Here is a 60,948-nt window from a genome sequence, read left to right as displayed (position 1 = left end):
TCTTTGTGACCTGTGTAAAACTGCGAAATTCTTCGAAATAGCAGACCACAGAATACGAAAGTAGATAAATTGCTGTATGACTGCTCCACGTTGCAAAAGTAAATATATTTTCATTCTGTTCTTCGTTGTGACTCGCGGTAACCAAAGCGGCTTCTTTCGCATTTTACACCCATTGAGCCCCGATGTCCAATTTTGACACTTTTTCTCTAAATTCATAAATACTTGCTCTGCGAGTAATAAATTTATACTGCGTGGTTATTGGACCATATAGATAAAAATAACACCCAGGAAAAAAATCTAACGTCAAAATAAAAGAATTCAGAGCTGAAAGGGACCTGGATTATCTCTCACCTTTACTTCACGTGAGCTCGTAATACACAATATTTCCTTTGCAGTCGCACACAATTTGTAGTAGCAAATAACACTCATTCGCCATTGCCAGTCGTTCATTCTGGGGTTCATCAGAGGTCCGTCTTAGGCCCTTTTTTGTTCCTCGTGTATATAAATGATCTCCCTCTCTACGTTATAACTTCTAACATTCATTTATTTGTAGATGACTGCGTAGTGAAATTAACGACCCTAATGGCGCTCAAATCTCCCAAAAAGAAGATATTAATGGAATTTGCGACTGATGTGCCACATGGTAAATGAAATTAAACGCCACTAAATCTAAAGCATTACGTATCTCGCGCGTTTCGACCCATCCCATTTCTTACTTCCTTGACATGGCGCTAGAACAGGCGACATCATACCACTATCTAGGAATGCACATAACAAGTGATCCCACGTGGTCTGTTTATATCAATTCCATAATTAACAATGCCAATCGCGCCCTTGGTTATCCCCGTCGTTGCTTCTCATCTGCTTCTGCCTCCCTAAAACTTCTCCTGTTTAAATCGCTAGCTCGCAGTAAGAATATGCGTCGTTCGTTTGGGATGTCAGCACGGATAACATCATCAACTCCCTCGAATTAGCTGAGAATAACTCTACTCGCTTCATCCTTCAGAACTATTATCATCATCATCATCATCATCATCATCATCATCATCACCATCACCACCATTTACTGAACCCTTAAGGTTCCTTTACAGGGTATTACATAACATAACTATAATCACACTGCTATAGCATAACGTCTATGAAAGACACATTGCAGTTAACGTCCCTTGCTTCCTGTCGTAAGTACGCTCGTGTATGTTGATTTCGCAAAATATTGTGCCACAACCCCATCCTGCGTAGCGATCTTATGCCCCCTTCATCATATGTCTAATCACGAATTGATCGTTCTCATAAGGTCGGTATTCATTTCTTTAAAACAAAATATGCAGCAGACGTTTTCATTCCACGAACAGCAAAAGACTGGAACCACCTTCCCGGGCCTACTGCCTCCATCACCGATCATCAAATCTTTTGTACTGCTTTAGATAAAATTGTATGAATAGCAATATAAACACCCTGTAAACAAGCTCCTTGTTTGTATCCACTCCCCTCTTCAACGCCCCGGGCCTTGAGGATAAAAATAAATAAATAGTTTGAAGTAGAAGAAGTAGAAGAAGATGAAGAAGATCCACCGTCACAGCGGCGTCGATCAAGATCAGCCGGCTAAGCACAAAATATGCCTGTAAATAACAAAGACAAGCCTTTCCGTGCTGGTTCATACTCGCTGGCCAGCCCTTCGAAGCATAGCCAGTATCATGCTTTGAAGAGGAGGCACCACCTCAAGCTCGGCAGTGAGTGCGATACCATGCACCCTTCCAAGGCAGGTTGCAAACAGGAGGGCCATGGCAAGGTGAGTGCAGAAAAAATCGGGGCCCGGTAAAAAAATCCACGCTATATATCAGCCTTGAATTTTAAAATGTACTCAAGCGAACGTCGCAGAACAGACGGAAGCCGAGACCTCTGTTTCTCAAAGTTTCTTTGATGTGGTGCCGAAGTAGTAGTAAAATCAGGCCTTACCTAACTACTATTCCTCTCCTAATGATATCTGCCAAGGTAAGCCTGGCCATCAGTGAATCACGCCGAAAAGGAGCTTTGGTCGCCGATTACGCCGATTACAAAAGTTACTTGACTGACTGAGCTAAACAAGGAATGATAACGAAAGAAAGAAAAGAAACGCATTTCTACTTGTTGAAGCAAAAGGCCACCATTTACTCATTTTTCATGACAATGCGGATTCCAGCCCACCAGCAGTGGTCCGGTGCCTGGTACTAGAGAGACTTCACAGCCACCCGAGCAAGGGCTGCTCAATCATCAACCAGTTGGATCTGCAGGTGCGCGGCGACAGGGTGTCGACATATGATTTTGTTGTGACGAATATGAAGCGACGCGGACATGTTTTTACACTATTGTTCCGTTGCAGTAACAGACGACCTTCTATCAAAATATTATATACTACGAAGGATGCATGGGTAAAGTGGTCTGGCATATAATCGGTCGCGTATACGTGATGAAATTTCAACTTCCGTAACTCTGTCGGTGACTCTCACGAACTATACACGCGGCGTCGCAGTCGACTACGATGGCGACCTTAAGAAGGACTCCGTCTGGTCAGTATGAGTACAAGAATAAATTTCCTTGATTACATTATTGAATCTCAATTTAATTGAAGATGAGCGTATATATATTTAGCTGTCCTATTTGCATTAGTCGGTGCAGAAGAAATAACTGAAGATAAACTGGATATCGCAGGCATTGGTCTGCAAATGAACGAGCGAAAACGAAGCCGCAGAAGATTATTTTCAGCCTTCAGATATTTTTTTAAGCGACTTCAAGATAGCCCGCGCCGAGTGTTCATGCATGTTAAATTGGAAAGTAAGCAAAATGTGAGTATGCCTCGGGTCTAATGCGGCGCTGTTGCAGATAATCGACGCTTTACGAAATCATTGCATTATGCTGAAAGCTAAAACGGTTCGCAACGGTTTCGCTTTCGGCTGTCGTCTGCTTAGCAAACTGAACCGTCTTACCACATTCGTGTGGCCATCACTTCGGTCCAGCAAGAAACGCCCTTCCTATTCGTGGGCAGACTTGTTCAGAGCACTGGAGCGGGGTGCTGCGAAAGAAATTAGGGTGTCTAACTGCTGTGTTAAATGGCCCTGTAAACGGTAGTTGCGGTAATATTATAATTCAAGAAATCCATATAGATGGTCTTTGTGAGTATTCAAGACAAATTTAAAAGCTTTGCATGGAACCTATATTTAAAAAAAAAAAAAAAAAACATTTTTTTAAGTGCTCAAGGCGACCACTCGCAATTTTTTCCTCCATGCTCGCAGTCGACCAATGAGGGAATTTCTTTGATTGAGAATCAATTAACCCTTCGTCGAATCAGGGAACTTGCTGATATTGCTGGACACTTCCGTTCATGTTGACCCTAACAAACAAGCATATATGAGCTTATATAATGCGCTATACAGCTCCCACTTTCGATTGGCGGGGAATCGTGATTGTTCAGGAATCCTCATGAGTTCGTTCGTTTTACTGCATCCACCCGTGTGTAGACGCCGTCGAGGACGACCACGCAGCCCCGGCTTTTCAAACGACCGGCCGAGTGATCACCGCAAGGCTCAAAGTCAAGCCCACGGGAGAAAACGTAACCGAGACCGGCCCCCATTCCAAGAAAAGCAGCCAAGGTGCGCCACCTCCGCATAACATCCAATTATCCATTATGTAATATGACGGCACGTGCAGCATGTAACGTACAAGTTGAAGTCCATTAAGAGAAGTCCGTCACCATAAGAGTGCAAATGGGACGTCTCATCATCAGCCGAATGTTAATTTGTTCAGCGTGCGTCATGTTCAGTGTTGTTCGCCTACAAATTTACTTGCAAGAATCTGAATACCCAGTTATATACGCCGTTTTGAAGTGTTTTATTATTTTTTGTGACAGTTGTCTCCACAAAATGAGCCGCTCTTGTGCATTCCCAGACATTTACTTGTGAGAGCAGCTATTCCAAATTTTCAGAGAATGCTCTGATGTGACAAGCGAAGCGCCGGAAATCCAGTTTTTAAGTGACACAGGGTTGAGTTCAGGGGAAAGGGGGCCGGTTGCTACCCAGCTTTCGCCAGTTGCAAGCCGGAGAACGGTTTGAAGTCAAAAGAAACCGTAACTTTATGCGGCCGAGAGATGATACAGTGTAATAACACAGTAATACTCAGAACGCATGCACAGTGCTCTCCAAAGCAACGCAATGCACGCAAAGTTCGACTAAGCACACGTTCTAAAAGATAGAGGTTCGATGACAACAGCGAACAAATGTACAAGGGAGAATTAACCAAAGAAGCTCCACCCGTCGCAGTGGCGCAGTGGTCAGGGCGCTCGACTGCTCCTACCCAAGGATGCGGGATCGAATCCCGGCCACGGTGGGCACTTTTCGATGGAGACGAAGAGCAAGGCGCCCGTGTGCTATGCGATGTCAGTACACGTTAAAGGACCTGTCAGTCGAAATTTCCGGCGTCCTCCACTACGGCGTCTCTCATAGCCTGAGCCATTTTAGGACGTTAAACCCCTTAAACCAAACTACACCAAAGGAACTCTAAAATTCACGAGTTAGTGAGACAGTCCTTGCCTAGAGATTCATGATGTGGCCGCCCCAACAACTGGCGAGCGCTCCCGCGCAGTTCAGTAGTTGAGGTCGCGGAAAACGCTTTTCAAAAAGTCAAGCAGCCAGCTGGCGCTATGCCACCTTCGTTCATAAGTCACGCCGCTTCTGTTCGTTATGCGCGCACACACACGTAACGTTCACAGCGAAAGCATCGCCTCACCGGTCTTGCCCTCCCGCCGAGATTCACGTCATTGTTCGCCAGGCGCGTACGGTTTTCTGGAAGCTCCGAGCTTCTTCGTCGCCAGTCTGCCGCCGACGCTTCCGAACGTAATCGAGAGGACACTGTTTAAAGTACTAGCAGGGTTACGCCCTTTCCACTCGTAAACAAAGTCGTTTCCTCCGTGTTTTCATAATTCTCTAGATTCTTTCTGCTGCTCCGACTTAACAAACGTGTGCCGATTTCGTGACTTTAGTGCAGCGCAATACTAGCTCGAAACAATACCAATTCAAAGTAAGAAACTGATTGATTGATTGATTGATTGATTGATTGATTGATTGATTGATTGATTGATTGATTGATTGATTGATTGATTGATTGATTGATTGATTGATTTGTGGGGCTTAACGTCCCAAAGCTACTCAGGCTATGAGAGACGCCGTAGTGGAGGACTCCGGAAATTTCGACCACCGGGGTTCTTTAACGTGTACAGACTGGTAACGCAGACAGAAGTGTGGCGTTGAACTATTACATCCAGACAGCATATCTGCTATTGTTTCGTCATTAGTTTAACCAAAATGCTGAGCGTGCAACTTTTCTCGAAAGTCATTGTAAATTGCTAAAGTGATACTATTTTGTTTAAAGTGCAGACAAAAAAATTAGATAGTTCAAAGTGTACACTCTCAGTATTCCTCGAAAGTAAAAAATAATACACGAGTAGGGTACTGTCACTTTTTTACATACGCGCAACCTAGCTGCTTCTTGATTTTCGGTGCGGTGTAGTTGGGAGGAATCAATCCACAGAAACAGCCCTCAGAGATCAAAAACAAATAATAATAAACAAGTTCTAAAGAAGGAGATAGTTGAAAGAATATACAGATGCAAGCACTATAAAACGGCTCAATTTCACGCTATGCTGTTCCAACTGCGATCGCGAACTTTCCTCTTTGGAGTTGAAGCATGTTGTTTTTTTTTTGTTTTTTTTTTTGTTCAGAACGAACCACCCTAGCTAATTCCACTACCAGGATGAACACGCAATAGCTGGGAATATTAATTGGGCAACCTGTGAGAAATGCTTCAAAACAATAGCGTGCTCCGTTTACATTTGTCAGCACCTGAATGCATGTAGACCTACGATAGATTTTCGTTTAGTAACTAACCACAACATTAATCTGCTGCATAAACGCGAAAGTTTCGCTGTCCGCGGAAAAGCTTTACGAAATTCTGCCTCTCACATTGAGCACAATATGTAGATTTTAAAAATCAATTGTCTCCAATATAAATATAAAAGCAGGAGCTTTCAGGAAGAAGCGCACTGGTGTCGCTTTTATTTTTAACTAAATTATAGAGTACATTGTGCAGCTGATAGTAAATTTCTAGCCTACGGTGAAGACACATCGTTGTCAATTACCGGGAAGTGTGAAGGTGACATCGATGTAAAAGAGCCAGGGCATTGTATGCATTTCAACATATGGGTGAAACAAATTGCCTGAAGGTTATAACTTTATAAAAGACAAAAATGGTATCATCTTTTTCAAGGAGGAGTGAATGCCAAGAAATTCAATGCAACTTGAAGCCATGATCGCGTAGTAATATTTAATTATCAAAATTCTTGGTATTATATTTTCGAAAGACTTGACTTGTAATGATCAATATGTGATCAATATATATGGCTCTCGTTTGCTAGATCCCCTTGTGAGTCCTCGTTCGTGTCCGTTCAGTTCGCTACTCGCTTAACTGGTAGTGTTTTACCTTTTCCTCTTTTATCCGATACATACAGATCAGCATATATAAGCATCAGTATAGAATATGACGAAACAGATGAAATCGTGGCACATAGGTAGGGATCTCAACGTTTTCAGTCATGTTCCCTTTACAGGCAAGCTGGCTGTCCATTCACAGTACACTTGGCTGGAGGCAATCCTGGGCAAAGTGACGAAAGCTTCGTCGGCTACCATTAACGAGCCAACGGGCAGAATCGCTTGGTCATCTTACGTTGCCAGTATAGCCATATGCGGAGCCGTCGTCTTCACCGTCATGTCAATCATCGTGGCTGGTGCCTTAGCCACAAAGGCAGTCATAGATTCATACATTGCATTAGGGATGAGAGTAAGCCTTATTGACGACCTGGCCCAGGCCTGCGATTCTCAAAGTTGCCGAGAGGCTCTCTGGCTAATTAACGCCTCCTGCCTCACCTCTGTGGACATCTGTCACGACTTCTACGGTTTCGTGTGCGGCCGCTGGGGCGCTAAGGGACCTCTCGGCGAGGGAATCTCCTACTCACTGGCGCTTGACTTCAACTACACTTCCAAACTTGACCAAACCCTTCCGCGCATTCTCGCGTGGTCAGCGACCAAGGACACAGACTTATACAAAGTGGCACTCGTCTACAGGTCCTGCGTCAACTTCTTTGCAAACACAACCACAAACCTGGACAACATGTTCAGGGCCGCCAGAGTCGATCCTCGAGTTTTTCTCAAAGCAGAAAACTTTTCTCAGCTTTTCTCAACGTCTATTCGGAGTGTCATTGACAACAAACTGACGTCGGTTTGGAAAGTGGTTCACCCCGAAAACGGAGGAGTAGGCATCCTGACCGGAACCTCCATGCTAGTTAGATCGTTCATACCGGAAATCCATGAAGCCCTGCTTGAACAACTCGCTTCGACGACAGGCGACAAAGGTTTCGTCGAGATGGTCAAACCGATCGCGACGTTAGACGGATTCATTAAGAGCGTCACTGAGCCGCACTCCGAAGAAACTGCGCTCGACGAGGTCTTGACAAGCAGGGACGACATTCCTGCCTATGGTGTGTACTGGAAGAAGGCCCTGTATGAGCTACCTAGGCCACGGTCCGTCGAGAACCAGCGTGCTAATACCGTGCGCACTAACAACGCAGGCGCGATCCAAAGCATCGTGCGAAAACTGGCCTCAGTTCCGTTAAACATTGCCAAGGCCTACATGCTTCTGGTCCCTTTCGCTACGTACTTAGGTTTCGAGCTCAAGACAGCGTCTCGACGAGGCTTTCTGCCCGATACTATCAGGGCTAAACAGTGTGTTGGATACTTGAACTCCATGTTTGGAGTTAGGGCACAGGCCGTCCTTATGGAGGTAATGAAGCCATCGAAAGCTCTGGCGTCGGCGAATCAGATGTGGAAGAATCTACGACACAAAGCTCAAGCCATGGCCAACATTGGTGCCGGCTTTACGTTGGGAAGAGAGAGCCTGCTAAATGCAACGTTCGAAGTTTACGGTATGTGAGAGCGTGTACCAAATCGAAGTTCTTATTACATCATCTTAAAGCAGCGCGAAAACACAGGACTAAAAGGAACATGAGACGACACAAGCGCTTTGTCCTGTGTGCTTTAAGATGAATCCAATCCAACTCGCCCAGTTTTCTATACTTGTGAACTACATTTCTTATTACAGACGCATGGAAATGCAGAAAACATATACTTGTTTCACGCTACCTGCGAAGCACGTGTGAACATAGGCAGGGTTCTTTTGTTTCGAATGGTATTTAAACATTGAAGGTTCTACTTTAATTGCCCCAAAAATGGCTCCGTAAAGCTCTGGCTCCCCTTTCTTACCGGGAGTAATTCAGTAAAGAGCAGATCCTTGCCACGGCTAACACTGATGAAAGGGACGAAATCTATTTACCTGCCAGGCAAATAACACCAAAATTCTCTATCTGTCGTTATTGAGGAAGGAGAATTGTTTTAATACCACTAGTATGGAAAGCACAGTGCACAGGGAAATTAATTCGAAAGTATAGCAAAGATTAAGTTGGGTTTATGCGCATAAGCAACTGAGGCTATCATGCGCCTAGCACGAGGTTAAATGTAACGAATGCTAGCTGGCAGTGTGTCTTTACTTAAGTGTACGTCATATTTCCCGAACCACCATCCGATTAAGCACAGCAGCATAAGAAGCCGTTGTAGGTGAGTGGATATTCTGACAGGAAACTACAAGAACCAGCGCCAGGTCAAAATCTAATGTATTCCCTTACTTTAAATATTAATCAACGGCAATCCTTATAGCGATGCCATACCAACCGAGTCTCACGTTTTTTCATTCGTTCTATTTACTTCGCAGGTGGTGGCGTTAACCCCGGTACTGGCAGTGTACCGCCAGCTTCTTACACCGGTGATTTCATCGCCAACGTCATCATGCTCACTAGATACACGGATAAGCAGACTGAGTTGAATCCCCGACTCTCTAGCACCCACAGCGAAGCCGAAGTGGGAAAGGAATTCCTTGTGCCCGATTTTTTCTACCCAGACGCCACGGAAGCCAGCGTCAACTACGGCACCCTAGGCAGCTACATGGCCAGCATACTTTTTACCTCTAGCCTGCCAAAACGTTTCCCCAACGAATACGTTAATTGCCTGGAAAAATACACAGATCACCACAACATACCGTTCGACAAGACAGACTGGCAGCGTTACGTCAAGATGAACTGGTCTATGAACGTGGCTTTCAGGTCCCTGCCGACAAACACCGGTGCCCGAGACCACGTTTTGCAAGGCCGTTACTTCTTCCTTCGCTACGCCATATTCTTCTGCGGCGAAAATATGCCAGTGAGAATGGGGCTACAGTATGCAGCGAAAAGTTCTCGCAGCTTCGCCACCATTTTTAACTGCAATCAGCCTCCAATAAATCCATGCTAATAGTATATGGTACTGATGACAGCGATAGCGTTTCTACAGTGTTAAATTTTGCAAATATCTACTTATTTTCGCGCGTTAAGCAAGCATGGCATGGGTTCTGACCGCGCATGACAAACAACCCAAAAGCGAAACTCACTTTAGGCACTAGCTATGCGCTCATCGGAGCACAGAAAATAGTTGCAAAGTAGGAAATTAAAAGACAATTGGCAAAAAATGTTTGCTCATTATTTTCAGTTACGTCACCGGAAACTAAAGCACAGAAGAGTGCATTCGTAATAGAAGTAAGTGCGTAACAAACTACTATAGCAAAAAATCGCCATTTTTCGTGACTGTGTAATTTACCATGCCCAGCATCAGCCTCCAAGGACGGCCCGAGGGGCGCTTATTCTGTTGCAAGAAATATCAGGCCTCTCCTGAAAAAAATAAATAAATAAATAAAAATGAAATCTGGCACACTTCAAAAAAAGGTAGGCAGACACATATCACACGCCAAAATATTCAAGGCAGAGGAACACACCCTCAAACGCATACAGATATACTTTCCCCACACCATGCACTTAAAAACGGTAGATAGCCGAAACCGCGCAACCCGCAGTGCAGTATATAGTACGATGGTAGTACTGCTGTGGATGTGTAGCTAATTTGTATCGTATCTTTTGAAAGATGGCTACACAAAAAGAGACACATGGCTACCCCTTGGAAGCCAAGTGTTCATGAGGTCGGCCCAACCCATCTTTTCGCTGTCTAAGTTTTTTGTAGCCACGTACTTGGCCGCGTTGCAGCGATTTCGCCGTGGCACCAACTTCCACCATGTTAGCACGCTCTCACCGCCGCTGCCCAGCAACCACCTCCTCGCCATACATAGCATTTCGCCGTGTGTGAGACAGGCCACTAGTGCGCATGCGCAGAAACCGGAGAAGAGCAACAGGTGCGCTGCGCATGAGATCACAGCACATAGCAGCAGCAAGGAAAGGAGGTGGGTGGCTGCTCCTGGCCCTACGGGGTTGGGACTGGTAGGTCACCACCGCTTGCGGCGGGGGCTAGCCTGCCACCGGAGTTGTATCTCTTGTAAGCCATCATTGCACCCTCCACCGCTTCGGTGGTGGACGACGGCTGTTGCGACGCATGTCTTTCTCACCCTCTTCTTTATCTTTCTTTCTCCTCTATTTTCTTTTCTGTCCGCACGAGGCAGCGGAGGTGGCTCAGCTACAGAGTCAGTAGCAGGCCCGTGCATTTTCTTTTCCTTCTTCCTACACTGGATAAGATGGAGTCAAAAGACAGCAAGCAGTCGCTAGCGACTGCAATGCCAAAATGCTAATAAAGCAATGACTGCCTACAAAACTCAACTATTACAAAAACAATTACGAGTTATTTTATTTTGTTTTTTAATTTAACCTTATGTTTTGCAAAGAAAAAAAAAACTGAAATAATAAAGCAATGTTGGCAAATCGTAAATTGCATCGGCATCGAGCAGAGCGCCACCACGCAGCAGGCTTCAGCGTGCGGAACGATGTTTGAGCGTACGATCGGCTCTCCTGCTGACTGTTCAACACTGACTGCTGACTGCTGAAGTAACAAACATTATTTGCTATGCATTTTCCGGCAGTGGGGCGATTTTCTCGTGCTCCCAAGCAAGCCGGAGTAGAAGTATGTCATTCGCGTGCCTCCCGTCTTCTTACAGGACCCGTATGCTACCCCAGTGCGGCCGTACGAACGGCAATACGGTGGTTTTCTGGTGTTGGCCAGGCAAGCTGGAATGAAGAGGCATTCGCAGTATAAAAAAGTATTGTCATTCGCGTGCCTCCCCTCGTCTTTCAGGACCGGTAACCCAGTGCAGTCTTACGAGCGGTAGGTTAGCTGGACGGTAAATGACGGGGCTTTGGTTCCCTCTAGAACGAACCGCAGTTTCAAAGTTCGAGGTTATTTTAAAGCGGTCTCTTACCTTCTGTTCCTGATTATCAAATAATCCAGTTGAGACATTGGAGTAATACTAAGCTGTCTAACAATTTATGTGCCGTAATTATTGCTTAGTTCCGTGGCTGCAACAAACCATTCGTAGAAAATGTTCGCTGTGATTTGTGAACATTCTTTGAATAGGGATTCAGCATTCTGAACCGGGAAAACATGGAGTATTTTTTATGGACTTATAGAAGTTAGTAAACCCTTTCTACAATAGTATTTGTGAAACGTTTCTGTATAAACATCGCTGAGAGGTCTTTGGAAAAATATCTAATTGATGTCTCCACAAAAACATATCTGAGACGTCTTTGAAAAGGCGTCTTAGTATAGACGTGCTAACGAAGTTTTCCAGGAAACTTCTTTCCGTCGACGTCTGTGAGAGGTTTTGTTCTAGAACAAGATGTTTGTAGCCTTCCAGAGCTGTTTAAAGAAGTTTATTAGACGTTATGTGTTTCGTGGGACACCACTAATGTATCGCGGGTCGGGAAATTTCCGGAATTGGCGATATAAATGAACAGGTCCATACAAAAGTTTTCGATTGGAAGTTATTAACACGTTCACTGCGTAGCCCCTTATCATAGTTTTGATCTCTGTGCGTTGTGACCCACCGGTGGGTCACCCGACGCTTTCCGCGGGTGCGGCGTGACACACCGGTGGGGCACACTTATGAGGCTGTTTTTTCCGCCTGCTGAAAGATGGCTGTACTGGCATTTTCAGTCGCAGTTTGCGCGGGCTACTTCAATCATGTATGCTGGCGCAGAAAATCATCAAGTGGTTCACTTGGCCCGTGCATTTCCAGGAAGTTGCTTCCTCTGGGGCCGCATTTTATAAGAATCTATTGCCCCTTTTTCACTCTGTTTCGCGTGACGCAATTAATCCTGACAGACGATCGACGAATCACAGAAATGAAAAGCAGCAAATACCTGCATTGACGATAGCCCTCGCCATTCGTTGCGCGCTGTGGTTCAATATTGGCTGCAAGGTGCGTCCAATAGCGAGGTCCGGTCGCCAATGAGCCAATAGTCAGGTCGCTTCCCACGAACGTTTGAATAGCACGGCTACGTCATCGAACAAAAATGACCTGATGTAAAGAACCAAATGGATTATGGATCCTTGTAGCATACGGCACCTGGAGAATTTATCGATCATTACCGCGACTCTGCTCGCTTCATCCCCAATGAACGTGACTGAAGCAAGTTCTCAAGGATGTCTTTGAAAAACGGCGCCCTTTCTGTCGACAAAATTTCTGCTTTATGTAATTAGATCGCGGCCAAGAGTTTCGGTCGTTCTGGCCCGAACAAGTGCCAGAGGCGCTTGTTGCTCTCGAGCCCTCGATTCTTCTTTCTTTTATTGGGCATGCACGAGTTTCCACAACAAAGAGTTTGCGTTTTGAAGCCGTTGATTGCTACGTTTACTACGCCCCGACCAGCTCCTCTTTGTGGGCAACGCCACGTGACCCTGCGTTTCAGCATTCACTAAGCACCAAGACACAAGAATTAGACCTCAAACTCGACATTTTATTGAACTATTTCCAGAATAATTTTCCGAAGCAAAAAAAAAAAAGAAAAAACAGTTCAAGTCACAGCCTTTGCAACTAAACGTCTTACATGCCACCAGCTCACGATGTCTAAAACGCAGTCCATGTTCAGGAGTTCTACTCGTGCAGAAGATTGAAACATGGCAAACACGTAAATGGCCTTCCCTCGCAATTTGCGCAGAATGTAACAAGTTTCTTCGCCATTACCCTTGCCTGCTCTGGGCTTCTGCGAGCTCTCAACGATGCGTAGCATCCAGTACATCTCCTTCGGACAGATCATGCAGGTCCGTCGGCCTGTTCCAGCGTATGGGCGCGCTTTGTTCCGCGTGTTCTTTCGGTCTCAATCTCAGCTGTGGCGAAAAGTGCGCGTGCCAAGTCCTCGCGGAATTCGATGATTGGCGATGTTTTACCGTCCACCATTGAACGGACAACCCATGCGTTCACAACTGCAGTTCCAACGATGAGCTCCACCGCAGCTTTCCTATACCACTTGAGCCCTTTCCGTAGGCAGGAGTAGTAGGACGTCATTTGGTCACTATAGTCAACGCCCTTTTTCGCCGCGTTGTAGTCGAGGACTGTGCGCGGTTTCATGATCGGCTCACCCTTTCTCGTTTTTTTTCCGGTATCAGCAAGGCTGGCGTCATGCTCAGCAACCGTTGTCATCATGAGAACGGGCCGTTTATCCAACCACTTCAGCACCTTTACGCCGTTGTGGGATTCAAGACCAACGACTTCCCCTTTTTTTACTCTAGCTTCTGTAACTTCTTTCGGAAGCCCCTTTCGGTTCGACCGGAGAGTGCCACATAAAAATGTATCATCCTTCAACAGGCGTGACGCAAGCGGCATGCTGGCGTAGAAGTTTTCTGCGAAAAGTGTGCGACCACAGCCGGTGAAGCCAGCCATCAAATTTACTACTACTTCTTCGGCATGCCCCATGCCCGCTATGGCGTCAGATTTTCTGGCATATATTTGCACTTTCAATGTATAGCCTTCCTTCGTGCAGGCCTTGTATAGCTTGACTCCATACTTGTGGGCTTTACCTGGGATGTATTGCCTGAAGGCGAGGCGCCCACGCCACGGAATCATCGTTTCGTCAACGACAATCTCTTTGCCTGGCTCCAACACTGAGCAGAAATTGCGATTCATTTTATCCATCAAGGGTCGAATACGATAGAGACGATCCTGCTGTGCGCTCGGTTCCTCGTTATCTGCGAAGTGTTATATCTGTTATATCTCTACCGCCATCTGTGATATGATAGTGGAAACTCATTTGCATGCATTTGTGGAAACATATCGTCGCCGCACTGCAAGAAACGCCTCGCTGTTTGCACCAGCACGGCTGGACTGCGTTGCGTTGCCCACCGGTGGGCCACGACGCAGTGAACGTGTTAAATGAAAGGGGGAAATGCTACTCAGCGACCCACAGCCGAGGGAGCGGGCCCAGGGAGACCCCACGTATCTCCCCTGGGATGTAGCGGAATTGATAGGTTGTAGGGGAAGGGGAAGTAGGAATGAGGGTAGGGTTATGGGAATTTGGAGGGAAATGTGGGCAGCGTAGGATTTTGACTGACTGTCAATTTGAGTCGAGCTCCCTTCCGGGCCTCCGTAGAGGGCGAGCACTCGCTCTTAGCCGAATGTGCGGCCCTTGGCCCCAAGATAATTCCACCACTACAAGGCGTTTGCCGGGTTTCCGGCGTCTGAGACAGGTTCCCTTCATGAAGCCGCTTTTGAGTTTCCCCGTCCTCCCCCCAAGCCCGGTTCCTCCACCCCGACTCTACTTGAGGTACTAGAGAGGTGGATTTCGCTTAGCGTTCATCCCTACTTCAAGGTACTGGCAAGTGGTCATAGTTTGGTCTCTGGCGCACACTGATGAATACTCGTCCCCGGTGTTCGCCCGACATTGCATGTAAGATGGTACATCATTCAAGGTGACAAGTTCTGAAGTCCCACCCGTTGCTACACGCTTATGTCCGCTCTCGTGCTGTAGGGCCTTGCATATAGGATGCTTCCCGCGTGAGCACTTTACGAATTGTTCGCTAGGCTACTAACCGTTTCCGAGGTCGGTTACCCGCCATTCCTGCACCTCTACTTGTGCTGGTCGCTTTCAGGGCATTACTAAGTGATTTAACTCTCTTTTGTGCCCCTACAGTCGCAACAAAAACAACAACAATAAAGAGAGAATGAGCGTAAGAAGTCGAAGAGAGCAGCGGAGAAGCTCGAGAAGCCGTGCGCCGCGCCGTTAGGCAGGGTTCTGGGAGGCTGTGTGGCACCGTGTCAGACAATGTTGCATATATTTGTAGAGATATGTACGGGTACGGATGAAGTTTACCAGGTGTGTGAAGAAGCGGCAGTAGCAGGCACGTACGAGAAGTAAAAAGGCGAGGCAAGAGGAAGTAGAAGCGAGCGCCGCTGGCTTCGCGTGTCACACGAGCGAAGAAGCAAACCGACACCGCCGGCTCGGTGCGCCGCACGGTGGGAAGAAACGTGGCGACGGCTCCTCGCGCCGCACCTGAGGCCAATTTATGGGTGGGTGATGAAAACATTTAGTCCATACAAGGAACAGGAGGTATGCTTTCATTTGCCCGTAACGAACCGGTCCTCACAAGCACTAGGTGGAGGCCTAGTTTCAGACCCCGTGGCTGTATCCGCCGCCTGGGCACGCCCGACTAAACGAGGTTTTCGGGCCGAAGAGGATCGCCTCCCAGTACTACCTGGTTGGCTAGGGATTGGGGAAGTAACCGGGTAGGAGGGGCAGGCCCACACCATATGATAGGTGTCCGAAGACGCCGCTCCACAGCGCGGAGCTGCCTCTAAAGGAAGGGTTAAAATGTTTGAGGTCTGCCGGGGCACAGTAAGGTATTGGCGAGAAGCGGAGAAGGAGCCGCTCATCCACCTTTTTGATGCCTTTACAAGGGGGGGGGGGGGGGGGGGGGTAAATGCGATTACTATCTTGATGTTGCAATAGAACTATTGTTTCCATGTTGTCCCTCTGTGTCCGTGTTTCTTGCTGTCTTGTTAGTGATGCAATAGACCATGTTAAAATTGGGTTCCTGATTTGATGGCGAGGAGAAAACAGCCCGGTGAGAGAGCGCGCGGGCGGCTGCGTCTGCTGCCTCGTTTCTTGTCAACCTCTGATGAGCAGGGCCCATATAAGGTAACGGTGTGTGGCGTCCGTATCCCGTACGCAATTAGATTCGAAGGGCTGTAGAAAGGGACTCCAGCCTTGTTCGATGTTCTGACAGGCTCCTCGCTATTCGGTGATTATGTATTTGTAATCGGAATGTGAGGCCGCAAAGAGTAATGAGACCCCTTCGGAATGTGCTGCACTGTGGTACAGTGCCTAGAATATACTGGCAGTATACTGACTAGTATATATAATATACTGGTCAGTATATTCTAGGCACTATAACTGTGGGCTCTGAAGGTGAGGCCATTAACAGTGTTGCTGATGGGAACTACCGCTGCCGTGTATCCCGTGGTGAGGGCCGCAAGAGTTCACGTACTATACACCTGTTCGGCTGCCATAACCCCTTCAGGCGCAAAAAAAAGTTGCAATACAAAAATATCTGAGGGCCATTTTCGGTTCTCCACGCTTCAAATGACGTATCCTGAAGAAACTGAAATAAAAGTTTTATTTTTTTTTTATTGTCTTTCGCATGTCCCCATTCGAGGACAGTACGCTTCAATGCAGAAAAAGTAATGCGTGATGCTAGAGATAAGTGCGATACTGTCCTTGGCAAGATATCGTGCAGAAAAGATGGTTAATGAATATTGCTTGATTTCTTAATTAAATCAATCACTTGAAAGTATACTTATTGTGAAAAAGGTAAAAGTAATTGCTCTGAGCAGACATGCACAAAAAGATGTGTGGCACTTTGGCACCTAATCCGACACTTCGCAGTGCATACTTCACGGCGGCAGTGCTGTGGGTTCAGTGTGTTGACGTGCACCGGCCAGTGGTTGTAGCCATTGCACCTAATTGTAGCTTTCAGTAGCAAATGCGGTCTAGTCTTCTTCCCAACAGGCTCTGAACACTCACTACTTGGCCAACCGCGCTATTTTTTACGTGTTCTGTTGCACGCGATTAGGCTGTTCGCAACGTCAGTTTGGACGGCCATCATGTTCAAAATACTTTTCTGTGCAAGCCTCTGAGCACTTGTGTCTCACAGATACTCTATCCAGCTGTTGCACACGGCCACTTTCTGGTTCTTGCCCAAAAGGGTCAGTGACATAAGGAAGTCCAGTTTGTAGACTTTCGAATTTGATGTGCTTTGAAACATTCAAAACAGCGTCTTTTATAGTCTTTTTGCATAGCAGGGCGCACAAAGTATGACAGTGACGTCAAACACGCAGAAAAGAAGTGTACCGAGAGAGGTGGCTTTGGGGCGCCCTGTCCCCGAACAGGGACGCTAACATTCGGAAATGCACGCTTGCAACAAGGGTGATAGCCATTATTTCACAGTTACGGGCCCTTCCTCCGATAAATAAATTCAGTATTTTCGTCGGCACAGATTCCTAACAGTCAAAATTGACAAAAACAAGGAGCAATAACGGCTAGCCCAGTACAACGTAGCCGTATCCATTTCTGCCACGCTTTTCAGGCAAAATTTCTTTTACTTAGCGTAAAAAGGTGCTAGTTGTCCAATAAAGTGGCTCAGGCCGCGTGTTTTGAAACATTCAAAAAGACGCTTTTCATTACCTTTTTGCACAGCAGGCCGCGCAATGTTCGCGTACCCATACATGGACATGGCGCCCGAAGGGGTGTCGGGCTGGGACTTCCGCTCGTGCGGCGCCGATGACCTTGACTCGAGGAGGCCAGTAATTAAATTAACTTAAGCTTTCGCTTTAAAGAATCCCCGTGCTTTACATCCGTGTCAGCCTGTCGGTTCTCTTTCCATCTCATAACAAGCCCTCCGCCGCGGTAGCTTTGTGGCACTCGTCTACTGAACCCAAGGATAAGAGATTGAATGCCGGCTGGGGCAGCCACCTTTCAATGGAGGAGAAAAGCGCCCGGTATGCGCTGTGCGATGTCAGTGGCTGAAATCCAAAGCCTTCCACTCGGAGACTTCGTCGATTTTGGATGTTGAATGCCACAAACCAAACCAACCTGCAACCGGTTCTTCCATAGCTCTGCGAACGCCGGGCAACTTTCGTACTTATATCATGCGAACGGAAAGTCATGGGCTAAGCGCAACCGCAATGCGAAGCAGGCGTGCGGCGGCGAGCCAGCAGCGAGTCATTTGGTTAGGCGCACCTGCCGAGCGAGCGAGTCACGCCGGTTATGCGCATGCTTTCAAGGACTCTTGTGCGGAACATGGCCATGAGCTTTGCATGCGAGACGTGGAGAACATTTTTATTTGCTTTTATCGTCTGCGATCCGAAGAACGCGGTGTGGAGGGTACTGGCCAACAAAGAAAATAGTTTTAACTGCGCGTGAGCTCGAGCAGGAGGAAGAGGAGGATATTGCCTAACAGAAATGGCACTCCCCCCCCCCCCCCCCCCCCTACCCCACACACACACACTTCGGCCTTGGCACTTGTTAATAATGCTGTTTATAGATGCTGGGCGGGAGGTCCTGTGTCCCGGTGGCCTCTGCAGCCAGTCCAACAAGGCGGAGCTGGAGAATTCGAACTAGAGGATCGGATCGCTGAGCGTGACTCATGGCGTGGGCCATTGAGAGCTGGACGGGAAGAAATCAGTCAAGAAGACGAGAGTGAAAGCGCTGATGTAAGTCCATGGCATTCATGGGTGATGCAACCACCTAAACGGCAAACAGATGCAATCAACGACCTATCCGGTTACGCAGTAGTTTGTCGGAAGTCATAAGAGTAAGGTAATGCACAAATAAACGCCATGCGTTGACAATTCTTCCCGCAAGAAACTATTGCAATTAACTTACCTAGTGGCATCTTAATAATTTCTGCGTGGTACAATAAGTGAGCCGTGCTTGAAAACAACTCCACAACTATAGGATTCGCTTGGCGCTAAAAGTGATTTTGTTAAGTTCCGTAGATGTTTTAGTTTGGTTGCTTACGCGTCGCAGAAAACTTTCGTGCAATATTTTTTTTTTCGGCCTACGCACAAAGAATGCTTGGCATTAGGTAGATTTTCTTTGGTTCGATCCAGAACTTGACCAATATACGCTCGAGCTGCACCATGAGGAATGACTGCTGTATTTCAGCTGTTGCTAAATGAGACATCACCATGTCCTTTCTTCGCCGCAAAAATCTGAGGATTTATGGTCAAAGCCACCAAATGGCATGGGGGCGGAGGTCAACATATACATACACGTATATAGTCACAGTCATTACACTGCCTGCCAGTAATTTCGTCTTGTTTGGGGAATTATGCAGGCAGCTTTGTTTTTAAAGTTTTCGCACTTTTTTCTTGCATCATCGGCACTGATCGTAACTCTGTCCATAGATGCAGTCCAATTGTGACTGTTAAAGATGGACGGCACATGCTAAGGCTATGGAAATTACAAGGTAAGGTATTTATTATTTAATTAATTAAATGGGCCGGAGGAAAAGGCATTACAGAAGGAAGCGGGAGGAAATATACATTGCATAATACAGCACAGAAAGAAAAAAGAATATTATGCTTGAAGCGGCACATAAAAAATACTTTGTTACGAAAAATAGACACAATGATGCAGGTGCAAATAAAACTGACAAGAAATGACGTACAACAGCCAGTAATGTCGACTACTTGGCAAAAGATCAACAGGGAGGTCTTACATGCGGAAATGCGAAAGCATTGCAAGTTCCGTGCCATAGTTCCGTTATCAGCTTGTTCTGCATTTCGCTGCTCTTCCGATCTCTACATGTTTACTTTTACTTTACTTGCTTACTTTACAACTGTACATCTCATCTGCTTTTGTTTTTACTACGTTTGCCCCACCGCGGTGGTGCAGTGGTTATGGCACTCGACTGCTATGCCCAAAGACACAGGACTGAAAGCCAGCCGTGGTGGCCGCTATTTGGCGGCGGCTGTGGGCTACGTGCGATGCCACGTGAAAGTTAAAGAGCCCTAGGTGGCAGAAATTTCCGGAGCCCACCTCTACAGCACCTCTCATAGCCTGAGTCACTTCCAAGACATCGAACCCCATGTGCGTCGCTAATTAGACGAAGAAGCATTTAAACACAGTGAGATAAGCACAGCTATTGCTGTTGTTTATCTCGTGCTTTTTTGAGCACCAAGTACTTCCTTGCTGTCAGCGCTGCCCAGTGTGCGTTTCTTTGCTGGCGCTTGTCAACCTAATAAAGTTTCTAAAATCATTCACTGTTTTCCTCACTTCTAAATTATGTGAAAGTTATGTGAATGCATTGTTCATACTGTATAAGGAGCCCACTTTTTTTATTTTGCACATGCGCATCGCCGAAGACAGCGGTGGCTAAGTTCGTACAAAGCTGTAATGTGTATCTAAGCGCATTGAAATTCAAAGCGGTGTTATTCAATCGGGGTCGGAGAATTTAGCGACACCGTGTCTAACTAGCATTTTCAATTTGAAAAATCATGGAACCATGCTGTCAAAGTGGTAAACGCACCAAAATGCACAATAATAAACTCAAAAGAACAAGCGAAATGTTCTTTGCTGTGCAAGTATCGCGAGCAAGAATGCACTGTTCTGGTCAGCGCCTGAATGTCACGTACAGCAGCGAGTGCGACATTTTTGCACGTTCGCGCACTACAATCTCAGACGCTTAGTTATCAATCATCCAATAGCATCCCACTCCACCTAGTCAGCATTCAGCAAGATAAAGTGACACACTGTGAAGCCTGTGTTGATGTCGGTGTCTCTCATAGCTTTAGTCACTTTGGGATGTTAAACCCCACAAACCGCATACCAAAACAAACCAATCAATTTCGCACAAAGTAATAAAAACAGGACATAACAGCAGGAGCGAGAAAGCAAGAATTTTGGGTGCAAATGCACCATACGCCGCCAGAACGGCTGGCCGCTCACGACCCCACAATAAAGTCCCTTGATAAAACGAAAGTAGCGACTTTCTGTGAACTTTGCCGCCGCTCCGCGCCCCCTCGCAGATCCTCCTCTCTCAACTCTCCCATCGGCGCTCTTCTCAACGGTGATTGGCTCCGCGGGCCGTCGCCGGGAAAAGCGCGCGAAAAGTTCGCTCTTTTTGTGTTTTCATTTTTAGCCGGCGCCATTTTTTAGGCAGCCGCTGTTTTGTATGAGCGAGCTACTTAGCATTCCGCGCTAGCACTTCGCGCTGTTTTAATGCAGCGCTATACCGAGCTGCGGCATATTTATTTGCACAAGCTGTCGTGAAAAAGGCTTCATTTTTTTCGCAATTCCGAGCGGAAAGAAGGCCACCATTCGAATAAAAAAGTGGTTCAACAACATCAGCCGCAAGCACTTCACCCCGACGAAGACTAGTCACCTCTGCTGCTTCTGCGACGTACTGTGCATTTGTTCCAAGCGACATGGAACTGCTTGCAAGCGCATCATAAAGCTGATAATCTCACTTAATTCACAGATCATTTTGTGCCGTTATGCGCGTTATTGTTTTGACTTCATGGTTCTGCTCAACGTGCTATATAATAGCGAAAGCTGATGCATACAATGCGCATACAATAGCCGCTTTAATGTCTGAACTAAAGGTCTCGCTTTTCAGCGCTAACGCGTGCAATGAAGGAGATTGTTAATTCGTTAATAGGTTTATGTCGCAGGAGAGTGTAGAGGACTCTTTCGCAGAACTTGTCCACATAGTGTATATATATCCGCACATCAAAATTTTGTCTCTTTAGACCCTCGAAATTAGACCTCATCCTAATCTGGCGAAAATTGATGTTCTACCTAATTTGAATATTTACTGGTTACGTCCAAATTTCGGTGGGCCTTCCTCAGAATGTAGCCCCAGAAACCCCTTAAATTTGGCCACTTCAAAAGGTGGCAAAATTAATGACCAACCTCATTTGCGTAGTGCGAATTCAGGGATTACCTCAAAACTTAGGTGGGCCATTGCCAAAATTTAGCTCTCTGGACCCCCGAAGTTTGACCTCGTCCGATTTGACCAAAATTGGTGTCCAACCTAACTTGCGTATGACGAATTGAGTGGTGGCCTCCAAACCTAGGTGGCCTATTCCCAAAAGTTAGCTCTCTGGACCCCCGAAATTTGTCCTCGCCTGAATTGGACCAAAATTGGTGTCTGACCTATTTGAGTACGGGAAATTCAGTGGTAATCTACCAATCTAGGAGGGCCACCCCCAAAATGTGGCCCTCTGAATCCCCAAAATTTGACCTGGTCCGAGTCTGACCGGAAATTGGTGTTTATAACCTAATTTGCGCATGGCCAACTCAGTCTTGACTTCCAAATTTAGGTGGGCCTCCTTAATTATTTGCCTAGTTAACGGGCGTCATGTCCATTTTCGTAGCGTAGAGTAGCCGTCGGCCTTGGACCCGAGAGGTCTAGTGTGTACAAAGAAAACAATGCTGTTTGGTCTTGAGTTGACATAGCAGTATTTTGTACGTGCGCACCCTGTCGCAGTTATCGACATAAGGCCTGTACTTCTTCCACATTTTGCCACTAAAGAGTTGAAAGCGTTGTGGGTCACGTTTCTTTAGTCTAGTCAAAGCAAAAGAAAAAGAAAATATTGGTCATACTAAAATTAGAGTTGACACCAATGTGGATGAACTTCCGACAAGGTGAAGTATCGGTGGTCGACAGGGCCAAATTTTGGGGTACGGATGACGGGAAATCGGTGCCCTGATCTTGGCTCTCGGTTTCGGCTCGACGTCACTTCAAGGCTGCCGACAGCAGGAGCTAGATCCGTTTCATTCTTAACAGAAAAAAGTTGATATTCGATCGTTTTCAAGCAGCCGCGAAAATTTTTAACTACGAAAACAACTAAGCAGCTGCATGTGCACTTCGTGGTACCAACCTCAGTCTAAACCTTATTGAAAAATTTTAGGATGACCATCAAAGCATTTGTTCCAGCCTCTTGCTAGCAACTATCGCATTAATGAAACTCCGCTCGTTAACAACTGCATAAACTTTACTTCCGCTAAAATTAGTTTGAGGTGAAAATACATTTAACTCAGCATCGGTATGCTGAGAATATTCAGGAATGTTCAAATATATAGTAAATATTATGCTTAATATATTATGACGGGTTGAGACACACGGTAATGAAAAGTCAAAAGGAATGTGAGGTGTATGCAGCAAGCGGTTTTTGTTCATGTGGCAAGCGCTCGTAATTTGCACTTTCATTGCGCGTACGAGACGCTAAGTTATGTGGCTCGCGGTACAGACAAGCAAGTCGCATGTCTTATTCTCTTTATTCGATAACAGAGCGTGGAAAAAGCGCAAACTTAAGAGCGCGCGCGCGTGCCAGCCAATTTCCCGGATGGCGAAGGAGCGCTGCCCAAAAAAGCGTGCCGTGCGCAGCGCGCGCAGGCGGCGGGCGAGGATATTCGAGGAGGAAAGTGCCGGAGTGGAGGAGAGTGTCGCTACTTTCAAATTATCGAGGGACTTTACCCCACAATAGACAGTGGCGCCTCTCGGGGCAGCTTTTGTAAGCGGACCAAACTTCAGCGGGAGTTTCATGACCAAGACTCTAGTGAAAGTAACAGAAGGTTTGCTATTCTGCGACCCACAGCCAAGGAAACAGGACTGGGGAGACTGCCCTAATTTCCCCTAGGATGCAGTAGAAGGGTGTGGGAATTTGGGAAATGGATTGGGTTGTTGAGAATAGGTTATGGGAGTTAGGACGGAATGGGGACTGGTGTGCCACGTGTATGTGGCAAGACGATGCAGCAAAACCAGAGGCACCTTCAGCTTGCTCCAACCAAACTTGGCAATTTTCGGCCCATTCGTACGTTCCCCGAAATTGCACTCATGGCACGTATACCATTTGCCGGCCTGCATGTGTCGTTGGGGCTCTGACGAGTTCAAACAGCCATGGGTGCATCCCTCCGATCACATGAACTTCAGAAAGTTGTGTACGCGCTGCATGCACTATTCATGCTGAGAAACAAACCAATATTGTCTGGCTGCGAGGTATGACACACCCGTCCCCTTACGAGCCACGCAGGTTTGAAACCTTTTCGCTAGCTATTTCACACTTTGAGCAACTTTTTGTTTTCTCTCAGGTCTGGTGTTTCTACTTTCCTACTGGTGTTTCTACTTTCCTACATTTTTTGTTCTGCCGATCAGGAAGTGAAACATGTACGCACCTAACAAAAATGAAGAAGCTTCTCCAGCATCACTGTCCCACTCCCATATGTGGTGCCACCGGGCCCCACTGGGGTGGCGCAGTGGTTACGGCACTCGACTACTGTTCCTAAGGGCGCGGGATCGCATCCAGGCCTCGGCGGCCGCTTTTCGGTGGAGGCGAAAAGCAAGGCGCCCGTGTGCTGTGCGATGTCAGTGCACGTTAAAGAACCCTGGATGGTCTAAATTTCCGGAGTCCTCCACTATGGCGTTTCTCATAGTTTGAGTCACTTTGAGATGTTAAACCTCACAACAATATGTGGGGTGACTGAAAAAGTGTTCTGCAGAAACAATTCCAGCGCTAGAAGAAAGGATAACGACCAACAGTTTCGCATGAAAGCAACAGCATTTAACAGAGCAAAGGACTGCAGCCATTTTTAGTGCACAACACTCAGTTGTAAGGAACAATGCTGTCAATGTTGCCGAAATGCCTCTAAAGCAAATGCCACTACAGCCAGCAGAAAGCATCGGACTGTTTGAAAATCTATATTCAGGCCTTTGAGCAATGACACAACTGACTCTGCAGAGTATTCATACACAATGAACATTTCAAATGCATTTATTGTTCTCCCAACATTGCAAAGGCTGAGGAAAGATGCCGCAAGTAGTGAACGATTTCCTTGTCGACTTCTACAGGGCAGTAATACATGAACATTATAGGAATGTGCTTATTTACTTAACATTTCGAAGAAATTGCGCAGCAAAGGATCACCGCGATCAACTACTCACACCAGCAAGCTACAACCACAAGAACTGAAAAAAAAAAAAAATGGCTCATGGGTGCAGCCCTGTTCAGTATCAACTCAACCTGAGGCGAGACCGCATAAACATTCAAGAATACATGGCACCAGATAAGTGGTAGTACAACTTTCATTTTCTATACAACTCGGTATGATGTACGTTTGTACCACCTCGAAATAGACTAAAATATAAAGATCCAAGAGTGAAGGCATTGCATATGGCTTGAGCATACTAGTAAAAGTTAGTTTCAACTCTGCTGCAGTTTTTTGCCATCTCACACCAGAATGCTCCCTTCTGAACATATTCAGTGACCTCTCTGACAAGCTGGCATTGTGAAGGTCGCAGAATATGAGCTCAGCGCCCTAGATTGAAATATTTACTTGACAAAACACTTTTTGCCAACAGTGCAACCTTTTCAAAGGAAAGTGAGCAGGGCAGTTTCTTGTGCACGAAATGGAGATGAAAATATAATCGAGAGTTAACTTGCTTGTCGATGATGTGGTTTAATGCTCTTAGTTCACTTTGCAGATGCATCAATAAGTCTGCTTGCAGGGCTTCAAACAGTACCGCAAAAGGAAGAGTCTTGGAGTTGGGAAGACTGGCTGTGAAGTGTAGTTACGCATGTGCAATAGGGTATGTTTCTACCTTTGCACATAATAGTATATAAACGTTGTGCCTTTTGCCAGTTTTCAATGAGAATAGAAAAACAGAGAAATGAATGGAGTGTTCAGTAAAACTGAACTTCAGTATTTCTGACCCATTTCAATACTTTTCACTGTGCTGGTGCTGGTAATATTAATACTGTGGATAAAAAAATTTAAAGTTTCTTTTGGGCTGTTACAAACAGGCCTGCCCAACAATATACATATATATCAATGTAGGGTCCTGTTCTAGAAACCAAGTTTCAATATTAACGAGCCAAAATTTAATGCTCTTAAGACAAAATCAAGGTTCCCAGCAGATACTAGGACAACTTTTAGCAGCATCATCAGTGCATGCACATTATGCATTAAAATGATGCCTTCCTTCCACTTCATCAAAAGACAGATCTAAATTTGGCCAAACCAAGCAAAAGGTACATATCCAGCCACTGTCACAAACCACATTCAAAGCTTAGTGGTTAGTCACCATGTAGGTAGCACAAGGATAAAACTCATAAAAGGCTCCACATTTTGTTTATACTGTTAAGCACCCAAGCCTACTCATTAGTGAAGCAAAAGGGTAATGTGCTTTAGAATCAAAAAAGGGAAAAGTGAAGTAGGCTGATTTGCAGATCCCCATTCTGTGCTTCATGATGCCGAGCTAAGGCCCTTAAACTAAAAAAAAATATCCGACACTAAACATGTCACACTCTGCATGACTCTACGGAGAAAAACAGCACAGTTCTGTGTTTTCCACATCCACATTGAGGCAAATGGCATAGCAAATGAAAACAATCTTCTGGGTGCCCCTACTAACTTCTTGCTTATAAAACTTATATAACACTCCAAGTGGATGATTCGAAAGTGATCGAGATGCTTATAGTCTTGTGTAAGAGTAGAGCACCTCGGATTACCTTCTTTGGCCTATTAGAAGCATGCTGCGTAAACCCGTGAGCAAGGTAAGGGACCGTTCATTTCAAACTGCTCTTGCATAACAAATAACAAAGCTGTTGATGATATTGGGTATTATTCGCAGAAAACAACGCTGCTACAAACAGCAGGCCAATAAAAGAGTGTCTGAAAGAGTGAATAGTGAGTTTAAAATGAAGGCAACGCAGAGGTTCCTCAAACTGTGCTCACAGGTGTACTCATGTTGCCTTGTAATGTTGCCCTGAAAGCACAGGACAGGCGAGTCATGCCTCCAAACCTTGCAACACCTCAGTTCATTAAGAGTACTGACAAATATTGCAGGGGCCCTTCCACTACTGCGTTTGCCTTCGGCATGACAAAAAGAAAACTGGTCATTCCTCGCCCCAAAAATCTACGCCTTCTCCCTTTTCGCAGCCCGTGCCTGCGGACAGCAACTGGAGGGGAGGAGGCTACATCTGCTGTGTGGAGTTCCCATTCCAGGTATTGGTGTCATCATCCTCGTCGCTGAAGCGCTGGTTCGAGAAGCGGTACACGTTCCCGTCCCGCTGGTACATGCCCTCACCAGTTGGTTGTTGTGCTGAGCGCCGTCGCCGTGCACCCCTGTGCACATAGAAAATGAAGAAAATCAGCCAGGACCGGTGAAAACACTTCGGTCACATATGCAATAATCAAGCTTAAGAGTATAGCAGGCTCCGCTTTGAAAGGCAAAACCTAAAGTCACAAGTTTGGAGAACAAAGTAGTAGTACATATTAGCAAAAAAAATAATAATAATAATAACGTCTAATTCTACTGCCTCTTTCCACGAAGCCGCCAACACACATGTGCAGGCTGATTTTCTGAGCATGTGAGCCATACACACCAACATTAAATCAGGAGCAATGCATCCTCAATGCAAAAAAATTAAGTTTCGATGCCCGAGTCGCACATCAATACCTTATGATGGCAGCTCTGCATCACAAGGCAAGGAAAAATTCCTAGTTAAATCAGAAAATAAAGCTCCCCAAATATGCTGCCACCCCTTTGATGCAACGAGTATTTTAATTTTCGCAGCTTCGTGTCCATAGAACGCCGTTTATTTTTACCTTCAATATAACCATGTAACTTGTAGCACACTTTTAACGTGACTAAACTGTACTGCTGCATCAGAATAAACCCGAGGCCATGGGAGCAGATAGATTTGGCGAGTTGTGGCTTCGCCGGGGTGGCACAGTGGTTACGGCACTCGACTACTGTTCCCAAGGATGCGGAATCGAATCCCGGCCTCGGCGGCCGCTTTTCGATGGAGGCGAAAAGCAAAGCGCCCGTGTGCAGTGCGATGTCAGTGCACGCTAAGGGGGGACACGGCTCTTTGCGGACGAAAATCGGTCTAAAAAAATCAAGATATTTTTATTTCTTCATTTTTGCAGTCCTGAGATGTTTCCGCAACTATCTGCAAATTTTTGTTGAAAAATACGACCTAATTCACACATTACAGCATTCCAAAAATGCGAACCTGAACGTTTGGCCCTTTAAATTGAGGTCAAATCACGCCGAGTTTTGATCGAGCGCAGATCAAGAAATATGCGCTCCACAGGCATCATTTTGGTCTCGTTCGAAAGATCGTGATTCAGGCTATTCCCATGTCACAATCGGCTTCCGTGAGCAAACACCCGAAGCGGGAAAACAAAGGGACAAATTTGCGCGAAACACGTGCTGCTATTGGGCTCTGAAAGCATGTGACACAAATGACCACTTTTGGTTGGCTGCCCGCGTCGACTGTTTGCGGCCTGGCGCCATTTTGAAAAGGTCGCGTAGGCCTACCTAGCTTAGCGACGTCCCGTCATCACGACCACGGCGATAAACAGGGAAAATTTAGGTTCGAGCGTCATTCTGGCCCAGAAATCAAGAAAGGTAGAGATAAGAGGCGCGCTCTGACTGCACGCTGCTCTCCGTCCATCCCCCTCCTGCACACCGAATGATGGCAAGTGTACTGTGCCGGACTCTGCTGCTAGTCTCGGCATCAACGCAATCACATGCCGAGGCTCGCGTGCTCTTTTTCAAACACTGCCTCGATGAGAGTGAAAATTGTGCCAGCTCCAGCGCACAATTCAGAGGTAGCTGTCGGAACAAAAACTCCCGAGCTTCTTAAAGCCAATCTGTCTAATTAAATTCAGTTCTATTCAAGAGGGCACCTTTGCTAGAACAGCATCACTCGAACTCGTCTATGTTAGGTAGAAAGGCCAACATCTTGGCTGAACAGTGTATGCTGGCATCTTTTATTTTGAAAAATCAAACTTGGGCTCCAATGGGTCCCAAATACTGGCCTCGAAAATGTGCACATTCTTATTGGATGCACAGCTCCTCAACAAAGTCCAAAACATCACACAAATTTAAATAGTCAGGGCCCAAAACAATTGATTGGCTAAGGTAAACACCTCTGAATATGTGTTGAAATACCACGCTCCCGGGCCTCTCTACAGCAATCAGGGTACATTTAGACAAAAAAGTCGGAAGGTTTATCAGGATTCTTTAGACACCGGTAGGGTTCCTTAGAAAGAGTGATGTTTGGGAAAGATAAGGCAAGTTCTGAAGGTCATGCAAACGTTTACAGCAATAACTGCTGCATGCTATCACTGAATTAATGCTGCTCGGTTATTCCCAGGCTTGATCCCAACACAAATGGGAACCAGTGTCAAAAATTAGCCAGGGTTAACTTCGCTTTAAGCGATTAAGACTTGTGAAGGCACTGTTTGGCATGGCTTTTGCTTGGTGGTTTAGCACTGTGAGACTAGCACAGAGTTGGCAGAGTATGAATTCCCCGGAATGAAAATTGGTCAGTTTTGAGAAAAGGGAAGACGCATTGTCTGTGTCATCATCATCATTTCGAATCCCTATCAGAAACTAGCCTTCAACTTGTCTATCAGATGGATGCTAAATGAGATGGTATCACACAACCCTGAACACTGCACAAACAACAGTAGCGTCACAATTTTGACACGAAGAAACTTTATATTTTTGGTATCGCTTCCTACTGACACCACTCATGGGGAAAGCAAGGCTTTCGCCTTAGTACTGTATGAAATCACTTTTAATTTATCAGTGCTCACACATAATGTGTCATGAGTTGAAAGCATCTGGCAACCAACGGGTGTTCCATTGTTAAATCCCATCTACAAAAGGTTCCAACGAATACACAATGTCACACTAAGGCTCAGCTGTATTTGGTCTTCAACAGTGTTGGGTGAGCTGGAAAATGGTTCAGGCATGGACAAGACACACACACACTCACCCTTGGGCAGCTTGTGGTTCAGGTGCTCCAAAAGAAGCTGAAGCTTCGCCCCGCTGACTGGCACCACCAGCGGCGCCACTGGCACTATCTGAAGCCGAAGCTGGTGGGTCAGGTGAGCCAAAGATGAGTCCCACAAAAAGACTCCAGATGACGCCAAACGGCGCCAACAGGGACCACACCAGCTTCAGAAGTGATGCTCCCGAGTTGTTCAGGGCCGCTGGGACAACCACACTCGGTGTCTGCGCAAGTGTGGATGAAAACAAAATGCAGCTACGACGAAACGAACGTGGTGCACATGCTGAAGTGCACCACGTTTGACTCTGCCGCAGTTCTCCTTGTGCGTAAGTAGGAGAACAGCAAATGTTAAAGAATTGTGTTACCATATATACGCACCGCCTCTCATACAGACATGCAACCACTTGGATTTTGGATCAGAAACCGCCACAACATGGTGAAAAGAAGGGATCAGAGCACGGTACGTGGGTGCCAGTTCTAGCGCTCTTGAGAACACTTTGTGATTAGCACCTAAGTGGTGTCACCCCCATAACAGTCCAAGCATGCTTTTGTCTTACATAGGCATGACATCCTCAATAGTGAAGTGGTTGTTTTCGTAGCAGAACCATTACAAACAAATCATGTATTCTTTGCAGCCGGACAAGTTATTTAATGGCTCCTGGTAGTTTGTGGTGTCCGCTTCAATCGCTGCTCTCGCTTCCCTCACCAATGATGATTCAAAAAGGATGGGATAAAGTGCTACGTCACATACACAGAGCAATTTGTTTTGCATTTAATTCACTCCAATCTCCTGTGGCTTGTTTTAAATTCACTTGCAAACAACCATTCATTATGCTCCATGCTTTTCTAGTTTATAAAAATGTGATACGCATTTTGCTCAGCACGAGATGCATTAATATACCGCTGCGACCGATGTGCTGCCATCGTCTTTACTATGGCAGCTCGTACACCGCATACACACAACTCGCAACACGCCATCGCCCTACTGTGCTTCTCACAGTCGCTTGGTCAAATTGCATTAGCTCGAATTTTTGTAGACAATGCCATTACGACTCACTGTATGGCAGACCGTGGTGCACTAAATCTGATGCCAGAACACCTGAGGCAGCTGATTTGAAGCAGGTTTGGAGCAATATTGCGTTTTGGAGCAGGATAGGGCAGAAAAAGCAGTTTGGAGCAGAATGGAGCAAATGGAACAGCACTTCCACCATTGACACGACCATGCACAGGACATATTGCCATCACCTGTCCTCTGCCTGCGATCCCGTCATGCCTTCCTGCCTTGTCCCACTTCTTGGCTTTGATATCTTGTGACACCTGACTTCGCCTAGGCTACAGACCTACTCAGCTGCCAATGACCCCTTTTCACAGAAACAAAAAATGGCTGCCTCTTGTGTGCCCTCGATTCTAGGCCATGTCGAATCATGCGAGCTCTAGTACCTCTAAAAGAGAAAGGCGTTGTCTTTGAAGAAGTGCATCAAAAGATCAAGAACAGTGATACCGCATGAAATTGTTAAACTGTGCAGTCCGCACTTTTAATTATAATCAAGAATGGTAGCAAAGTTGACATAGTCCTTGGCCATTATGTTGGCAATGGGGACTAATACAGTAAAAGCTCGTTAATTCAAATTCCACGAGGCCGCCAGGCCAGTTCGAATTAACCAAAATTCGAACTAATGAAAGTGAGCAAAAATGAAGGCGTTTGATGCCCCGGAGGGCACGAAAAACATTTATTTAGCAAAAAAGTCTGTTATCATCTTCTGCTTCTTCTCTCTGAGGGCTACCGTACTCACTCGGTCTTCTAGCATGCGAATGCGACGCAGGGAGTCTTCTTCCCCCTCTTCAAAGCTGAAGAAAAGGCGCGCGACATTCAGCGCTCCCATAACTTCTGCCGCGGATGGACGCACGGGCTCTTGCTCCTCGTCGTCGTCCTCGTCTTCTGCCTCTTCTGGGACAGACTGCTCCCCAACAATTTCAGCGACAATGCCCTCATCACTTAGGGCACCGCACACTGCTGCATCGCTGTCTACTCCAACGTAATCATCAAAACTGACGTCCTGCAGCACAGCACGCACAGCCGCAGGCAGAGGCTCCGGACTCCCATCGTCGCCACTTTCTTTCATACTTCCGGCAGCAAAGCCACAGTGGTGGAAGCAGTTTGCAATTGTGGACGGCGTGACCTGCTCCCATGCACGCACCAACATGTGCATTGCTGTGAGCAATGTGATGGTGCTGGTCTTCTGGTTTCCAGTGCACAAAGTCATGCGCTCGATCATGTGGCGCCTACAGAAACATTTGATGTTTCTGATCACCCCCTGATCCATCGGCTGCAAGGCCGCAGTCATGTTGGCGGGCAAAAAGACGAGCCATGATAATTGGGCCGCTCAGTGGAATGTCAGCGCTTCTCATTTCTTTCACCCACATGATCACAGCGGTCTCAATTTCCGGATACTTGGCTAACCGAAGCCTTTTTCTGTAGCTGGCGAAATCTTCGGCTTCATAGGCATCCTCGATGGCCTTCCTATTTTGGACGTACGTCGACAACGTGCTTGGTGGAATCCCGTGCTTTTTCGCGATTTCCACTTTGCTGGCCTTCCGTTCATCCACCTCGCGTAAAATAGCCACTTTCTCCTTCACCGTCTTGGCACAGTATTTCCCACGCGAACACATCTCGCGGACACAAGCTCACAACAAGCGGCGTGCAAAACGAGGGCTCACGAAATGCAACACGAAACCGTGGTCGATAACACTACAGCGTCGTTCCTCGAAGGAGTCGCGGCAGGAAAGACTGTTTAGTACTTGTTCCAGCACCCTAGCGGCGCCCCGATGGTTGTGCCATCTATCGTTCTGCCGTGAAAGCTTCCAACGATGGTTTTTAACAGCGCCGCTTGGCGGCGCGCAGTTCGAATTATGGGTGGCGGCGCCAATTTTTGAGTGAATTAACGAGCTGTTACGCGCATAGACTTCTATGCACTGCGGACCGGACCACGATGACTATTTCGAATTATCCAAAATTTCGAATTAACGAGTTGTGAATTAACGAGCTTTCACTGTATAGGGTACAGTGCGTCATATACGCCGACGCAGAAGTTGCACTTTACAAGTGATTTGTGGATTCCCATTTAAAGGATATACCACTCAATGGACTCATTTTGCAGCCAAAGGTGAAAGAAGGAACTTAGCCTTTGTTCTTGGTCTTGAGGACTGACAACCAGAAAATGGGTGGCTGCAGCAGTTATAGAGAGAGACATCAAGTGAAAAATATTGTCGAGGACGCCACGCCCATTGACGAAGGATATCACTCCAGCAAAGGACAACGAAGCATAGTGGTTGGATTCTCGCATTATCTGACAAGAGCATCTCAACGCACATGAAACGAGGCTGCTCTTCCAAAAGCGATATCAAAGACTCTCACGGCCAAGACCGAATCACAACGCTATTCTTCACAAACGGATGGTTCTGATAAGGAAGATTTGTTAGTCATTGTCAAAGCCAAGAAATCGCATGGCTTTGCCAAAGTGCGCAAGTGGCTCATTGGCTTGCACAAAGAAATACAGTCGACGACCGATTTTTCGGACACCCAATTTTTCGGACATGCTTGATTATTCGGACTTTTTCCCGGCCCCAGGACATACCTTATAAAGTCAATGTATTATGCTGCTCAAAATTTCGGACACTATAAGGAGGGCTATTCGATTTTTCGGACATTCCAAGCGTCAGCCGGCCCAACTGCCACACATTTTGAGCGGTGCCGCCGCCATCTTGTTTGTTTACTTTTTCCTTCGATAGCCTCGAAACCGGTGCCGGCCTTGCGTGCCACTCCTCAGCTAAACTGACGCTGGATCGAGGCTATATTATTTGCCTAGCAGCTTCCGTTTTCGGGACAATGTTGCTGTTGTCGCTGCTCGCCGCCGGAGTGCTTTTTTTTCTTTTCTTTTAGCATGATCGCTTTGACTGTCTGTTCCTCTGCGTGTTCGTCGTGCGTTGCCGAGCGGATCGAGTAGGCCTAGCCGTGGTTGTGCTGATGCGAGAACTTGCTGTGGCTCGCATTTAATTGAATCGACTTTAGTTCTTCAAAAAGCTGTTTCCGAATTTTATAAGCTTTTTTTTTTTTTCGTGCAAAGCGGCAAAGCGGTAGCGAGAAGGCACTCAACAGAGTCAGTGTTGTGATCCAGTGGCTGGTGTTTGTGGCGTGCCTCGACAGTGGGAAAACCTACTCTGTCGATTTGTTTGGAGCACTTAGTATGCTCGCCGATGCGTGGAAATCTGTAGCACCCACAACGCTTTGCAATTGCTTCCGTCACGCGGGATTTGTGCTGAATGACGAGTCGGCTGCCTTGGACCAGGAGAGCGTGGTCGAGCAGCTGTCAGGCAGTGAGCAGCTCATTTATGACCTTCGCACTGCTGGTGTCGAAATTCTATCGACCATCTCGTTTTCAGAGTTCATAGATGTGGACCATGAGTTGGAACTGTCCGCTGGGCTAACAGATGCAGATATTATTCGCCAAGTGCTTGTGGAGTCTGAGAGCGACGATGACGGTGACTCACCTGCAGCAGCGCAGCCGACGCATGCTGAGCTGATGCAAGCGAAATTCAGGCGGACCTGTTAGCACGGAAGCGCAGCGAGGTGCAGAAAAGCATTCATGACTTTTTCCGGCCTCAAAGTCAATAAGAGGCAGTAAACTAAGCTTTTTTTGGTGCACATTTGTTTTTTCGGACTGCCCGATTTTTCGGACATTTTCGTGGTCCATTGAGAGTCCGAAGAATTGGTCGTCGACTGTAGTCCAAAGGAAGCATCAGGTGCTGATCTTTGACAAAACTGCAGCGCGCATCAAGTCAATGCACACTTGAGCACTTTCATTGTTTCACCCCTGCCCACAACTATACCAGCTATACCAACTATACTACAGGCGCCAAGTAACTGATGTTAGGACCGCCAACAAAGTGGGCGACAAAATGGTCCCTTGGCGAAAGCACATTCCTTTGTAACCCAAACATGGAGAGATGTAAAGCACCTGACTATCACCTATCACTTTGAGAAAGCTAGACTCCCCGAAGCATGAATGCAGTGCCTACCGGAGATGAAGTTGTCATGGTTGAAATTGCTGCAACCGCCGATAGCACCGGCAGAACAGCCTGCTTGAAGCAGCTCCGAGAGTCTGCTAGAGGGTTGGACCTTATGCCTCTGGGTCTGAGCCACATGGACTTTGTTTTCACCCAGCTGATCTTGTTGCAAAGGAGAACCGGATAACTGATGAAGTCATCAGGGGCATCTCGGAAAGGACCACAGTGGATAAAGCGCCTCTGATTGTGATTGCAATGGTGCTGACATTAAGCTGGTGACTTCGTGGTGGCCATTGCAGTGATCGACACTTTGCAGATGTTTGCCGAGTGTTTGGAGCTTTTGGCTTTCAGCTGGACGACATCGAGGTCCGCACAAGAAAAAAAACTTGTTCGGGGAACACGAGACCACTCTCTCAAGTGGTAAAAAATTATTTTGGCCATAGATGCGTTCATTTTGATAGCCTAGATTAAACAAAATAGCTAATGTACGAAAGTGATTTCAGACCCCGGCTATAAGCAGGTTAGACTGCATTTCTTGCGAGATGGTTTTGCATATGAAGAAGTTAGAGCAAAACTTAGACACAGTCAAAGAGAAGGTCCAGACACATGCAGCCATTGACTACTGATACCTGTAAAAGCCATCTTTCAATGGTTTTGGCACCACGGAGTCAAGGCATTTGTTGTACTCAGAAAAGAAAGGTTGGCTAAAAGCATGTTGCGTTGGATTAGTGGCAGCATTATAATCAAGCAAATATGGTACCTGTACCCTTACAAAAACGTGGTGATGAGAAATGCGAGAAAAATAAATCATTCACACAACAGGGGACGATAAGAGCAGGGTGCAAGGTATTTCTGCACGTTTCTTTCCTGAACTAACACTACATGTTCAGCGAGTAGCCAGTTACCAAAGTACATCTTCAAGGCAGTCACCGACGGCTGACAAAGTCAGTACTATGTCTGAAGGGCCGAGAAATTTTACATAAAGGTATTTTACATTAGCCAGTGACAAAAGTGGAAAAGTGACTCACACTGACAGGCACAACAAGGATAACCGCGGATGGGGCCAGCTCAAGTTCACGCAGGGTGCTGCGGTACTGCTCCCGCGTGAACTCTCGCCGCGGGAAGGTCGTTGACAGGGTGAAGCTGGAGAAGCTTGGCTGCACCGTCTGCAAGGTAAGATGGGGACACAAAACATAGAGGATTAACTCAAAGCTCAACACAACCATAGAAAGAGGCAATGAGGGGTGCGAAAGATATGATACAAAACAGTTCTGAATAAAATGAAAAGCGCATTTGAATGAAAGCCGTTCTATACCAACCTAAAAACTCCAGGGCTATCATTACAGACCGCATAATTATCAGAAGCTCATCAACAAAAGTAACGTCCTCAGTTAAATGCCTTGGTGTCATATCTGAAGAACATCTAACATGGAATGAACACTTCGACATGCTTAGTTCCAAACTCGCAGGCATTGTCGGCACCCTTGCAAGGGTAAGCTTATTTTTCTGTCAATTTCCATTAAGTGATTAATCTATTACTCCCTTCCCTCTTTATTTCAAATCTAAAATACTGCCACCTAGTTTGGGGAAACACTATGGGTTCAAATATTACAGTCAAACCTCGATATAACGAACACGCATATTACGAATTATTAAATATATCGAACTCTTCCGAAATTATTTTGTCAAACGCATGTATTTTTAACTTCCCATAGCGAACGCGGTTCGGCATAAAATGGATATTACGAACTTCGCGACGCTAAGCACTACCTCACTTTAATAGCAGGAGGCAGGCTTCGTTGCACTACATGAGTGTTGTGCGGCGCAGCAAACGTTCAGGACTACCTCGCAGGCGCTGACAGCGCCACAGATGCCACGACGGCTTTGGGAGTTGACAGCCAAAAAAATCTATGGCCTCCGAGATTACCCCGGTGATCTCGGAGGCAATAAGAAATCGTTCGCATCTTACAATCGCTGACAGCGCCGCTTCAGCAGCGGCGGCAGCGGCGCGATCGAAGGTTGCTTTTGCTTTTTTGGTTTTTGCGTCTTTCACGTTTTTAGTGTTAGCAGATTAGCAGCGGCGTCGCGGCGTCGAGTGGGGTGCGCGGGTGTGCGTAGTGCTGTGATGGCGGTGAACGTGAAAAAAAGAGCAGCACTGACGTTAAAGACCAAGCTCAAGATAAAATCAGGGCCTTCAAGGCAGTTTACAAGAGGAGACTGATTGACACTCTTCTCGTGAAGCTTCTTATGAAGCAGGACTTGAAGATCGACTTGCTGAGAGCATTGAAGCGCATCGGACAGCGTGAAAGGCGAAACGATTGCCAACTACTTTCGGCATGCAGGTTTTGTTCCAGCAGAGGCCCATGCATCCCGACGAAGCAGAAGCAGAGCTCCGCGAGCTCGATGAGCCTGGAACGATTTTTCGCGTTTTGTTGGTGACATGCCCGTAACAATGACTGTAGAGGACTTTGTAGGCGGCGACGACATCGCGGCAACCACGGCTGTACTGACGGACGCCGAAATCGCTGTGGAAGTTTCTGAACATCCCGCAGACGAAGCTCAGGCTGACCCTGCAGACGATGAGAACATTCCGACTTCACAAGAAGCGCTTGCTGCATTGGATTTACTGCGCCGCCACTGCAGTGCTATTGAGAGCAGTGGGTTTGCCCTTGTTGAGTGTTTGCAAACTGTGGAACAGGGCATGATACGGAACGCGATCAACACAAAAAAGCAGGCCGCGATAATGCAGTTCTTTGCGCGTAAATAAATGGACGTGACCCATGTAGGCACCCTCAGAGTTGCTGTGCCTTCTCTGATTGAATTTCGCTGCCCTTGCGTGTATTTTCTACGAAATTTTATATTACGAATTATAGATAGAGCGAACCATTTTCAGATTTTTTAACTGTTCGTTATAACGAGGTTTCACTGTACTAAACTTTCTTTACCACAGAAAAAGGCCGTGCGTGCTATTTGCAACTGTACATAGGACGCACACACTTAATCCCTTCTCAACAAAGTTCAAGTCTGCCCTGTAAAATTACTATACAATGAATTCCTCTTCCAACGGTACCATACAAAGAAAAAAAGAAGTCGAGGAAGCCACTTTACTGAACTTTATTGTCACTTGCTTTACTTTACTAAAACATAAAAGAGCACGACACTTGTCACACTGCAACCTGGTTCGTACCACGTGCACGCATGAGTTATGGTACTCAGCTGGTGTCCCATTCCTTACCATCCTTGTTAAATTCACTTCCTCTCTGATGTCTTCCCTCCAGTCTACATGAGTTTGCACAATTAATATCATTGCCCATGTAATAAAATAAATGCTTGCTTTATTTTTCATAGTGAATAACTAGACAAACCACCTTGCCATCGTATAACATTGTGTAACCATGTTTGATTGCTGCTGTCAACACTTGTTCTCATTACTAGGTATGCAATTTTCAGAACGGGCACAGACCCTTGTCAAGCTGATTGGTTTTCGGCTTTTTGTCTGTGCCACCTAAACCATGTATATATGTGAAATAAATTCGATTTGATTTGATTTCCACAGGGCCTTGAGTACCTTAGCAGACACACCGGGCCATGCGAGTCACCGCAAGCCTTTAGCCAACAAGGTTGTCTTCCCTGCATGAAAACTAGTGCGTGACAACTAGAAATATTCCAAATCAGATACGAGCAGCAAAGGCATTTAATGAACTAGCCAACGGATAGAGCAATCAAAAAGTAACGAAAAGATCAAGCAATCAGAAAGGATTATCACTGGGCTTAACCTTTGGTCTTCAGTCAAGTCCTGTCAATCATCACACCTAAGTAGCAACCAACATTACTTCCTTAACAATTCATGGTACCTTAATATAGACAGTTAAAAGGTTAACAAATAAAACAGCACCTGCTTCCAATTAATGGTTCAGTTGATTAGAGCATGCTGCCGGGCTAGTTGGTGATCTATCAACCAAGAATTTAGCGCAAAAATAAAGAACAATGGAAGGAGGACAGATAAGACGATTGATGAGCGCTCGCCAATCGTCTTTTGTGTCCTTTGTCCATTGTTCCTTATTTTTGTGCTAAATTCTTGACTTAATGGTTCAGTTGCAGATTTGGAAAAAAAAAAAAAGCCAACAAAAAAACGGCCTTTTTTCATATACCTCAACAACATAGTTGTGAAGGTCCTCCAGTGTGGCATCAGCATCGAAGGTGTGTGCAGTTAACAATCCGTCTGGCAGACGAAACTGTATCCTTGCCACCTGACTGCAATAGGAGAGAGAAAAAAATTAAAATACCCAAGGCTTCTGGGCATAGCAAGAACCCACTGATTACTTTGCACTGCATGCTGCTCTGATCAAAACCAAAACCACACACAGGTGCATCCATTCTATGTGCTCACACCTGCAAGAGATGCCTGGGAAATATAGGTGTTGATCCAGCGCCTCCTATAGTACAGTGATTGCAGCGTCGTGCCCGTTCCCACAGTATTGAGATTGTCCGCCTTTTTCACTGAGGAACTGTGTGGTGGCGCCAGTCTAATGCCCACCTGCGCAAGTTTTCTTTTCTTTACCATTCTTACTTGTAAGTATTTTATAAGTGTTTTTTTTTATAAGTACTTCTTACTTGTAAGTATTTCATAAGTGTTAAAAAATTTTAAAAAATAAGTTAGTAGAACCCTGCTATAGTATACTCGGATATATAGTAAAAACTCCGATATAGCAAAGTGAACCTGAAGTCCCAGTTCACCTTCCATAGATGACTATATTTTCCCCCCTTTATAGTAAAGACATATTTGATAAAAATCTGTTATAGTAAAGTGCGTCTGGCCGCGGCGATGACTTCCTATGAAATGACATCGCCGCACGCGCACTACCTAGAATTGCGAGGCAATTTTTTTTTAAAGAAAAAAAAAATAGCGTTCTTTTAAATGGCTTTACCACTAGGCTTAGTACAACTCAAGAGAAGCCAACTTTACATAGGCTCAGTAGTACTTGCGAACAGGCTAGTTGGCTATACGACTCCGACGACCTCCGGCGCTGCATGATTATACACATCATCTGTGTTAACATCCTGGTTTAATTCTCTTGTGTGTGTATTGCTTTTTGTGTATAACCATGCAGCGTCGGAGGTCGTCGGAGTTTACATAGGCCTTGGAGCAGTGAGGGAAAGCAAGAAGCGCATACGAAAAGAAAAAGGTAAAGCTGTCTACAAGCATGGAAAGAAGGCGACACGATCCGTTCAGAAAGTAAAAGAGAGTAGAAGTGCAGCAAGAAATAGGGGAGGGAAGAAACAACCGAACATTCACAGCACTGTGCAGCACAAAGCAGCAAAGGCAAGAAATGGAGGCGTGGCATGTGCGGTTTTGCAGCACTTGACTGCCACGTGCATTTCTCATCTATTGCCTTCTTGCTGACAGAAACAGCAGAAGATGATGCCATGCTCTTGCAAGGCTTTGGTTTTCACATGAAATCAGTTGTATTCATAGCCACGTTGTCCCCATGCTTAAGAAGTACTTCCACAAGATGTAAACAAAAAAATCTTTCGGCTGAAAAAAAATGGGACGAAGAGATGATAAGAGAGAGATGGAAGGTATTTACGAGTGTTTCTTTCATTAAGCAACAAGAAGTGTTTAGTAAGTAGCATTTTAGTTACCAAACGGCATCTTCAGGACCATGTTATCACTAGCAACTGATATAGTAAAAACTCTGATATAGTAAAGATTTTTGCCGGTCCCAATGACTTTACCATAAAGGGGTTCTACTGTAGTGCTGTTTTTGGGAAGTGCGCACATCTCTACAAATGTGTCTGCTAGAAAGTATAGTTTGGCGTCGGGGACTAAAGGGGCGCTGCATTAGCTCCCTATCCGGAAAGGGCACAGGAGAGGGTCAGCCAGCCACGCAGACCCCTTATGCTGCAGGCACTGTCTAATGGAGGTGCTGGTTGAACACAGAGACAGAAAAAAATTTGTTTATTCTTTCTAAGAACAACCCGCTTCTCTAAGGTTTCCAAGCCCATTATATAAACGTCTTAGGCTAAAGGCGTGAAAAACACACAGACTAACCGGATTGAGCGCCAACTAGCACAACAACACGACCTTTTATGTCCGTTGTGAATGTTCTCTATGTTCAGGACGTGAAAAACAGCTTGCAATGGCTTTCCGTCCCCTTGAGCTGATCACAGTAGAACAGGGATGGCAATGAGCAGCAGCCACTTTATTCTTGTAAATATGGTTGCCTAATGAACTCTACAAACTAGGCCTTATAGGCTGCAGGTGACAAGAAAAAAAGTGACGACAGAAACAAAGCCTTGGAGCCAACCTGTGCTACCTAGTACAGTGCTGCCAACAAGGCATCTTTCGCCGCACAATTTCATTTCTAGTTTGGTTCGGTTTGGCTTACGGCTTTAACGACCCAAAGTGATGCCGTAGTGGAGGGCTCCGGAAAAGGGCTGGAGGGCTCCGACACTGACATCACACAGCACACGATCACCTCGCTTTTCGATGCAGGCGAAAAGCAAGGCGCCCATGTGCTGTGCAATGTCAGTCCAGGTTTAAGAGCCCCAAGGCGGTTGAAATTTTCGGAGCTCTCTACTGCGGCTAAGCAGTATGAAAGAGCACTGAACAAGGGTTGAGGGGGAACCAACCTCAGTTCGCAAGCCGGGACAAACGTTTCGACAAGGGGACTTGTCTTCATCTGCGCCCGGACAAAGACAAGTCCCCTTGTTGAAACATTGGCTCGGTTTGCGATCTGAGGCTCCTCCTCAACCCTTGTTCAGCACCCTTTCATGCTGAACAAGCTTGGCATTTCAAGTTGTGTTTGTAAGCCCCCAAAAAGCAAAAGAGGGCGGCTCCAAAAGCGAGAACATAAAAAAAGAAAAGATGCAATGCACAATAAATGTTGCGCTCGTCGTCACCTTCGCGCTGCTGCCTCTTGTGCTGCCCTCTGCTGCTGTTCGAGAAGCCGCTGGGCCTCTCGTTCCCGCTTACGCTGCTCCTCTTGCGTCTTTTCCTGCTGGTACCGCTCAGCCCGATCTGCCCTGTAGGGAACAAGGCAAGCCACTAGTGTTGGCCCATTTCTTTCTCAGCTGTGCCATTTGTGCTGTGTGCTCCCTGACCAGCAGTAGTGTGATGCTGAAAACCTCCATAATGAAAGGAGGCCCCTGAGTATGTTTCAAACACACACATGCCCAAAAGCTAATTCCTCCAAGCAGGTCAACACTCAGCTGGGCAATGGCTGCTTTTCTGGGCTCCTTAACATAGCATGCACAGTCAATCATTAATGTTTTGCTGTACACTGGTAACCAAATCTAAACCCTTTTTATCGTGCATTATTCAATGCAGAGAAAACAGTATTTTAATATTGAGGATTCTGTAAGGAATGTGCCATAACTGCAAAAAAAAAAACTTATCTTTCCATACAATTCATTAGGCAACTACAGTTGCGTCCTCGGATGTCTAAATTTTGACAACACGCAGCTTTCATTGCCTAATCACATACAGTAATTCAAACCTCTAAGGAACAGAGCTTTCTTGGCTTTTGTGAACACCTATGAGTAAAAACAGCATTTTGAAACTCATTTCCTAGGCAAACAGAGCTATAGACATTAGTGGAACATGAAATATTGTGAATAGAATTGATATACTTATTCAACGAATAGTTCCCAATTTGCTGCGTGGTTGAAAAAGATATCAGCCATGCACTGGTTTCTTAATAGAGGAAAAAACACTGAATAGGTTTTCAAGGGACCAAGAAGGGCGTCCAAATAATCCAAAGGTCAAATCATCAGATAGCAGAAAAAAAGCTCTCAAAAAGCTGTTTCGCACTGCAGCAAATTATTTAGCTGATGAAAAAAAAAAGAAGAATGACCATTCACTTTTGCATGAAAACTGCACAGCCACGACAATTTTCCTCATTTTCCCCATGCTGTACTCCACATCTGCTGTCAAAAATATCAAAGCAGTATACAGCCCAATATATTAAAACTTTATGCGGCCTCCTTCACATGTGCAACACAATAATATATAATATAATAGGTGGTGGCATCCATATAAGGAGGTTTGACCACACAAACAATGTGCAGCTCATGATGAGTTATTTGCAAGAAGGATCCACTGCTATCAAGCTGCGCCATACAAGAAGCCGTGAGAACCTGCACCATTCTGAAGCACTTCTACGTTTGAGTTTCTAAACTGTATGCACGTAGCAGACCGCTATTTGTGCAGCTGCAAAAACCTGCCGTTCCTTCACAGTTTTGCCTCAGAATCTGGACAGCATCACCGAGCTGTTATTGAAATATATATGTAGTACTGTGATTTTTTACAGCTTTTGTGGGCCCAGCAGTAATCAGATCTTCCACAATTCAAACCTCAATCCCGCTTCTTGGAATTTGAGTTAAAGGTACCAATGTACTCTTGATTCGGCCTTCAATAGAAAAGTTATGCAAACAAATTTGTGCATATTAGGCCATTTAAAGTGTTCAAGTTTGAAAAACAAGATGAAAGCATACATTTACCAGTGATGGTAGCTAAACTTTGTACTATAAGGTATGAAGGCATCTGTGGCCTGTTGAGATGCAATTCTAGTACAAGCAAAACACATTTTCAGCGCATTACATCCCCGCATAAAACCCATGAATCAGACTTAGAGTTTAAACAAGCAACTTGCATGTAATTGGGAAACCATGACCTAGGGGTAACCCATGCCAAAATGTCATGGCTTCTATACTAGTAAGCAGAGGGCCTCTCACCTGTCCTGAGCTATCTGTGCCTGGATGCGCTCTCGATGCTTCCGTTCTTCTTCCTTCTCCTGGGCCCGCTTGCGAGCCCATTCCCGGCGCTCATGGTCCTCGCGAGCTTGCTGTGCTAGCTGCATCTCACGGGCTACGCGTCTCCGCTCCAGTTCACTCTGCTTCACTGCCTGCATGCATAGCATGAGAGGGGGAGGGGAGGGGAGAGTTTGTTATAAAAGGCACATTTTGAAATACTGCACCTCAAGTTACAACCCCCTTGCCTTTCATCTATATCACCACCATTATGTCCCTTCTTCCTCCTTTCCCCAACAAATGACGCAGGCCAGAGCAAGTTGAATCAGGCCACCCCCTCCACCTTTCTGTCGTAAAGTTACTACAGTGAAAGCTCAGTAATTCAAGCTTCAACAGTTCGAATTTTGGCACATTTCAATCTGCACTACTTGTTCAAGAGTCCGTGGGTCCATACGATTTGGCTGCACTCATTACACCAGTTCCGTAAAGCATGCAGTCGTTCCTACCTCAGCTAATTCGAACTATGCTCTGCTGCGCCCAGGTATCCTGGCACCTGGCTTATGACCAACGAAATGTCCCCACGGTAGGGCAGTCTAGTCACGAGGCTGTGTCACCTCAGGAACAGAAATAAATGGGAAAACTGGTTAAAAGCATGGAGGTATGGGTTTATCGAAACAGGTGCAGTGGCTGGACACAGCCGGCAGCTGGTGCGAGCCATCCTGATGTGCACGGACGACAGATCGGCTCCTTGCCAGACAGAGGACTGACGAAGGAAGCTGTACTTCCGAAATTGAACTAGATGTTTGGCATGAATGATTGCCACTAACAGAGTCCATTTTCTTGTACAGCTCCGAGGCCCATTTTCAAATCACACAGTCCTGTTCATGCCTCTGCACGCATTTTAATTTTTTAGTTAAAATGTAACTTCTGTTTTTGTGCTAATCACAAGATTGTGCTTTTATCAGTACCAACCGCGTGCTCTGCTGCTATGTCTCTTGCCATGACAAAACTAATGTGGTTCTATGAAATGCGGCAGTCACTCGTTGGGCGAGACCATGGCTCGTGGATCCTTACACTAAAAGGCATGGCCTTCAATGCATGAAGTAATCTGTAAATTTCATTAGGTAAGGAGTGAGAAATATCTGATAGCCAAAGCGTGCCCCATATTACTACAGCCAGGACTATATCAAAACAGGCATGAAATAAAAAAAAGCCTAATTGTATTAATAATGACTGGCTGTACGTTGAAGCAATCACAGTGTGATTAAGTGATTAACCCTAGAATCAAGCTGGTAAGGTAGTATGTCAGGAATGCCTCAATTAATATTAAGGCAGCCCAAGGGTACACTGAACACCATTTGAGAATCCCTTGCAGATAGAAAAATATGAGCTAAAGAAAAGTATACGTTAAGGACAAAGCAAGGCCGTAAAAAGTCTCAGCCCAGCATATAAATCCCGAAAGCCACCAAAAAAACTATAGACAAACAAACCATTGCCTTGACTAACCCACACCCAGCATCAATTTTAACTCTTAAAGGTGCCGCTTACCGCTTCCTCTTCTTTCATCTTCTGCAGCCGCCGCTCTTCAACCAGTCGTTTTGCTCTGCATGCAAAAGAATGGTGAAAAGATGTTTCCCGGGTTTAACGCACTCCCCTGCAACCCAAGAAAATTACAGCCTTTTGCGCCTCTCAATGAGCAGTATGCACTGCAAATGGCACGCCAAATTAGTGGACACCACTCACCATCAGCCCAGCTATGTCCTCTGCAGGACAAAGACCTCTACGCCTCATCTCCAAATAGCCCTGGAGTTGCACAAGCTATGACACCCTGCATCTGCAAGCTTCCTAATCTCATGACTCCCTGCCACTCCCTGTTGCATTTGCTTTCGCTTGGAAATGACTACATGCACCTGGGAGACCATCAACCACCTCTCATTACACTGCCCTGCCCCCAGACTCTTCCTTTCAGCTAAGATATCACCGACTGCTAGTATGTTGCCCCATCCGCTGCCCGACCCACTACCTGCTCTTTTAATCTCTTACTGACTGACTGACTGGAAGGGACTGACAACTAATGGGAATGCATTATGAGATTACAGTGCAAATCAAAGAATGTTGTCCCATATTGCAAGAATTGTGCACTGCAATATAGAAGAAAAAAGGGGATTCGCAATTTCAACTGGACATTGAAAATCACACAAAAACCAACTTATGCGATACCGTGCGGTTAAGCCTAGCTGTTATCAATGCATCCCACTACACAGCCACGTATCAGTAATATTTTACTTGTATTCAAAGCATAGCACTTCTTTGTCCTTTCAAAAGTGTTCTTCGCGTTATATTATAGTTAACACTCTCTCGAGTTTTACCCCACAATAAAAAGCAATGCTCCCTTTACACTGCCAATTAAGCACCTTGGTTATCTGTCATTAGATCGTGCTGCAGCACAGTAGATTTCTTGGTTGAAGCACTAACCACACTCCATTAAAACCATCATCGACAAGCAGTACATTACTTACTTTAAGAGCTTTCGAATGCTAAGCTGTGCAAAGATATCCAATTACAGTCTGGTGGCTGCAACTACACTAATTCATCACTCTCGCTGGTTCACAGTCACTATTGCGCTCGCTCATCATGGCTCCCAGTGTTTGAACACAGAAATATTTTGTTCACTTTGCTATAATGGATGCCAAATGGCCAACCATGGGGCAACACTTCAGCAGTCTTCGAAAACAGGATGCGATTCAATATGCAGCCTATCTTTGCGGACCCCAATCATGACATCTAGGCACTGCTGCCATCTTTAAACCTCACCTTTCAACCCTGTCCTCCAGGGAAGCTGCTGATGCGGCCGCTGTGGGTGACGTCTCTGCTGCTGCCCCTGTTGCAGCGGTCGGTGCACCAGGCCTTGGTTCAAGGGGCACTTCAACTGGAAAGTTGCCATTGTCGTTGAGGGGGGCGGGCTCCTGGACACAAAATGGTTAAGGGAACACTTAGGCTCTGCCTTTAAGGGCATGACGAGATAGCGTAGGCTACCACCCCGAGATACTATTAAGCCCCACTTTAGCCAAGCTGAATGAACATGCTTGCTTGGCCTAGGGGCGACGCGTCTGACTCTGAATACAAGGGTCCTGGCAGGTTGATTCTGATATCACCCTCCCATATGAAAGCAGAGGCCAGAGTTGGCAGCTCCTACCAAACGCAACGTCAGGCAACCCTACATCCAATTAGTGTGCAGCAGTGTCAGCTGCCAGCTATCACATCGCGGAGCCATGCTCATGATTTTAAAGCTATTGCGTTAATATGAAGAAGCAATAGCTGAGGCCTCTGAGCTGAAAGGTGGTCGTTTAGCACTACTTCATAAGTATATCTTTAGAAAACTCAAGATATCTACTCATTTGTTTTAAGCCCATTAGCACCAGAGAATCTAGACATACTAAGTAACCTTCGTTAAATCCAATATTTGCCAGGACAAGCACGTACAAGTAAGATTTCTTTCCAATGACACTAGACGAATGGAATCCTTTTCCAGACAGCATTGTTGGTTCCTATGATTTTACAAATAAGCTGTTGAGTGCCTTTGTGATATTTCATAATTATTTGTCGTTTTACTCGCTTCTGATTTTGTTCAGAGCCCCTACTGCTCGGGCCAATGTATTGGTTCACGGTGTGTGTAAATAAATGAATAAAAGTTAAAAAACTTTAGCTCTGAACTGATCTGCTTCTTCTTTTAGCTTGCCAATTTTCTTGCTAGAACCACCCACCTGAAAGAGCTTCTCAATGCGGTTCAGAAGCTCAGGTGGCTCCACGCTGCCAGCAATCACCTCGAGTGGAATGCCGTTGCAGCCAATGAAGAAGCTTGAAGGCACAACCACGACGGGGTCTGAATTCTTTTCAGTCAGGGGTAAAATGCGATAAACACACGCAGAAAATGAACTGGCAGCAATGAACAATATGTATAATGAGGCCACCAGGGGGAACACACCGAGAAGACAGTTTCATCAAAAATTTTTTAACTCTCAAAAGTACCAAATACAGGCCAGCTGCTGTCCCAAAACGAAGAGTTTGATGAAGATGTCGCTCAGCTGCAAAAGCTATTGGCAATTTTCACAAAACACAGGCAGCAACACAGTCAGGTTAAGACAGTGGCTGCAGGTAGGACTGCGCCCGTCCCAGGTGCAACAAGTTTTCTTTAAGGCACGAGTGAATTGTACTGTTTCACCGAATGCGAGCACTTAGTTTCAGCTAAATCCTTTGCTATAGTCGACAAATAACTGATGATGAACTGGAGATCGTCAGGCTGTGTCTACAAATGCATGCCAGATCACCAATACCCGTCATCCTTGCACATTAAAAAAAACATGAGTGCATCTCGGGTTTAATGCTGCACTGTTAAAGGCAATCGAGGCTTTGCAAAACAACAGCATGTCGTTGAAGTCTGAAAATAAGACAGTTTTGCTTTCTGCTTTGATTTCGATTCAGGAAGCTGGATTCCCAAGTAGCATTTAAGGCCCCTGCAACGAAATTTTCCACTGCTTTCTGGTAGTACGCGAAGAGAGAGTACTAAAAACAAAATATGGCATGGAAAATGGAAAAAATTGTCTATTGCGGCTCCTGTTTCTTAACTTCGATGTTTCATTATTTCACAATGAAATACAGGCGGTTAGGACAAACTAGCACATCTGCAAAAGTATAAAATGCAGAGAGAAAAAAATAAAATGGTGACACTTTAATTGTGGCTTGGGTTCTCACAAAGCCTAATTTTGCGAACACTATGGTTGCATTGAAGCCACAATTAAATTGACCAGCCATGATCCACTAAAACAAAACAGAGCTATAATATAGCAGTGAATCTTTAACTGCGAGAATGACAAGGACTTCCTAAAAATTCTGCAAATACACGACTGTCAACGCTGTGAGTGGCTTGCCAATTCAAAATTTCTGCACTGAAAGCTGCAATCTTTCTGACTTGCTGGCACTGGGAAAATAATGCGTGCAGAAGTGCTGCCGTGCTTTTTTTAGGGTGTGAAGCTACCGGAAGAACATCCAAAAGTGCTAGCTACGCAGCACAAATCTGACTTGTGTGAATTCTCTGACAATGAAATCAAGGTGCCGTAGCATGTATGGTCTTTGGCACACACATAAATTACGATGTCTGAACATCACGATAAAGCACTTTTAAAAGGTCCACCAAAGGGTTCCACATGTGGCAATCTTACTCAGACTAGTTTGCGGCACCACCACAACCTGGCATCAATTTCGTGAACATTTCCAATAGTATGTACGCATCCTTCACACCTACGGGGATAGCTCCCCATCATGTGCAACAAAGCTTGTAAAAATTAGCTCTGTTCAGCTGCACACAAATCAGGCACGGAAGCAGGCTGCAGCATTTTGGAGCAGCTCAGGGAGTAGTAATAACACCAATTTGAAGCAGCTTTTAGAGCAATGAAAGGAGAGTTTCGGAGAAACGTAATTATTTTTAGGATTACGTTTCTTAGGCCAGCCGCCTTTGACAATTGTAGTTTTTCTATTCTTGACAAACAAAATCACCAATTTCATTCCTTTTTGTACAGCATTAACTGTTTTTCCAACTATGCATGTATCCCTGCAAAAGCAAGACAGTCAAAACATGTAAAGATGTTTAAAATAATAGATGCTGACCTAAGGAACAATCAGGAATAAACTAGCAGCAAACGGAACGCCTGCCTGTGCATTTCATAACCGAACATCATGTTTGATGATCATGTGATGATCATGTTTGACCTAAAGGTCAAACATGATCATCACATGATCATCAAACATGATGTTAGGTTATGAAATGCACAGGCAGGCGTTCCGTTTGCTGCTAGTTTATGTCAAACATGATCCTGTGACAAGTATTTCAAAGCAAAAACCTGTGACCTCCATTACATTGGTACTGGCTGTCTGTATGCCACACACACACAGAAGAAATGACCTCCAAACGTCATACTGAGTTGCCCTAAACAATTTTACAAGAAAATTAAAATGTTTAGCAGCATGCGCACATCCTCATTTTGCATCCAGCTTTTCCTCTTTCATGAATACATTAAAAGTGAGCACTTTTTTAACCCAAAGTAACTGCATCCCATTTACAATATCAATACTAGTATTTTGCAATTCCATCTTGATATCCTCAATACTAGTATTCTTTTCTTCACGTACCTATACAGTCTTATACATAAAGGCTACTTTTGCAGTTCTGTACCTTATAAATGTTCAGCAATTTTAATTCATTTTTTGTCCATGCTCTTCCCCTATAGCATACACACCCCGGTTCCACAAAAACACCTTCCCTCATAGATTTAAACAAAGGATACAGATCTGTGAGAACTGCTGGCATGGTTCACTGAAATAAGAAAAGGCAGGTAGACGGGAGGTTAGACAGGGTATTATTGAAAATTCTGTGAGAAACGACAAGGTTCCAGGTTCTGATTTTAATCACTGCCAATCTTCACACGATTCAATGCAAATAATTTGGTTTGAGCAAAGGATGCAGATATAGAACAGCTATTCCAATGAAAGTGGTACGAAATGAATACAACACTCTTAGACGCAAAACTGGTGTGGTGTGTTCATTTTAAGTTTTATGAACCATCTATCTTTACTGCCATACTAAAGCAAAATTGTATCAAAGAAAGAAAAAGAAACACATGGCCAGAGTTTATGAACGTATGTGCTGCAGAATTGCTGGTTTAGTTTACAGGGTTTAATGTCCCAAAGTGACTCGGGCTGTGAGAAAGGCTGTAGTGGAGGGCTCTATCAATTTTGACCACCTGGGGTTCTTTAATATGTACTGACATTGCATAGCACACGGGCGAATTTCACCTCCATTGAAAAGCAGCTGCGGCGGCCAGAATTTGATCCCGCATCCTTAAAGCACAGTAGTAGAGAGCCGTGACTACTGCGCCAGCGCAGCAGGGTGCTGCAGATTTACTGTGAGGTGTATAAGAAATATGGAGAGGTGCTGATACTTTCCCTTCTACGCAAGAGGCTGCCAACCACTCACAGCGAGAATGTGCTCGGTGGTATAGCTGCGAACTGGGAGCGCATGGTTCGCAGCAAAATAGGGGGTGCTACACACATATGGTCCCAGTTTTGCAACTCTAAGGGCTGTGCTTTACACACTACACAGTTGTTTGTGTAGCTTTTTGCATGTGTGGGCGCACATTCTTTTTAAGCGAATGCTTCCCTACACCAGGTAGTTCGAACCGTTGAGTATGCACGGTTTTCACCCTGAGGAAAATATAGAGATCAAGCTTCTGTGTTAAGCCTGGTGGTCACCATGTGACTTTGGGCCATAGTCACGTAGGCCACCAAGTGGCCCGTGACCACTGTCACAGTCAAGGTCACGTGCGGCGACGGCAATGTGATGTGGAAGTAGAGGGCACTAGAGGGGCGATACGTGTATAAATAGGAGCCCCCGTGCTCCTGCCTAGGCTACAACACTGTGCGAAATGAAGGAGGGCAAACACCCTGCTACAGCAGAGCGTCGGAACGCAAAGAAGGCATGTCGGAACAAGGCCCTGAAAAGGCGGCGTGCCGAAGAGACCGATGAAGAAAGGGCTTTACATTTGGAGAAACACACAATGTGTTTAATCCAAGCTTGGCAATGAGCGTAGCCATGTATACAAAGCTTTTGCTTCCCTCCATGGTTAAGCAAATTGGTTAAGCAAATTTAAACTACCAATTTTTCTTTTTTTGTGTGTGTGTACTTATGGTTCCCCGTGTTACAATACCATAATGAATGTGGGCACTCTTTCAGAAAGGGACCTATTTCAATATACCACTGTGTATTCTGTAGTCTTTGTTCTTGTTTTTAGGGGGAACTGGACAACATTGTACTATTAGAGGTGAACCCGACCTGTGGCTATTATGTGTGACATCCCTCCAATAGTGTCTCATTGCAAGTGAGCATTACACCGACTAAGGTGCCAGCTTCATTCTGTTATGTTGAGGTGTACCACAAACTTTTTCATGCACCCAGTGGTTTCCGTGTTAGGCAACTGTTACCACAGAGCTCTAAAGGCTGCAAGTGAGCTGTGAAGAATGTGCCTGTCTCCTTTTACTTCTCGAGAACACAGCAGATGCTGGTTTTGGCATTTCCTGTAGAAGTGTACACACTGTGGCAATGGAAACATTTGGTACAGCTACCATCTTGTTGTGCCCAGTAGACTCTTTGGCTAACACTTAGATTCAAGTTAAGTCACCTGACTTAATTTCATCGAAAATATTTCTGGATATGAGGAAAAGCACCACCACCAAACAAGCTGCATTCTGTTAAAAAATTTCAGCCTCAAACAGTAACTGTATAGGCATGTTGCTACTTGAAACAATTGAAACAATGTGCCATCCTAATCCTTGCCCCCTATTACAGTCCTTCTGGACTGTAGTAATGATGCATGTATTATAGTTAGTGAGATGCAGCAAAAAGTACAAAATGCAGAACATTCCTCTGGGGACAGTGCAGGCTCCGGAGTTCATAGTATTTTGGCTTCCAACCAAATTTCCGCACAGGACTTAGCACTGCACGAAAATATAGTGGTTGCTCATTTGGTCATTTTTTTTTTTTACACTCAATCATTGCTATTAGACCCAGCATAATTGGAGTCAGCTATCCGATTGAAGAAATGGTATGAATTGAGTGCTACGTCACAGAATCTGCATGTGCGGGCTCCGAGGTAGGCTCAATGGGCACAGCTTCTATAATAACAAAGCACAAAGTTCCAGCATGCTTATGACTTTAATCACATTTTCTTTGTGCTCTGTTCCGCAATAATGCCACTGAAAACCACTATCAAGCTGATGTCATGGAAATTTGAGTAAATTTTGTCTAAGCTGGAGCCGCAAATATTGGCACCAATGCTATAAAACTGCTAAAGGTGTTGCAGAATGCATTCTGGAGACTCCGGTAAACGTAAACACAGTGCCAGCACCTCAGTATATTCTTGGGTAACGCGGCAGACCCATTTCACATAAATTCAAAGTAACAATAGACTCTTAGTACTAATCAAATGCTATGCTATGCTAAGTTTCTCCTGTTTACTTAGGAACAGACCTAAAGGAGATCAGAGAGCAAGGTGCTGCAGCTCTGCTGTAAAGGGGGAGAAGCATGCAGGCAAGCTACTGTAGATGTGCTGCCCCCCGTTAATACAAAGGCCCAACAACCCTCCAATAATGCGGAGGTGCGAATATAGTGTGTGGCGGCTGCAAAGCCTGACAGCCTCTCGTCACACATCCTGCGGTGAGCCTAAGAAGAGAGCAATGTAACAATGAAACACTTGCCTGCCAGCCTGAAGCTTGATAGCAACGCACTTTGAGCCATGGAGCTTGGAAGAGACCGCGGAGTCTTCATACGTCGTTCCCATGGATTTTGACAGTTCATCGTTTCCTATAAAGAAGCACCACGTTCATTCACAAGCTGTTGCTCAGCAGAGATATCCCTCCACATCATCACCTAAGTTTGTACTATAAGTATAGATGTGGCTGCACTAAGGGAAAACTGACCCCGGGTGTATTATTGTAACAGCTGCAAATAGTATTGTAACCTAATGACCCTGCCAATGTTTTCCTTATTCATCTCCTTTCATTTAATTAAAATTTATTAAGGAATGCTTTCACATGGTTCTAAATATAATTTACCCAAACTCCTGCAGTGTGCCTTCTGCACACCGTGTTCACTGTAGTCGGATACAACTCGTCTGTAGTCACCACTACAGACAATTCCTCTGTGACAGAGAATAGCCTAGTATTAACACTTCTCTAGGTACCTATATAATAAGCTAATCATCAGACCAAATTAAAATCTCAATAATTTCAACTTATCTGACTTGTTTGGTATAGTCAAATATTAAAATATTGCGTTGGGTTTAATGGAGCGCGTGAAACTGAAGCTATCATGTGACGAACACAAGGTTAAATATCTGTGGTGTATTTATGGAGTGTAATTTTTCTGAGCTGTAGTTTGTTTATGATATTAGCTTCTTTTAAAAACTTTAAATATACGGTTCAGTTCAGTCGTTCAGTCGTGTCCGACTCTTCGTGACCCTATGGACCATATCACGCCACGCTTTCCGGTCTCTCACTATCTTCCTAACATCACTTAACTTCATCTGCAGCGCCTCGAGGATGCCATCTAACCACCGCGTTCGCTGCCTAAATATACAGATGTCAAAAAGAGCATTCTAACCTAAAACCAACACTGGATAAAAAGGAATGCATTCATTGTAAAACTGTGTAAAATGTTTTTTCCTCACTGTTTTGAATGTTGGACATAAGTATGACATGGTTCACACTGAGGTCCACAGCACGTGCATCACATGGGGGCTTGTCTTGTTTTGTCAGTATGAAGTTATCTGTAATGTGTGTGTTCTATACAACTACGGCATAAAAACACTCCCTTAAAAATGTTTCTCGTGGGTACGTCATTTCCATTCTACCAGCATAGGCTTTATCAAGTGAAATTATTTACTGCATTATTCAAAGCGCACTACCATTTATCGTTTAATTTACAATGTGCTAAATTTGTGCAATCTTTAAATGGTATATTCACTTTCTTGATTTGTTTGTCTCGAGTTTGAACAGTGCGTACATCTGTTCTCTCATTGTGTTTCTCCGAAATCACTCCAGACCACCAGAATTTGGTGCTCAGACCCTGGAAAGCTGATCTTGTTGTGTATGATGTCTTGTCGTGTATGAGTGGTGCAACTGCATTTCTGGAGTGAAGAGCTTTGAGTATGCAAGGGAGTCTGTGCAAATAATACTGTTTGTGATGTTTTCATTTACTATTTTCCCAACATCGACACAGATGGAGACCCAGCCACTCAGTCGTGAAGATGAATGCACACTCTTTCTTCCATCTTCCTTGCACCATTACACTACCAACATAACCAGCCATCTTTGAACTGGCGGTATAGAAGTCTGTGAAGGTACAGTACTTTTCCTTGAGCCTGAGGAATTCTTGAATGACACTTCGTCTTGCAGTTTGTTTTATATACGTGTGTGAGAATGAGATCACAGATTGCCAGAAAATTGCTCCATGGAGGTAGTGGGTTATGCCTTGGGGCAATGGTGAGATCTTGGCAAATCTGTTTGAATTGCAGTAGAAGTGGCCTGGTGGCTCAAGGTTTGTTGGTGAATTATTCTGGGAGGACATTTTGTGGCATTTTAATAGGAGCTGTGTTTTGATATTGATCCGATTTTAATTATATATGTACAAGTAAGTGCAGTTCTAGGTATTTTCAAGAGGTGGTTCATTTGTTTCTACAAGCCGGCTGGGTACAGGAGATGGTTTGTAGTCTCCTCATGAAAGGTGCAGCCCTAAGCTGTGTACTGGATTCAATTTCTTCAGGTATGACAGTCTTTCTGAACTATAACCATGACTATGGATGCATAATAACGCATCCATAGTCTCAGAAACATTTCACTAGAGAGTGAAAGATGTGTGGAAAGCATGTCTTGTTGGATACCTGGTATTTCTCTGAAAGAACATTTATGTTGAGAGATTATAAGGCTTCCTTTGTGAGGTTATGTGTAGCAGGAAAGTAAGCTTTTTGTCAAATGTTATTTCCAAATATGTTTCTTCTTTTATTACAGGTAATAGAGTTTCGTTTAGATACACAGTAAGGTCAACCTGTACTCTTGTGAGTGATAAGAGAATGGCTACTATTTTTTGTGGGGAAAACCTAAATCCATTTCTGCCAGCCCAAATCGTTAGTTTATTTAAAGTTAATTGTACCTGTATCTCACATGCTAATATGCTCGAGGACGTGCATGCCATCTAAGATCAACACAGACTGGATACACGATAGATCATGGAATTATTTTGGCAACAGAGTTCATTTTTACAATGAACAGTGTCGTGCTTAGAATACATCTCTGAGGCATTCCATTCTCTTGAACGAAGTTCCTCAAAAAGGTTGAACCAAGGCACATACGAAATGAATGGCCAGAAAGGAAGTCTTTCAAGCAATGTAACATTTATATTTTATACATGAGTTATGAAGGCAGCGAAGCATCCATTTGGTTTGTAAACCTGCTCCCACATTTTTTTTCCGTGATAGAGCTGCTTATGAACAACGCATACATTCTTTCCATGATTCTTTTTCATCTATAAGGCAGATATACCATGCTTTAGCTTCCACCTTTTTTGGATTTTACAAAGTTTCCATGAGGTGGGTCTCTCGTAAAGTTTCTCAAACTTTTCGCTTCTGTCGTACTACTCCCAAGGCATGAGGAATGGCTAGGTCAGCAGCAGTAACAATACAGGGGATGAACATTTCGTTGATCTTATCGACGCTAATATTGTCCAAGAATATTTTATCGAGGCTGGCTTCGAGGAACAGTACTCAGTCAGCTAGATGAAGCTTCTAGCGACATGATTTTATCAGAGCTATTGATGGCGATGATGGCAATTGATATTAATGGGTAGATGACCACTTCCATGTGAATCGTCTAAAACAAAGGTTCTAAACTGGATTCTGCGAGTTCCCACTGGACTTCAGCCCCTCTTTCTCCTCAGGTGCTCCTGTCCCACTTCTTGCTATGCTAGTGGTCCAGGCACATTGTAGGGCACTTTAAAACCCATTTATTTATTTTTTAATACTTTTTTTTTTAATCCCAGCTCATTCCTCAGCTTCGTGCTGTCAGTTAATTTGTCGGTTTCTTTTTGGACCTTGATCCAGTGTACGTAACTACATCTGGGTCAGCAAGCCCTTCTTGCTCGGTCAGATGCATGAAATCGATTTCTGGTCTGGGAGTTGTTATGGAGACTTGATTGTCCCCCACGGAGGTAATGATTGCAAGTTTTTGCGCACTGCCTCAGAGTTCCAGGGATAAACCACCACTGGCCAGACCTGAACCTAGGGCATCTTTCTGAGATTGGTACACAAAATGTAGCGACCAAAGACTTACTGGTTTTTCATTTAAGTCCCTGTCGGAAACATGAGACTTTGGGAATATCTCTTTCATTTTCTAAAAGAAAACAGGGCCATACATTCGGTCTGCCTTTTTTAACAATTTGCGCTGGAAGAAGCCATAAATAGGTATATTGTTCAGCCACAGTGCCACAGGTAAACATGCGTCTCAAAAATAATGGAAACACAGAAACGTCACCTTGATTATCCCAGTGACAACACTTTCGAAATACACAAACTGCCCCTTTTACAGTGCAATGTAAAAGTTCAGCCTAAAAATACATTTAAATATTGCTGCAAGATAATCTACATGCGCCAAGTGAATTTTTTGTTTAAAAGTTTATCCCGATTCCTTGGACAGTTCACTGTTAAATATCATGGATTCCTGTGCAAATTGCAAGTATGAAATTAAATAAAGATGGTCTAGCTCACGACCTACTAGAGTAGGTCGTCTTCTAGCTGATGCCTTCTTGCTTAGCAGCGCCTTTCGAAGTCCGAGCTTTTAATAAGTCGTTGCAGCACTAGTAACGATTTACCTCAAGCTTGCTTCAAATCATTCAGGTGGCCTATAAACGTTTAAGCCGCGATGCGAAACGCCAGCCTTACTTAGCGTTCATCCTTTCCCTGAGCGTTCATACTGCGCAGCAATAAGTTCAGCGAGGGATGCAATTCACATTTGCCAGCCCACTCGCAACGCGTCAGCGCTCTTAGATGAAGAAATTCACTTCCAAGAACGGTTTTTCCTCAAACGCGAGCTGAAAAATATATAATCGTGTCACGACTGTAAATCGGAACGCATCCCACAATCAGCTGCGGGCGCCGCCATGTTTGACGAGCCTTATAGTGCAAGATTGCATAAATATAAATAGCGCGCCTGTCGTTTCACCACAAGCGGAGACAGGACGTACAAGATTGAGCTTGCACCACAGACAGCTGTTACAAAGGCTGAAAAATAAAAGTGTGCAAGCGGTTTAATGGGTGCGAGCCTCGATGTGGAACGCCCGTCGCTACCACTGAGGTACAATTTCGCGATGACACGACCACTGTGAGAGCGTTGCACGTCAGCAAAATACAGCCATGGGACAGCTGCGAATACACACAACGCGCGTCGTGACGCCGGTTACCTTCGATGAACACTAGGAAGAGCTGCTGCTTAGACTTGGCCAAAGCAATCGCCTCGGGGATAGAACCTTCGAACCACTTCATGGCCTCTCAGTGGCAACCCGGCGAGGCTCCAGTACCCTCGATGAATTTCGTTCTTTGTCACAGCGGCGTTGTAACTCACAGCGCGACTCAATGGCACACAAATTAAGAATCTAAGCCGCGTTGTTTACACCTGAAAATGATGAGGCACGTCATCTGCAATCGAACAACTGAAACGCGCACATAGTTGCCGGAATAGTGCATCATATTCTGCTAAACAAAATAGCATAAATATTGCTCGATAGCATTAAAAACAAATTTCTGAAAATAACCTAAACATCATTATGACAGCAAAAAACAGTTTAAAAATATAAGAATATTTATAATTCTTAGCGTTAAATTGTTTTTTTTTTTTTTTTTAACAGAGATTTGAGTAAAAAAGAGAAAGAGGTTTTATGGTTGATGGACTTGGAAGCTGGTATCCGCAAACATTGCCGTAGCTGTTGTTTCACTGACGTATAATGAAATTGCGAACACGCGAAGGACCAACACGACAAAGCGACCGGAGACATGCCGGAGACGCAAAGTGTGCTTGCCCAAGGCAATTAGGCAAAGTGCCTGGCGGAGCCCTCTTTTTCACTGACACAAATACGCGCGCGCCATTCAAACAAGGCGAATGACGCACTGCCATACACCTCGGCCTCCAAACCTCCAAATGTGAGGAGGTTCGTCGAATTAGTCGCGACGGAGGTTGACCGCGCTTTTCTCCTTCTGGCCTGGACTTGAAGACTCCTTTTTGCTTATCTGGGTCAGAGCTGAGCATCAGAGTCTAGAGTCAGAACATCCCATGTTCTTCATTTATAATGGTCCCTTAATTGCTTTTTAAGTCCGCATCTATATAGATAACCATGTCAATATGTAAATAGTGTTTGCCTGTCCCATGCAAAGTGCGCGTTTTCCGTCGTAATACCTTGAGTGCCATTTGCAGTATGTTAGGATCCGGGTACATGCGCGTCTGTAACGTCGTCGAAGTTATTCCTTCCTTTTTGTTGAGCTTACGATCAGTTCTTTTAGTCTTCGATTTAGTCTCTAGTGCTGAACTATATCCTTGTATTCTACCAACCTGTCTTTGTACCAGTTGTGTGCGAGGGGGAATGGGATGGGAGCTGGCTTGGAATGTGATCGACACAAACCATGAGCCAGTTCATTTGCCCCTTCATTCCCTGTCAAATCCTGGGCGCGGATACCCAGATGAGAAGAATTTGATCATTGACTGGTTTTTCTAAGGAATTTTCGCTCTCTTTTAAGAGACGCGACTGCAGTTGCAATTAATTGCGCTCTTTCAGTCGCTTGACCTTGGATTGTTTGAGATACTGCAAGTGCAATGGCCACTTCGAATTCTTCTGCCTCCACTATAGGATTATTTTTAGCAGTGCAGCACGCGTCTCTTTTCTTGTTTCCATCGGATGCCACCGATACTTATTGTACCTCTTCCTTCGTTGTTGTTGTTCTTCCTTCGTATCCCGCAGCGTCGACGTAGATTACGTCTTTTCTTTCTTCGAAGCTTGACCAAAGTGCGTCAAATTTGCCCTTCCACTACACTTGTGATGCACAAGATGCATGGTCTTCGGGAGCGGAGGAATCTTGATATTATTCCTAATGAGGACCGAGATGTCCTTCCTTGGATACGCTCAGTTTTCGCAATGTGATTTTCTTCAGAAAAAATCAAAGGAGGACATTTAATCTTCGCCTTAAGAGTACACACGATAACGCATTTAACACAGCCTTTTCATTTTGCGATTTTTTTTAATTGGTTTCGTTTTCGGGGAAATTTAGGAAGGCACAATATCTAGTTGTCTAACCTCTCGGTGGACACCTACAATAAAAGTTATCGGCATACTGTCAGAGGTGCAGATGTCGTCGGTTCGAATCCATATCGCAAACAAGCCTTAAATTTAACTAGCAGGCGGATGCTAAATGGGAAGCGAAATGATAATGGCGCAACCCTTATCCCTGCACGAAGAACGATTTTGTCATAATCTTCATACGAAATCACGCGTGTATTTTTTTGTTACGTGTTTTTTTTTTTTTTTTTTCAGTTCTTACAGCGATGGTGACACCTTTCGACCAAACAAGACGCTGTCGCATAATATGCCTAGAAGTTTTCTTCTTCATTATAAACTTCCATATTGCGTCATCCTCGTGACTTCTATTATAGCTATTCCATTCTGTTGGAGATCCCCAGCTTTAGTGTAGCCTGTCTGTGGGCATGCAGACCGAAAGATGGAGCTCAACTTTGGTGCTTTTTTTCTGATGATGCCGTTCAGTCTCTCGAATTTGGTGAGGGGCATGTAGGGCGATGTGGTGTACGTGACCCTGCTGATGATGAAGGCTTGAATGAAGGCTCGCCTCTATCATGCACTATATTCGGTTCAAAACCCACCGAATCAGTCTTCCTGTCTAGCGCGCTCCTTTCCAGCCAGAGGATCGTTTCGTTTCCGTTCCTTCCATTGTCTGGCAGCCAGAAGCCTAACAGTATCTTGCCACTCGCACTTTTATGGCGGGACCCCCGACCCTTCTTGCTGGGCCCATGGTGCTTGGGTGTAAAAAGCTACAATATTTCTGGGGAGCGTTTTATGTTTCTTGTTTTTGTGAGTCTTCTATCTCGTTAACAATCTCTCAAAGCGCTTCTTCAATCTGCCCGCCGCTTTTCCTCGCTATCCAAAGAGTGAGGTCATCTGAGTTGATATTTTCTTCTTTCTTCGGGCGTTGAGGAAGCCCTAACATCGCGAGGTTGAATAACTAACGTCGGTACAAGCTAGGAATGATCCTTATGGTGTTCCTTTGCTGCCTATATGCTGATCATTAATAAAAAGACTAGCGCATATAACACAGACACAGACATAGGAGAAGACAGAGAAGACAGACACAGATGTCTGTGTCTGTGTTATATGCTCTAGTCTTTTTATTAATGATGACACACCAACTAGCCTAGCTTTCTGCCTTAACTTATAGTCTGATCCCTTTGAGAATCATATACGCCTGTAACGATCCCGCCCGGGATTGACAGTATTACTAAATAAATAAATAAATAAATAAATAAATAAATAAATAAATAAATAAATAAATAAATAAATAAATAAATAAATAAATAAATAAATAAATAAATAAATAAATAAATAAATAAATAAATCGGAAGATGATATTTGCAGATCGACCAGTTAGGAAAATTTTTGCGTATAGTACATTCTTCTACCTACATTTAGGTTTGGTAGATTGTTTATAATCACTGTGTGCTTGACGGTAA

General features: G+C 45.0%; 2 protein-coding genes across 2 annotated transcripts; one reads left to right on the top strand and one right to left on the bottom strand.

Moving 5' to 3' along the window:
- Positions 1-1,744: 1,744 nt before the first annotated feature.
- Positions 1,745-19,951, top strand: LOC146185937 (uncharacterized). Its single transcript, XM_084607953.1, has 8 exons — positions 1,745-1,789; positions 2,180-2,270; positions 3,495-3,626; positions 6,635-8,005; positions 8,848-9,332; positions 17,088-17,139; positions 17,633-17,736; positions 19,832-19,951. The coding sequence occupies exons 1-8, from the start codon at positions 1,745-1,747 to the stop codon at positions 19,949-19,951; spliced, it is 2,400 nt and encodes a 799-aa protein (XP_084464079.1).
- A 4,744-nt stretch (positions 19,952-24,695) lies between these two features.
- On the bottom strand, positions 24,696-57,897 carry LOC146185936 (UBX domain-containing protein 4-like). Its single transcript, XM_084606861.1, has 12 exons — positions 57,623-57,897; positions 52,870-52,975; positions 49,905-49,933; positions 47,328-47,446; positions 46,378-46,529; positions 45,112-45,166; positions 43,549-43,718; positions 41,716-41,838; positions 38,964-39,066; positions 35,841-35,978; positions 29,734-29,972; positions 24,696-27,064 (listed from the first exon to the last, which is right to left on the bottom strand). Exons 1-12 carry the CDS (start codon positions 57,702-57,704, stop codon positions 26,914-26,916), a joined length of 1,467 nt encoding a protein of 488 aa, XP_084462987.1. The 5' UTR covers positions 57,705-57,897; the 3' UTR covers positions 24,696-26,913.
- Positions 57,898-60,948: the final 3,051 nt, after the last annotated feature.

Source organism: Amblyomma maculatum, chromosome 6 (assembly GCF_055883805.1).
Source record: "Amblyomma maculatum isolate TAMU_Amacu chromosome 6, ASM5588380v1, whole genome shotgun sequence".
Taxonomy (NCBI): Eukaryota; Metazoa; Arthropoda; class Arachnida; order Ixodida; family Ixodidae; genus Amblyomma; species Amblyomma maculatum.
Note: the sequence above shows the minus strand (reverse complement) of the source record. Positions and strands in the feature narration are given on the sequence as shown.

Bases quoted from the DNA above. Each gene is read 5' to 3' on its own strand.
- LOC146185937 (XM_084607953.1), top strand. From the start codon at position 1,745: ATGCACCCTTCCAAGGCAGGTTGCAAACAGGAGGGCCATGGCAAG. The intron at 2,271-3,494 runs GTGCGCGGCGAC...ACCCGTGTGTAG, and splicing joins TCAACCAGTTGGATCTGCAG to ACGCCGTCGAGGACGACCAC. The intron at 9,333-17,087 runs GTGAGAATGGGG...TGTGTCTCACAG, and splicing joins TCTGCGGCGAAAATATGCCA to ATACTCTATCCAGCTGTTGC.
- LOC146185936 (XM_084606861.1), bottom strand. From the start codon at position 57,704: ATGAAGTGGTTCGAAGGTTCTATCCCCGAGGCGATTGCTTTGGCCAAG. The intron at 41,839-43,548 runs GTGAGAGGCCCT...TGTTCCCTACAG, and splicing joins GCACAGATAGCTCAGGACAG to GGCAGATCGGGCTGAGCGGT. The intron at 35,979-38,963 runs GTATATGAAAAA...CTTACCTTGCAG, and splicing joins TTCACAACTATGTTGTTGAG to ACGGTGCAGCCAAGCTTCTC.